This window comes from Sciurus vulgaris (assembly GCF_902686455.1).
Source record: "Sciurus vulgaris genome assembly, chromosome: 2".
NCBI classification, from domain to species: domain Eukaryota; kingdom Metazoa; phylum Chordata; class Mammalia; order Rodentia; family Sciuridae; genus Sciurus; species Sciurus vulgaris.
Genome location: NC_136462.1, coordinates 47,750,025 through 47,816,751, shown reverse-complemented (window position 1 = coordinate 47,816,751; position 66,727 = coordinate 47,750,025). Strand labels below are relative to the sequence as shown.

General features: G+C 39.4%; 1 protein-coding gene and 1 pseudogene across 2 annotated transcripts; both read right to left on the bottom strand.

The window, feature by feature from the left end:
• Positions 1–3,713: 3,713 nt before the first annotated feature.
• LOC306653620 (integrator complex subunit 13-like) lies at positions 3,714–7,551 on the bottom strand (annotated as a pseudogene). The gene is made up of 2 exons: positions 7,545–7,551; positions 3,714–6,585 (listed from the first exon to the last, which is right to left on the bottom strand). The product of its transcript is annotated as an integrator complex subunit 13-like (transcript).
• A 12,645-nt stretch (positions 7,552–20,196) lies between these two features.
• Positions 20,197–62,848, bottom strand: GCH1 (GTP cyclohydrolase 1). The gene is made up of 6 exons (XM_079121429.1): positions 61,264–62,848; positions 37,486–37,595; positions 32,567–32,622; positions 25,008–25,039; positions 24,013–24,097; positions 20,197–22,400 (listed from the first exon to the last, which is right to left on the bottom strand). The coding sequence occupies exons 1-6, from the start codon at positions 61,604–61,606 to the stop codon at positions 22,274–22,276; spliced, it is 753 nt and encodes a 250-aa protein (XP_078977555.1). The 5' UTR covers positions 61,607–62,848; the 3' UTR covers positions 20,197–22,273.
• Between the last annotated feature and the right edge of the window lie 3,879 nt (positions 62,849–66,727).

Here is a 66,727-nt window from a genome sequence, read left to right as displayed (position 1 = left end):
GACTTTAAAGTCCTCAAAGACATCATTTCCATAATAGTGAATGCTGGAGGGATGGAAGCTTACCTACTCCATGAAATTTCTCTTTGCAGCCCAGATGGCTGGAACTCTTTGCTATGCTTGCATGGGAGGGAACCACACAAATGTGTTCAATCCAGAGTAAGGGTTCGCCAATTAGGGTCTGCTGTCCAAATCTACCTACCATCTGTTTTTGTATGGCCTGTGAACTAAGAAATGCTTTTGACATTTTTTAATAAGTGAGAAAACAAAAGAATACTTCAAGTATCAGTGCCCACAAATAAAGTTATATTGGAACAAAGCCATAACTCATTCATTTACATATTTCCCTCTGGTAGATTTCACACTACAATGGCAGAGTTGAATAGGTATGACAGAAACCATCTAACCTGCAAAGTCTAAAATATTTACAAGCAGGCACTTGCTGGAAAAGTTTGTTATTCTCTGACCTAGAGCACCCAAGGCTTTTGAGTTACAGAGGGAGAAAAATGCAAAAGTTCAGACCTGTTAAGATTAGATCCAAGAATTCACATTCTTCACTTTTATCTTTTTTTCCCAAAATATCACATTAGTTGTAACACTCAACAGTACTTTAAAAAAAAAAATTCAGACACTATTATTTATTTCCTTGGCTCCATAGATATAAAGACATAGATATAATTATCTTTTTTTTTTTTTTTTTTTTGGTACCAGAGATTGAACTCAGAGGTGCTTAACCACTGAGCCTCATCCCTGGCCATTTTTAAATTTTTTAAATTTGAGACAAAGTCTCACTAAGTTGCTTAGGGACTCACTAAATTGCTGAGGCTGAATTTGAACTTGTAATCCTCTGGCCTGAGCCTCCCTAGCCGCTGGGATTACAGGTGTGCACCACTGCAACAGGCTTATTTTTCACTTTTAACAAAGTAAATATAGTGACCTAATTTTTACAAAACTCGAATAGTGGCAGACAGAGGGTTTGTAATTTAGCAAGAGTTCTTTGTCGTCACGTGCATATCTAAAGCACCAGTGACTCCAGAGACTAGGCAGGAGGATCGCAAAGTCCTAGTAAGCCTTGGCAATTTAGCAAGAACCTGTCTCAAAAAAAAAAAAAAGAAAAGAAAAGAAAAAGAAAAGAACTACAGATGTGGCTCAGTGGTAAAGCACCCCTGGGTTCAATCCCCAAGACCAAAAGAAAAAAAAAAAAAATCCTTGGCCTACTTCTCCCCATCTCCTCGTTGAGAAAGGTAAGCACTTATTAAGTTTTTCAGCTACTTCTGCTGGTAGTTACTTAACTAAAAACTGTGCTTAAATTGCTCTTTCTTGATTGATCAGTTTGGATGTATCTAACCCATATTGTAACAGATGAGGATGGAATTTGCAAATGCCTTCCTCCCAAGGTGGAGGTTATTGAATTTTTAATTAACTCAATAGTCAGTGTTTACGTCAGGGATAATGTTAAGTGTTCCTTACCACAACCACAACTGGTGGTCCATGGTTATCTTTCCATCTTCTACTTCTTTGTGTTCCTTCCCAAGCATTTGAAAGTTTCAGGAGTAGAACTCTGTGCCAAAACCATCAGAGTTATAGGTCTCCAATAATGATCTTCCCTGAACTCAGTACACTGCAAATTATCAGGGCAATTACATATCTATAAAGCACATTATGCACAGATGTTGCTTTTAAAATGAACGGTCTGTTCCAAATCACAGAGACTCAGGTCTGAACTTCCCTTCCAAGTCATAATTCTTCTGAGTGGCCTTTGCAGAGGGCAGAGCTGGAACCTTGTTTCCAATCCCGAGGTAAAGAACAGGAAGGAAAGGGTGAGGCTGACACCTGTGCATTCCTCACTGCGGCTGCTCGCAGAATTGATCGAAGAGCAAATTCGCTGCTCCAGTATCTAAAAGTAAAAGGGAGGCAAGAATTCCTTGGCTCCCGGTCATTTGTATCCTTAGACCAGATGCCGTGAACGCTGTGAAGGCTTCTCAACAAGAACCAACCAAATGCTCCCACCAACCTCAAAATTTTGCTCAGCGCCCACCAAGAAGATAAGAGTAGACATGGATCTGCATCTGACCTACCTCCAGGTGGAAAGACCCCAAAAATCACAACCACATCTGGTATTATCATTGTACATGCTTTGGATTTAGAGTTGTCTTATAAACTTATAGAACTTTCTTAAAACAAACAATGACACAATGAATAAGTGTACACAAATGTCACTTTTGCACATATACAAATACTTGGATATTAATTTCCCAAAGTAGAATTTGTTGAGGCAAAGGATATATGGATTGGTTGTTTTAAATGGTACACACACATGCATACACATATATATATACACTTTTAGAATAGATCTTTGGGGCTGGAGTTGGTAGAGTGCTCACCTGGCATGTGTGAGGCCCTGGGTTCAATACCCAGCACCACATATAAATAAAATAAAATAAAATAAAAAAATCCATTGGCAACTAAAAAAATATTAAAACAAAAAAAATTGTAAAAGTAAAAAAAATTTTAAAAATTGACCTTTGTTTATACTTCATCTATGATTTCTAGATGCAAAATGTTCATGACTACATGGCTAAAATTAAATTGTATCTTCTGTGCATCTTGTACATTAATTCTTCCAGGCTAAATGGGGATTGATGTTGCCTAAATTATATGTCTTACCGAAGCACCTTCCCACGCTACATTTGCCTGGAGACAGTCCTTTCTACTGTCTCCAGGCAAATGTCCCACTACCCACCACCGCTGTTATGCCAGCCCTCACGCTGTTGTTTACGTCCCCTCTGCTCCAAGGGCACCCTCCGCACTGGTGTTTCTAACCTTCTCAACTCCAGCTCCTGCAGCTCTACCTTCAGCAGAAACGATGACTTAAAATAAAGGCAGAGCCACCCGGCCTCAGTGTAGAACCATAAAAATTCTGGCCCCACAAAAGGAGCCGGCTACACACCAGCATTACTCAGATGTCCCTGACCAGGGATAAGCTGAAGGAATCTGCTCATTTCTCAGAGGAAGAGGTTGAGAGGGCCTTTCCTTGCTGAGATTACTTCCACTTGAAGAAAATGAAATTATTTTTCTCTAAACTGTACTGAAAAAAGGTAAATTTCCTGCTGTAGATAAAAATCCCTTTAAGAAACGACTTTAGCCAAAGTCCTGCAGTCTGCCTCCAACCAGAAAACCCTCCTAGGAAATACTATCAGAGCCAGGTGTGGTGGCACACACCTGTGGTCACAGCTACTCGAAAGGCTGAGGCAGGAGAATCACAAGTCCAAGGCCAGCCTCTTCAACTTAGCAAGACCCTGTGTCAAAATAAATGTAAAAAGGGCTAGGGATGTGACTGAGTGGAAGAGCCCCTGGGTTCAATCCCCTGTCCGAAAACACAAACGTCCACTATAATATAAAGCTGCTCCCACGCCCTTTACACTGCAGCCATTTCTCCCTCTCTCATCTTACAACCTAGATTGTCAGTCTGTGAACATCCTAGTCAGTTATTGGCCCACTAGTCAGCCTGGGAGCCCCCTTCTCAGCAATTGGCCTGATGGTTGTTAGCCCGCAAAATTCCACTACTTAGGAGAGCTCTTGCGCCTCTCTCTCTCTCTCGCCCTCTCTCTCTCTCCCCCTTCTCCCCAGCCCCAGCCCAGAGAGTGGACGCTCTAGTTGTCCGCCTAATAAAATCTCTGGTGTGAGTTCCTGTGTCCGGAGTGGATTTCTGGGTTTCTGGATGCTGTTGCGTGACTCAGACTAGGCACCCCAGAGTGCTTGCTCCCCCGGATTCAAGGGTCTGAGCTGCCTTGGGACCTGAACTGGGCCACATTTTTCTTACAACCATGACCACAACAAAAAACTCTGGGGCTAGGGATTAGCTCTACAATAGACTGCATGCTTGGCCTGTGAAATACCCTGGGTCTGATGACCAACACCAAAAAAGAGGGAAAAAAAATGTGTATATATTGCCTGCCTCAACTCTACAGTGGTTTTTCTAAAAGTTCTGCCAGCTTTGTTAAAAATAGAAGTCTGTAGCCATTGCCTTTGGCAGCTTCCATGATTTGATTTTTGCTAAGAACAATGTTTCAACATATTAGACAACCAGAGGGGGGAACATTTGCCCCATTTCTTGTAAAAGAATATTTGCAATACACTTTGAGGCCAAATATGATAATAAATATACTAAACGACTTTAACATAAAGCTAGACAGTGAAAATGTTATCCACCTAGTAATATTTTAAAAATATTACTCAGGGCTGATTGAGTATTATGAATTAGTGATGCTTGCCAGGAAGGAATTTGAAATGTGTATCAAGAGTTTGTAAAGCGTGGACTGGGGTTGTGGCTCAGTGGTAGAGCACTTGCCTGGCGTGTGTGAGGCACTGGTTTCAATCCTCAAGAGGTACCACATTAAAAAAATACATAAGTAAAATAAAGGTATTGTGTCCATCAACAACTAACAATTAAAAAAAAAAGTCTATAAAGTGTGATGAAGTTGAGGATGAGTGGTATGGGTGGGTGCTATGATGTTGAAACTGGTCAGCAGAAGAGTAGTCAAGACCTAGGGGGACAGTGAATCTACACAGGTGATCTGATCATATAGAACTTGCTGTACATACAAGTGAGTACAAGTATATCTGGGCAAATGTAAATATTGCTATATTGTTTCAATGTCAGTTTCCTGGTTGTGATATTGCATCCTAGTTTTGCTAAAAGTTAGCCTTAGGGAAAACCTGGGAGGTACACAAGTGATCTCTAGGTGGTTTGTTTGTTTGTTTGTTTGTTTGTTTGTTTTTGCCTTTCAGATATTTTAATAGTTTTATTTGGCAAAGATGAGCCTAAGAATTTTTTTTTTTTAATTTCCAGAGAGAACACCTTTTACTGTAAAATATACTTGTGTGAGTTGGAAGGACAAATCTCAAATATATATTTTTTGATCTATGTGCCAACTTTACAGTTAGTACAAAAAAGATAGTCGTTGAAATATTTTTAAAATGTAAAAATGAGTCCAGGCAAGATAGCTATACAATCTTGTTGTAAAAGTACTTACATCAAATTATTGTCAAAAATATTTTTGCAATATACAAAATTTAGTTCTTCAAGTCGCTCCTCACTGATGGCTAACTGTTCCACTTTCTGTTGACTCCATCCCATTTTCCTCCTTAAGATGTTGATACAACTCGGCTCTGTTATTGACAGAGTTCAAAAGTCCAGTAAACTCCTCATGTTTGCTGGAAGTGGCAGTATTGATTCTGTTACTCCACAAGGATAATAAGGACACTGGCCCTTTTGATTTTTCCACTTGTGGAGTTTCATCCATTTCAACAAGGAGCTTTTTGTTTGGAGGTTCTGGGGAATCAGGTGAATCTTTTATAATCTCAGCTTCAGCCAGCTCTTCTTTTCCACGTTCTAAGATTCCTTCAATCTCTCTGAATCTTGCCAAGGTTTCTCCCATTCCTCATCTTCCACTGCTTTCCCTGATTTGATATCTTTGTCCTCCCTCTTTCTTCCTCTTTTTTTTTTTTTTGTCATTCTTCTTCTGCGGATTTGCTCCTACATGCTCAGACATTCCAAGACTCTTTGATGTTTCTCTGAGTTATTGATATGGGCTCTGACCAGGGTTTCTTGAAATTCATTCCACATGATACGGTATCGTTTGTCTCTTTTAGGGCCCTTTCCTCTTGTAACAACTGTGGAACTGGGTAGACAATCACTTTTTCTTTCCGTATCAACTAAGCTGCACATTATTTTTGGACAGTTTAACACATCTTCTGTTGAAAATTCTTTCGCAATAACACTGACTAATGGAACTACCACTTGCATGTTGAAAATGATGGTTTGTGAAATAATCACAGGCCAGTAACAGGTGTTTTTCTAACTGATCTTTTGCTCATTCCAAAGGGACCTCAAGACTTCCATCAATTTTATATCTGGGGTCTAGAAAAGGAGTTAATCTGTTTTCCCTCATAAATTCACCAAAATCTGTAATCAGGGTCTGTAACTCTTTCTCCACCCACATCCTTCATTAATTGAAGGTGAATTCTCTAGAATGAATGGAGAACTGCTAAGGACATGCCAAAAAATCTCTCCTTCCTGGCTACTAAGCATAGGATTGATGACTTTAGAACTCACTTTCGTGGTTGTTCCAACAAAACAGAACAACCATTTAGAAGAAGATTAGTAAGGCAGGAAGAAGGTCTACTATGTACATCTATGGGTAAAATTCAATAAGCTCCAGTACAATAGTGTAATTCAATGTCATTTGTCCTTGGTGTGCACCACTTTAAAGGTGCACTACTCATACTGCTGCCAGTATTAGTGGGTATCACCTAAGTGGGTATCACCCCTTTTCAGGAAATCTACATGTGCGTCTTTCTGATGAAGTAGTTCATCACATCATAATTGGCAGATGTATTAGAGTGTTGTTCTTCCTTCATTGGAATAGAGTTGTAATAGTAGTTGAAGCCAAGTCAAAATGTTGCTGTACTAAAACATGCAATTTGGTAGCAAGATGCCATCCTGCATGAACACTATGAACTTCACTGCTTAAAACTGGGGACAACTCTTTTTTTTAGGACAATCAGATACAAGGCTGTCTTCACCTTATTTCCCTAGTGAATTTCATTGTGAGTGACTCTGGAGCACATGTTTTAAACTCCTGGACTCAAGAAGACCAAAATTTATAGGAGCTAATGGCAGCATTAGCTGCTGTTGAGCTTCCTAATCCTCGGGCAAATCCAGAATGCTGCAGTATTCTGCATGGTCTTGTTGCAGTCGTGGAAACCCTTTCCAGAATTACTGAATACCATCATGAGGCTCGTACTTCACTCCCGGAGAATGCAGAACATGTTGGAAATAGAGGACAAAAAATCTACACTACTAATGCAAAAAGTGATAGTCATGCTTGAAGACTGTGTCCAGGAAACAGTTCATGAACATAACAAGCTTGCTGCAAATTCAGCTCATCTCATGCAGATACAAAAATATGTGGTCTTTCTTACCACTTACATGAAACTATAGTTATCTCACAATCGTCACTGTAAAAATGTGAACCTTCCAAGATAAATGAGGTACAAGGTACTCCCCCCACACCAGGTAAAATAAGTTAATTCGTATGCAGTAAAAATTTTAGCTATAAGACAGTTAAGATATAAGAGGACAGCTACTTTTTGACAGGGTTAGGGAGAGGTAAATAGCTCATCTGAAGTCATCTATTGTTCTTTAGGGGAGGGGAAGAGGAGGGACTTTTTTGTTCCAAGAATTTAGAATCCTATCCTTTGTAAATAGAGATATCCACTGATGCATTATTTATAATGGCAAACTGGAAACAATTTAAAAGTGCATAATTATGAAAATATTTGATGTCTACCACACAAACCATTTAAATAAAGCTACAAGATAAGATATATCAGTGTAAAAGCTGGACACAGAGGCACATGTCAGCAATCCCAACTACTCAGGAGGATTGCAAATTCAAGTTCAATCTGGGCAATTTAGCGCGACTCTGTCTCAAAAATAAAATAAAAAAGGCTGGGGTGTAGCTCAGTGGTACAGCACTTACCTAGCATGCGCGAGGCCCTACGTTCAATTTCCAACTACTAACAAAAAAAAACCAAAGATGGGGGATGGGAAGTCTTGTGGGCTTTAGGATGTCCAAAATACTAGTTACACCAAAGGAGGGGCCAGAGATGGGAAGAGCAGACATCGTGGTATGACTAGTGAACTAGGGCTGGGAATATAGACTAGTGGTAAAGAACTTGCCTAGCATGTGTGAGGCCCTGAGTCCAATCCCCAGCACCACAAAAACAAACATACCAACTAGTGAACTCTAAAAAGAAATCTGAGACAACCTTGGAAAAGGTCAATGTAGAATGAGGGTATGATATTAAGTATCATTGTGAATTTTAGGGGTTGCAATAATGTACGGGGTTTTTATTTTTAAGTCTTTGTTCCTTATCCATTGATATGTACTAGAGTAAATACAGATGAAATAATGTTTGAATGGGTTTGCTTTATTTAAATTCTCAGTATCTATATATTATTTGCACAATTTAAAAAGTAAGTAAAATAAGAAAAATATTGATAGTCATTATTTATGGACTTTTTCTTTATACTTTACTATATATTTTAACTTTTCTATGATGAACAACTATAAAAATAGAAGTGGGGTGGAGTGGAATATGTTTAGAAAAATTAGATCAGAGAAATAAATTATTTATACACAGGTAATTGCAGCACTGATTATATTAATTTGGAGACAGTTCCTTTTAAGGGGCAATTTACCTTTAGACTTATCAACTGAGTGGTTGCAGATGTCCTTAACATGGATTCTGGAACTGATTGCTTACACAGTCCATACAGCTATTCTTCTGCCCAGTTGCTCAGGAATAAGGCTAATCTAGGTTTCCTGATGGGGCAGGTTTTACTGATCTGAATAGTTGTATCTTATACAAGTAGTTTCCAACTGAAGGAGCTCACAGAATATCCAGGATGATTTTTTTTTTTTTTCAAAATATAATTATAGGGGCTGAGGAGATAGCTCAGTTGGTAGAGTGCTTGCCTTGCAAGCACAAGGCCCTGGGTTCAATCCCCAGCACTGCAAAACAAAACAAAACAAAACAAAACAAAAATATATATATATATATAATTACAAATACTGAATAGGTCTCCATAGGGTAAGGACATGTGTATTTTTGGAAGTTCCCTATGTGATTCAGATGGGCACATGTGGTCAAGAGTTCTTCACTTAAATAAACATATGTATTGTATATGCCTTAAATATTTTTGGAAGGATGCAGGAGATGGTTTAAGGTGTCTTTGGGAAAGGGAACTTACTGGCAGAAACAGAGAGGGAGATTTTTCACTGTATATCTTTTTTATTTTTAAAAATTTTATGCAAGTGCATATATTATATAATCAAATGAAGTGAAATAAAACCCAATTTTAAAAACAGGCTTTGCTTTAGGCACTCAGCTCACCAGATCCACTTTTCTTTTGCTAAAGTGGTCAAAGTACTGCAAAATGGACACATTTTTTTTGTTGTTGTTTTTCAGATATTCTTTGCTAAAACAAAAGTGTTCAGAGAAAGTATCTAATGACTTTAAAAGAACTCTAGAAATAAACATAATATATCTTACATTCCCATAATTATAGAAACCTCTCTCCATTTTAGACTTGTACATTCTACCACTAGGAAGTACATAAAGGCAACCTACATGGAGAAGACAAACATTTTCATTTTGCAATAAAATGAAAGCATTTTGCAAATTAAAACTACACTGAGATTTCATCTCGCTCCAGTCAGAAAGGCAATTATCAAGAATACAAGCAACAATAACTGTTGGCAAGAACATGGGGATAAACCTTTATTGGATAAACTGCAATTGGTACAACCACTCTGGAAAGCAGTATGAGATTCCTCAGAAAACTTGGAATGGAACCACCATTTGACCCAGTTATTCCACTCCTCAGTATACACCCAAAGGACTTAAAATCAGCATACTACAGTGATGGCAGTCACATCAATGTTCAAAGCAGCTCAATTCACAATAGCTACACTATGGAACCAAACTCGATGCCTTTCAACAGATGAATGGATAAAGAAAATGTGGTACACATACACAATGGAATATTAGTCATAGGAAGAATGAAATTGTGGCATTTGCCAGTAAATGGATGGAACTGGAGACTAACATGCTAAGTGAAATAAGCCAATCCCCAAAAAAGCAAAGGCTGACTGTTTTTGTTGTTGTTTTTTTTTTTTTTTTTTTGATCTGCAGATGCCAATTCACAATAAGATGGGGGGAGGCTAGGGTAGAATAGAAGTACTTTGGATTAGACAAAGGGGAATGAATAGACAAAGGGGAATGAAGGGAAGAGAGGGGGAATGGGAATAGGAAAGATAATAGAATGAATTGGACATTACTTCCTTTGTGCATATATGATTATACAATCAATGTAATTCTATCTCATGTACAACCAGGATAAGAAGTTATATTCCATGTATGTATGTCAAAATACATTCTATTGTCGTGTATAAGTAATAAGAACAAACAAAAATTAAAATAAAATTTTTTTTAAAAGTAAAGCATTTTGGACTGGGGATATAGATCAGTTGGCAGAGTGTTTGCCTCACATGCACAAGGCCCTGGGTTCAATACCTAGCACCACAAAACAAAAAAAAGTAAAGCATTTCATTAAGTATCTGTGATGATAGCAGTTGTCTGGCTTACTTGAGAGCAGAGGTGGCAATAAAGTTTTCCTTAATATCTTTTTATGCTGCTTGAATTGTGTGCTAAGCACAAGTACTACTAATTTTAAAAATATTTTTTTAAAAATACAAACATCAATCCAGTATGATCAGATGGAACTACCAGGTAACCAATATAGTTCTACTGTAAAATTACTCCCATCAGTGCCTTTGAGTTCAAAGGTCAAAGTTGACTGTGTACATCTTCCAAAGGAACAGACTGACAGGTCAACTGGAAAAGATTAACCAGCTCCATGGTGACCTAGAGGTGATCCAATGGGCTCACCAAAGATCAGCAGATAGAGTCAAGGAACTTTGGCCCTTTAATCCAGTGGTGGGTGAAGCAAATCATTTAATCCTCCCTGACCTCCAACTCACTTACAAAATGGAAATATTCCTCCTCAAAACAACTCTTCCATGTTGAGTGTTGGGCATACACATCACCACTACATTGTTGTAGGATCTCTTTAGGTGGTAAAGGGTTCAATAAAACATGCATGTAAAGGAGTGTCTGGAACACAGTGATTGACAAGCAGTGATGATGGAGATGGTGGTGCTGCTGTTGATGGTGCATAATTAAGGGGAAGATTTAGACCCCATCCCCCACAAAAACTAACATACAGGAAATAAATGATCAGTTCTCAGACTCAGGGTTTTTGTATTTTAATTTTTTTCTAACAGTATTCTAGTTAAAAGGCAGTGAGAACTCGTTGTTGTTCAGGTGAACAAGACATGTTTCATTTATTATTATTTTTAAATATTAAATTTTTATGGCTATTCTGTTAAAATATTCAAGCATTGGGAGACGGAAGATGGCAGAGTGGAGGAAAGCTGCTTTCCAAGCTTCCCCATGGCGTGGAAACAAAGCAGTGCATGTACAGCTTCTCAGCAAGGTGGGTGAAAGAGGGATTTAACTAAAATTTAATATTGGACACTCAAAGCGCCTAGGGACTCAAAAACTTGGTACAATAAACAAAGAAGAAAGAAAACATTGGAGCCAACCTGGGGACTGTAGCCAGTGTGAATTCACAGCAGACAGGGTTGGGGGACACGGATTTGCACAGAGAAACCTGGGATCAAAAATGCTGCCTAATCTTAGCTGATCCAGAGGCTGCACAGAGCACTGGTGCTTGAAAAGCATGCTTTGTGTCTCAACTGACCACAGAGAGCAGAGGTGGGAGCCATCCTGGGGCAATCTCACTGCAACTCCAGCTGCAAGAGATGGGAGATCAGAGCAAACAGTATCCCAGTAGGTGCCTATCATGTGACTTAGGCCAGGCCTGGTGAAATGAGAGTGGAACATGCGCAGAGTAGACTGTACCCAAGGGGTTTTGAGTCAGAAGGGCAAACAGGAGTCCCACTGGATTCTCCTTTGTGTCTGGAAGCTAACAAGACCAGCTGAAGTGGACCAGGTGGGGGTGAATACACTCAGGGACTATGCCCAAGAAGCAGTGAGTGGAGTATCACCCTTCACCTCACAACTGGGTTTCTTGGGAGGCCCCTGAGAACCTGACCCACATCACAGATAGGATATGGTCTTGCCCTAAATGTGGTCATTCCATTCTCTCCAAAGAAGGCTCCACTAACAAAGCCCCTGAGACCTGATTAGAACTAAGTGCCTCCTTCTGGAACTCCCCTCACAGAACACTGCAGAAGCAGGACCCTGGGAGTGCACCAAACTAATGCAAATGGACAAACCGCCAACTGACAGAACTTCCTAACTCATCCTACCTCATACTGATGAGAAGGAAAACTGAGTCTTATATCAATCAGCTTGAATCTTAGGCCACTGCACTGGCAGCTCAGAAACCAACAAAAAACAGGAAGGGCTTAACAATCCCATGCCTTGCTTTATCAGTAAACTTAAGAAGAATTGGAAATAAAGACTACTGAACATAGAAAGTAACAACCCAATCTGGTCAACTATTTTGACCACCTTGGTGGAGATGGTTCCTTTTTTCTTAATTAACATTTTTAAAATTTATTTTTTATTATTTTATTTATTTTTTTGATACTGGGGATTGAACCCAGAGACACTCAACCACATCCCCAGCCTTTTTATATATTCTATTTAGAGATAGGTCTTGCTGAATTGCTTAGGGCCTCACTGTGTTGCTGAGGCTGGCTTTGAATTCATAATCTTGCCTCAGCCTCCCAAGCTGCTGGGATTAAAGGAGGAGGCCACCCCACCCAGTTATTTTTTATTCTTTCTGTGTATGGGAATGTGTGTGTGTGCATGAATTCTAGCTATGCTGATTGGTTCAGGGACATACAGACACACACATTTCTTTTTCTCTTATTTTTAGCATTTTTAAAATATAATTATTTTTTCCTAGCATTTTCTTTTGAGAATTTGGGGCTTGGGAATTGAGAGGAGGCAAAAGTCCCAAACCAACAAGAAAGACCCAAGGAAGAACGATCAGAGGGGGAACTCAGGTCTCACCCCTTGACATCTACTCATACAGAGAAGTCCCAGAACAAATAAGATAATTATACAGAAAAGGACATATGCAAAAAAAAAAAAAAAAAATGTAGGGGAATCCACCTCAATTGATGAGCAAGTCCTAAGACTTCTGCACACATGAGAAAACTCCCCCCAAAATCCACAATCCCCAAGAAAGTATCCCACTAATAGTGAGGTTGACAAAAATCCAGAGAAAGATTATAAAAAACTGATTATCAAAATGTTCAGTGAACTAAAAGACTGGAATATATAAGAACCCTGGGACAAAATTAAAAGACTGAACCTGAGAATCACTGGAATAGAAGAGAACAAGGAGATACAAACTAAAGGCATGAAGAGCATTTTCAATGATATAGTTATAGAAAACTTTTCCCATATCAGAAACAACATAGACATCCACATACCAGAGGCATACAGGGCCCCAAATAGACCTAGTCAAATGAGAAGCTTGCCAAAACATATCATGATCAAAATGCCTAACACAGAAAATAAGGAAAGAATATTAAAAGCTGCAAGAAAGAAACATGAGGTCACTTTTCAAGGCAAACCAAAAAGGCTCACTTCTGATTTATCAGTCTAGACCCTAAGATCAGGAGGACCTGGAATGACATAATCTAAGTCCTAAAAGAAAAAAGTGCCAGCCAAAATCATTATACTCAGCAAAGCTCACTTTCAAATTTGAAGGGGAAATAAATACTTTCCACAAGAATAAACTAAAAGAATTCATAAGCACAAAGCCAGCACTACAAAGAAACTCAAAGACGAAATACATAGGAACTAAAAAACAATTCCTATAACTCCCAAACAGAGAAATTTCAATAGAATAACAATCCACTAAGTGAGAATCAGGACAGGATAAAATACAAAAAAAAAAAAAAAGGCAGGAAATCACAAACACAAATCCATACTAATGCTGAATGTTACTGCTCTTGACTCCTCAATTAAAAGATATAGATTAGCAGAATGGATCAAAAAACAGACCCAATTATATGCTGTTTATAAGAGACTCATAGGCAAAGACATCCACAGGTTGAAGGTAGAAGGAAGGAAAATAATGTTCCATATAAGGACCAAGAAAATAAGCAGGAATAGCTATTCTCATATATGAAAAAAGTAGATTTCAAGCAAAAATTAATCAGGAAGAGACAAAGAAAGACACTCCATCTTAGTAAAGAAAATAATTCATCAAGAAGATACAATGATAATAAACATTTAAGTCCCAAATGCAAATGTATCCAATTACATGGAAAAAATACTCCATGATATTAAATCCCACACAGTAAGAATGGGTGATTTTAATACATCCTTATCACCAATAGACAGGTCATCAAAACACAAAATCAATAAAGTCATCACCAACCTAAACAACAAATCAAATGAACCTAACAGACATCTACAGAATATTCAACTCCACAAAAAGCTGAATCTACCTTCTTCTTAGCTGCACATGGAACTTTTTCCATAATAGATCATATTCTAGGCCACAAAGCAAATCTGAGCAAATAAAAAAAAAAAACCTGCTATAATCCCATGTATCCTATCAGATCATAATGAAATGAAGCTAGAAATCGACAGGAAAAATAATAGAAATCATATATAAATGATTGAACAATACTCTCTAAATGAAAAATGGATCAAAGAAAATATGAGGGTAGAAATCAAGAAATTCTTAGAAATGAAAAGAACAGAGATACAACATATCGAAATCTTTGGGACAGGGCTGGTGATATAACTCAGTTCATAGAGTGCTTGCCTGTCAAGCACAAGGCCCTGGGTTCAATCCCCAACACTGAAAAAAAAAAAAAAAAAATTCTTTGGAACAGTATGAAAGCAGTTCAAATAAATAAGCTTATGTTCTACCTCAAGGCCTTAAAAGAGAAGGACAAACTAACTCCCAAACCTGTAGAAGGCAGAAAATAATTAAGATTAGAGTCAAAATCAATGAAATTGAGAATAAGAAAACAATACACAGGATCAATGCAACAAACAGTTGGTTCTTTGAAAAAAATAGATAAGATTGACAAACCCTTAGCCAAACTAACCAAAAGAAAGAGTAAGAAGACAGAAATCAACAAGAACAGAGATAAGAAAGGAGATAATCACCATGGACCCTTCTGAAATCAAGAGGATTACCAGACCCTATTTTGAAAATTTATACTCAACAAGCTGGAAAAATCTGGAAAACACTGAAAAATTTCTAGACACGTATCATCCGCTCAAATTGAATCAGGATGATACAGAAAACTTATACAGACCAATACCAAGTAATGAAATTGAAACAGCACTTACAAACCTTCCAAAAAAGAAAAAGAAAATACCAACCTGATATAGTCTCAGCAGAGTTCTACCAGATCTTGGTAGAAGAACTAACACCAGTCTTTCTCAAAATTATTCCATGAAATTGAAGACTCCCAAATATACTTTATGAAGCCAGTATAACTCTGACACCAAAACCAGACAAAGACATATCAATATTAGAGACCAATATCCCTGATAGACATAGATGCAAAAATCCTTAATAAAAATATTAGCAAACCACATTCAAAAACACATCAAAAAGTTAATATACCATGATCAAGTGGGTTTCGTTCCAGGGATGCAAGTTTGGTTGAACATACACAAATCAATAAATGTTATTCACCTCCTAAACAGAATTAACAAGAATCACATGATCATGTCAGTAGATGCAGAAAAGGGGTTTGATTAAATTTCAACACCCACTCATGTTAAAAACACTGAAGAAGTTAGGGATGGAAGAACTTACCTCAATATCATAAAGGTCATTTATGACAATATGATCCTATACCTAGACAACTCCAAAAAACTCTATCAGAGGATTTCTAGAGCTTATAAATGAGTTTATCAAAGTAGCAGGATACAAGATCAACACTCATAAACCTATAGTTTCTATAGGTTTCTAATTCCTATAGTTCAATGGTGATTCAGCCAAGAGGAAAATCAGGAAAACCATCCTATTCACAAGAACATTAAAATAAATAAATAAAATACTTGGGAATTAATCTAACCAAGGAAGTCAAAGAGCTCTACAATGAAAACTATAGAACACTGAAGAAAGAAATTCAAGAAGACCTTAGAAGATGGAAAGACATCCCATGTTCTTGGATAGATAAAATCAATATTGTCAAAATGGCCATACTACCAGAAGCAATATACAGATTCAATGCGATCCCTATCAAAATACCAGTGACATTCTTCACAGAATTAGAAAAAACAATTCTTAAGTTCATTTGGAAGAATAAAAGACCCAGAATATCCAAAGCAATACTAAGCAAGAAAAGTGAAGCAGGCATCACAATATTATATTGAGGTATTGAGGCATCACAATACCTCATCTGAAATTATACTACAGAGCTGCAATAACAAAAATAGCATAGTACTGGCATCAAAATAAACATGAAGACCAATGGAACAGAAGATACAGACACAAATCCACATACCTATAGCCATCTGTTATTTGACAAAGGTACCAAAAATATATCTTGCAGAAAAGACTGCCTTTATAAAAAATGATGCTGAGAAAACTGGATAGCTACATGTAGGAAAAAAGAAACTAGTCCCTGTCCTCTCACCCTGCACAAAACTCAAATCAAAATGAATCAAAGACTTGGGAATTAGACCAGAAAATTTACAAGTGGTAGAAAGAAACATAGGATCGACACTTCATCACATAGATGATGGCACCGACTTTCTTAACAAGACCCCCAAAGCACAAGAAATAAAACCAAGAATCAGTAAGCGGGATGCCATCAAACTAAAAAGTTTCTGCACAAAAAAGGAAACAATTAAGAGGGTGAAGAGAGAGCCTACAGAAAGGGAGAAAATCTTAGTCAACTACTTCTCTGATAGGGGAGTAATATCCAGAATATACAAAGAACACCCCAAAATACCAAAAATCAAATATCCCAATCAATAAATGGGTGAAAGACTAAACAAAAACTTCTAAAAAGAGAAATAGAAATAGTCGATAAATATATGAAAAAATGTTCAACATCTGTAGCAATCAGGGAAATGCAAATCAAAACTACACTAATATTTCATCTCACTCCAATCAGGATGGCAATGATCAAAAATACTAATAACAATACATGCTGGTGAGGTTGTGGGGGAAAAGGTACACTTGTACATTGTTGGTGGGACTGCAGACTAGTACAATCACTTGGAAAGCAGTATGGAGATTCCTTACTAGGGATGGAACCACCATATGTGCCAGCTAACCCATTCCTTGGTAGTTTCCCAAAAGATCTAAAATTGGCATACTACAGCAACACAGTCACCTCAATATTTATAGAAGTACAATTCATAATAGCTAAATTGTGGAATCAACCCAGATGCCCACAAATAGATGAATAGATTAAGAAATTGTGGTATATGTACACAATGGAGTTCTACTCAGTCATTGGAAAAAAATGAAATTATGGCATATGTCAGTAAATGGATGGAAATGGAGAATATAATGCTAAATGAAATAAACCAAACTCAGAAACTCAAAGATAGAATGTTTACTTTCATATGTGAAAGCTAGAGTAAAATGAAAGAAAGAGGGAGGGAAGGATAACATAAAGAACCAATCAAATATAAATTAATAGATAAGCAAAAGGAAGTCTGGTAGAGGAAGGAAAATGAGAGAGGAGAAGGAGGACGGGAGGGAAAAGGGGGGGATCATGAACTGAAATTGATTACCATGCAGGTCTGAGTTTGTTGAGATGAACCCAACTACTATGTTAACTATAAAACTCTAATGAATAAATATAAAAAATATTCAAGCATTGACATAGAAGTAACCTCCACATACATACCCCTCAGAAAGAGGTGGTAATGACAACTGTTGAGCAGGAAGTGGTCAAAAAAGATTTCAATAAGGACTTCAAGTTCACATGCTCCTTGCTCATAGGCAAACTGACTTTCAGAAACACCTGAAATTAGTTGCCCTTGGTTAGAGGCACTTCCTAAATGATCAATAAAAAAAAATTCTGTCGCTGCTACTCAGAAGGATTTTAAGCTGATTTTTATTTACTAGCTTTTATTTTTTCTATTCAGTTTATCCTGTTTTAGAAGTCAAATGGCTCTGCAAGGACAAAAATCTCCATAAAGAAATTTACTAGTCAAGATAAAATACGACTATAAAAATCAGTATCATCACCCATATAGTAGGAAAACCCACAATAAGACAAATTGGGGAGAGGTGCAGTTCATTTGTCTATTTGTTCAGCACATTTCCAAATGTGAGAGGATTCAGGAAGAGAAAAAAGAAACTCCCATCTTAAAGTCAGGAGAAAATCAATAGCCCAAGGAAGTTTTCAACATGCCCTGGCATTTCATCATGGGACTCCTTGAATCCAGGCTTCTCAAAGCTCACCAACAGTCATGCCACATTCCTCCGGGCAGCACAGTCAGTTCCAGAAGCTAAAGGATTTCTCAAAAGGTCAGAGTTGTGGACACATTGCTCAAAGCAAACAGTAGAATGTGGAAATGAGAGGAAAAGCAGATAGATGAATTAGGACTACCCGACCAAGACTTGCCAAGTCATAGCTGCCCAGCTGGGAGGAATAAAAAAAGACAAAAAAAATAAGCTGCTTAAATACAACACTTGGGATGTCACTTCCTCCCCACCCCACGTCAACCAGAACCCTATTTTCTTACTCAGAGGGTCATGAAAATGTAACAGAACAAGTCAGAGGTGTAAAAACCCAAGCATTCCTACCATTCAACCAGCATCTTGGAATTCCCCAAGAATAGGCCCTCAAAGTGATGTCAAGTCTTCTAGGATTCATCATTTCCAGTTCTATAATAACCTTTCCACTGGTTTAACCAAAATCTCAGCAGTCAAGTTACCCTCTAAGCTGAAGCCAAAGAAGCATGTGGTAGATGTTTTAAAACTGAAGCCTGCCCCAAAAGAACAGACCCAGAAAAAAGAATGAACTCTGTTTCATACCTGGGGAACACCTGGTTCCAAAGAAAAGCTAAGTCCAGGCTAAAGGCCAGACAGAACCAGACTCCCCCTGGGCTAGCTCAGTGGCTGCAGTACCACTTCATTTGGACAGCTACAGACATTCTGGTATGGACATGTTTCAGGGAAAACAAAAGCAAAAAAACAAAAGCAAAACTAAGGAGAATCTGAAGGGAGGGGCCAGGAAGAAAGTCTATAAGATTCTTTTTTTTTTTAATTCTATAAAATTCTTAAGACTTAAGAAACAGGCTAACCAATGGCAATGTATGAACCTCATTATACCTTGATTCAAATAAATTACTAAAAAAGATTATGAGCCACAGTGGGGGAAAAAAATTAAACACTGGATATTTGATATTAAAGAACTAATTTTTTCTATGTGTGGTAATGAATGGCATTTGGTTATGGAATTCTTTCCCTGATTCCACTTCATTTAATAATATGAAATATTTATGAATGAATTGATGCCTGGGAATTGCTTTCTAATAATCCAGTGGGGATGAAGATATTGAGGAAAAACGATGGCTATGAATTGAGACTTCTTGAAGCTGGGTGATAAGAGCATGGGGTTCATATACTGGTTCTCTACTGCTATACGTATTTTATTTTACATGATAACAATTAAACTAAAAATAAAGCAAGTGTCTCTGGGAGGGGTGGGATAATCAGGTACTCGTACCTTGAACTTGTCTACTGAGACTCCTTAGCCTCACCAAAGGAACTTTGTCCATCGTGGTGAATCCAGGTGTTCTGTGTTGATGGAAAGCCTTTAAAATCCTTGGCTGACAAACAAGGAACTTGACCAATCAATATGTGAGAAGACAGAACAGCCACTCCTGTTCCGATGAACAGCTCACTATTTTGACACTTTGAGTTGTAGTTTAAGGAATGTTTTACCAGTAGACACTCCATTATGAGATCCATTACCCAACCATCTACGGGGTCCTACAAGGAGCAGCAGGCCACTCTAATATCCAGCACCAAGACACTGATAACCAGTGAGGGCAGGGGCCACTGCCCAGGGGAGAGGGGACGTAGAGAAGACTACCAGCAAGAAGGAATGAGGTCACTGGGTGCAGGGCAGGAAGACGGCAATAAAATCCTTTTTACCTAACTGCAGTTTTCGCCCAAGTCAGGCTCTTCCTAGAAGGAAGGAAACCCTCCTCCACTCCCTGCCTGCCTGCCTTTCTACCCAGCCTGATCCTTCCTCGACAGCTCCCACACAGGAAGCAACGCTGGATCCCACAAGGCTACAGTCTTAAACTTAGGACTAGGACAGCAGAGGGACATGAGGGTCATTCAGATTCCTGACTCAGCTGGGACCCCCACTTCCTACTGAAGTTAGTAACACCAAGCAAATATCAGAGACACTGTCAGAGCCTAGGGTCACTTGAAAGATGTATCGTCTAATGGTTTAATGAAAAAGAGAAGCCCTGATAATGGGCATTGTAGCTAAGACAGAATTAAGATAATCAAATTAATAGATATGTGATGTTTATACTGGTGGTTGAAAAAAAGAAACTTTCACAAGACAAAGTTATAACACTTTAATAATTTAAATAGAACCAATGTCAGGAATACACATACATAAAATTCAAACAATGTAACTGAACAGTATATTTAAATGCATCAAATTCTTAAAAATCCCCCCCAAATAGATTCAGTATCATGAATATGAAAAAGTAATTTTGAAGTACTACAGACCAGAGTAAAACAGACAAGATCATTACTTTGCATTTACCAATGAGACAATTTACCTATGGATACAACACATTTCTAAGAACACTTCTAGGGAATGTCAGGACAAAGTAACTCTAAAGGAATAAAAATGATCTCCAAAAATGATTATTGATTTATTTATTTGCAGTGTTGGGGATTGAACCCAGGGCCTTGCACATGGTAGGCAAGTGCTCTCCCACTGAGCTATATCCCTAGCCCTACAAAGATGAATTTATAGCTAACAATTTCTTTGGTCCTTCAAGTCACACTTGATTTTACTTTAAAATACCAAACATGAGTTGGAATTCTATCCAGGAATGTCTAAATATTAAGCAGGTTAATGTTGATTCCAAATTAGATTTAACATGGAACTCAAAAATCAACCGCCATTGTACTCCAAATACAATAAAAGACCAGGGGAAAGTAGTAGAGATTTTTAAAAAAGAAGAAAAAGAAAAGAAAGAAACCTCTTCCATCTTGCTCCATTATAAGCTAAATGGCATCTAAGTGGCAGAGATAGAATGATCACAGTTCAAGTAAGCAACATAGTTAATTTTTTTTCAGGTATGGGATTAATCTGAAGAGCACTATGCTGACCAAATAAGAGACTTCTTTGTAGAGTAACTGTGCTGTTTTTGTGGGGGAATTAGGGGTTTTTGTTTAAATTTGGCCCACACTGCCCCAGTGGAATAAAATTTAATATAAACGGTAATAAGGCAATAGCTTTCTGGACTGAAAGACCTACACCACCTGAACAGAGTCACACTGAGGACAAGACCCAAGACCCACGTGGACCGAAAGGAATACAAGACCAGAGCTCTCAGCGCATTTTCACAAACACAGACAGCACAGATTTGTGAGGATAGTGGCGCAGCTCCCAGGGCCACGCTCAGTTCATCTGCACTCTTTCGGGCTTGTGGAAGCTAGGGTTCTTCGGACCTGACAAAGATGAGCACTCTGAAAAGTTTCTAGAAATCTTTAGAAAAATATTTCATAAGATCAAAATAAAAATGTTTGGAGGCATCAACATGGAACATACAAAGTAAACTCCCAAGAAACTTCTAAAGAGACAGCTGTGGGACTAGTTATTTGCAGTGTCAGTACTAAGACTTATAAAATAATGGCTTTTAAAAAAAGGTAAAAGTATCTACACTCTAAACTGGTGTGATATTCTCATCAAGGCACAGAGAGTTAAATGTCTAAATCCCTGTATGTTGACATGAGAATAACTCGTAAACAACTCCAGGAACCGATTCCCTGTACTTGAATTAAGAAAGAAGGTAGAAATGTGCCTTTTTAACTCACAGTAAAATTAAAAAACAGATATTCCACCACCTTCCCTTGGTGACAAATGTTAAAAATGGATAGTTGATAAATACGTAAAAACAAAATGTCACGAGTGAATAAACATGATCAAAATGGAGCTGCTGGACTTTGAATTCACAGAGCAATGCTACACACTGTTCATAAATTATTAGAGCACGTTCAGCATTATACCATTTCTGTGGCAGAGGAAAAAGGAACATATTGGCCATAGGTTTCTCCCATGCCCGATTCTCCCATGCTGATGAGACAGATCACGGTAGGATTTCAACTCCACACACACACTCTCCTCCTCCCCTGCACCCTCAGGTTATCTGAATGGCAGTGGTTTGTGCATGTGACTCAGGCTACTGGCAGTTCACCTCAGACACTGCCCCTCAAAGGTGGCAGGAAGAAAGCGCGGGGCTCGCCCCTGTGTGAATCATCTTTAATTTGACTTTATAAATAATTTTAAATACAATTAGTGACAAGGAATAAAGTTAACATCTGTAACAATTGAAAAGGGGAGGTACAATGAAGACAACGCCTCTGATGGCAGAACCTGGGCTGGGCCTCGCTCGCTCAAGTTCAGCTCCGAATGAGAGTGAGAAACTCCTCCCGCGTCTTGGGGTCTTCCCGGAACACACCCAGCATTGTACTGGTCACAGTTTTGCTGTTCATTTTCTGCACCCCTCGCATTACCATACACATGTGTCTACAAAACAAGACAACGAAGGTGGCTTTAAGGAGCTGGTTGTCCTGGTTTGATTTTTAAAATAAAAAGCAGGTCAAAAGATTAACTCAGCTCAGTTACCCTTCTGAGGCAAATGGTGCCTCCAACTTTTTTTTTTTTTTAAGTTTTTAAAGTTGTGTAGTTTTTATTCTTATCAGTGGTTGAATCCTTGATACAGTCGACAAGAGCAGAGAAAATGGAATTTTCTTTATGTGTGAACATAATAGAAAGGGTCTCCAGAGACCAAAGCAGTGCTGAACTAGCTTAGGTGTTTAGAGAAATACCCGAGCATGCGCGTCCCACCAGGCAGAACCCAGGTAACAGAGGCCAGTGGGTCTGAGCAAGCTGCTGGAGCCACATCATGTACACTGAGCAGAGGTCAGGGCAGGGCATCAAATGGCTGAAACTGCCCACGCTGCGGGTGCAATTCTCATAATTCACTCTAACTTAAAGAAGTGTCTGCATCTGGAAATCATTATGTGACGTGAGATAAGCCAGGCTCAGAGAGACAGGGCTGCATGCTCTCACTCACGTGCGAAAGGCAAAAAAAAGCGGATCTCACAGAAGTTGGGCATAGAACGGCGGGTACTCCAGGCCGTCCGCCAGGCCCGGGAGGGAAGCTGGAGGGAGGGCGGAGAGGGGCTCCTCAGGGGGCACTAAGCTGAGGTTCAACAGTAGCAAGAAGTCCACAGTCCTGTCTGTGTACAGTAGGGTGACGAGAGGTGAAAATAATGTACTACAGATCATAAAAAGCCCCAACAGATAAAGAGTTTGAATATTTTTACCACAAAGAAGTGATAAATATTTGGGGTTGGGCTAGGGATATAGATCAGTTGGCAGAGTGCTTGCCTCACATGCACAAGGCCCTGAGTTCAATCCCCAGCACCATAAAAATAAGAAAAAAAAGTGAATATTTGGGGAGACAGATTTGTTTAACCTGACTTACATATGACAGCATGTACACATGTATCAAAATATCATTTGGTATCCCACAGATAGGTACTATTTTTGTTTTTATGTATCAGTAAAAAAACACAAAAACTTTTTTTTTTTTTTTTTGTTTGTTTGTTTTTTTGCGGTACTAGGGATCAAACTCAGGGCCTTGTGCTTGTGAGGCAAGCACTCTACCAACTGAGCTATCTCCCCAGCCCCACAAAAACTTTAAAAACAATTAGGCATTTCTTTTTCTCTTTAAAAAGAATTATCTTCAGTTGTCTTTTGTACCAATTCTTAGCTTTTTCTCTTTTAGATGTGTGGTAAAATATTAGAAAAATTACTTGAATCAACAAAAAGCTAAAAAAAAAAAAAAAGAGAGAGAGAGAGCATAAAACAAATCTCTACAATATGCTTATGACACCCTGCACTTCCACAACCCTCATCCACCCCCCTCCCCAAAATAAAACCGCTCCCATACCCTGGTTCTTGTATCAGCAACACAGTGATCCAAAGAGGGTGAAGGGTTAGGCCCAGCGATAAAAACTAGCAATGGCAACTGTCTGGCATCACTTGGTGCTAGGAAAACCAAGCAGCACTAAATGTCAAGATCAATTTTTGCATACCACTGTGACATTATCAAAGGCAGGTGCAGACTTACGTTGCTTCAACCACTACCCCAACTCCTGCAGGTTGCAAGGCCTCTGTGATTGCCACTGCAATTTGTTTTGTGAGACGTTCTTGAACTGTGAAGGGGACAAAGAGCTCAGTTTAAGAGTCAAACACAAACGGTTAGGTTTATTTTTCTCTAGAATATTCGAAATCTTAAAAAGCAGACTTCTGAGATATTTAAGAGCCATGACAACAGCTTTTTCCGGTTTGCTTTTTCTACTGACTGAGCCATGCTGAGGCCCTGGTTCAGTTCCCTCACCTGCACTGTAGGTGCTGAAGAGAGAACCCTGGGAACCCCCCAGCATCTCTGCAGGGGAGCGATTAGAAAGGCAACTAGCTCCTAACACTAGCAGGAAAACCAACAGAATACTGGTTAACAAGCAACTCCACAGAAGTAAAGTGGAGCAGATAAACAGCTTGCAACACTAATAACAAAGGGGCTAATTACTGAATTGTTGAAAACCAACCCAATTAACGTAAATACTGTACTGTCTAAAACAACGCATCTTTGAATACATATGAAAGTGTTCACGGAAGCACTGCATTCATCGGAAAACTGACAAAAATCCCCAAATGTCTACCAGAGAGGGGACTGGCTAAATCAAGTCATGGAATACAATGGAAGTCTAAGCAGCCACCAAAATGAATGAGGAATATATGTGGAAATGAATGAGCATGTATGTGGAAAAACTGTTTAAGGTTCGTTAAATGAAGGGAAAATAGAAAGCAAGGCCAATTATATATAATATGGGTCCACTTTTGTTTGAATATGACACAAGTAAACTGATTTGAAAACACTGGCATATGCATGGAAATGTGAAGGAATGTGCAAACAACAGTGATTTCTGTCTTGAAGCACAGACATTGTCTCATCTTCCTATGAGGTTTTAATTTTTGTCGTATTTATTACACTTTGAATACAATAAAGATACTTTTTTGAAATAAAAAAAATGTTTTCTGTAAATAAAGATTACAAAAGTTTACCTTGCAGTCTTCTACTATAGATTTCTACAATCCTAAAAAAGAAGGAATTGTTTTAGTTAATCATACCTTACTTGAAGTGAAACTGCTAAGTCCATCTCCCAAGACTAAAAGGACTTTGTTGAAGTAATAGCTGGGTGTGGACAGGGGATAATGATTTTTACCATAAAACAAGTTCCACCTGAGACGCAGTCCCACGGATACCACATTCACACTACACACAGTGGGGCTTCCTTATGTCCCTAAATGATGGGGGGAAGGGGACTAATGAGTCTCCAAGTATAACGTTTACTTAGAAAAAACACAATTAAAGATGAGCTGCAAAAAATTTGTTTAGTTGTAGATAGACGCAATAACTTTATTTTATTTATTTATTTTTATGTGGTGCTAAGGATAGAACCCAGTGCCTCACGTGCTAGGCACGCACTCTTCCACTGAGCCACAACCCCAGCCCCTGAACTACGAAATTTTAGAAGTCCCAAGTCATCAATTTTAGGCTAAGTCTCAAGTGTTCCAATTAATCATATTGTTCTGTCAGAGCTTAAAGATCAAGTCAAAAATAAAAGACTATTCATTAATTAATATCAGGCCAATTAGCTGGCCATGGTGGTGCATGTGTATAATCCCAGTGACTCAGGAGCTGAGGCAGGAGGATTTCAGGTTTGAGATCAGCCTTAGCAACCTAGCAAGGCCCTAAGCAACTTAGTGAGACTCTGTCTCAAACTGGAAAAAAAAAAAAAATGGGGTGGGGGACTTGGATGTGGCTCAGTGTGGCTCAATGGTTAAGTGGTTCAATCCCCAGATATATTAAAAAAAAAATCAGGTCAACTACGACACCAACTAAATCTGTTAATGTAATCAGATTAGGATGGATTTGATTTCTTTCAGACATCTCTTCATAAGATAGGTTTATGTAAGTACTTTGTATGATTAACCTCCCCCCAAATAAAAAAGTTCTGATATTACAACACAATCTGTTCAGGTGATGAATTCTTCCCTGTCTAGTCATGAAATGCAAATATGGCAATGTGATTAACCCATTTGAGGTGGACAATTCACAATGAGAATGTTTTCTTTAAACTTTGATGCTTTAGTCATGAATTTGGGGATCATCCTTCATGTCCCCAGTAGGAATACAATATCGAACGAATATAACTATATCACTTGGAACACAAATCTGAGAAAGGGTGGTTTTCAAGCTCCTACCTAGGAGCTATGTCATATTTCTTACTGGGTCAAATTTCTATATATATAACTTCTGATGGGTTTTCAGGTGATTAACTTGTTACATAAGTAGAAGCCACTAATTTCAAAAGTTAAGAATGTCTTTCTCATTTTTTTTTCCTTGAGTAGAATTTCAGGTGTAATATTAGAAAAGCGTTAACACTAGGCATCTGTTTTGCTCCACACTTTAATAGGGATGTCTCTAATACTTTATTATCATGCATGGTGTCTCCCATCTCTGGTAGAGTGTTGGGGATATCAAGAGGATTGTTCATGCATTTTTTTTTTTAAAATGACTATGTGATTATGTAGTGAACGTGTTCCCTATGCTCAGAGAGCTTATAATTTTTTATTCCTAGTTTAAGTAAGGAGTAGGTGTTGAATTTATAATGCCTTTTCACCATTTCACATGCCTTTTCTGAATTAAAAAAAAAATCTTTATTTTGTTTTCATCCTGGGAAGATAATTTGTTAAGAACTATTTGTTGGGAACAGAATTCTTGTTTGTGGTTTTTGTTTTTGTTTTTTTTTTGGGGGGGGGGTGGTGCTGGGGATCAAACCCAGGGCCTTGTGCTTACAAGGCAAGCACTCTTACCGAGTGAGCTATCTTCCCAGCCCCAGAACTCTTTTTTGACACCGACAGTTATCTGCCTTTTAATACTGTTGTTGTCAAATCAGTGGTCAGTCTAACCACTATTACTGCATAGCTAATCAATATTTTCTCCATGGCTACTTTTATGACATTTGAGTACGTGTACTCTGAAGTTTACCAGGTTTGGTCTCTGCATAGATTTAAATTTTTCTCATTTGGGATTTACTAGCCTTCTTGAATCTAAAGTGATTCAAGAAGTGATTTTGCAAGTGATCTGAAAACTTTTCTAATATTTCATCTACTCTGTTACATCTCAGAATTCCAACTGTCTCCTACATCTGTTAAATTCAATCTCATATTTTCTGCTTGTCTCTCTGAATTGTATTCTGTGCAAGTTTTTCAGACCTTTCTTTCAGTTCACTATATTTGCATCTATGCCTACTCTGCTATTCAATGAGCATACTAGGCTTTGGTATCATTTATCATATTTTTCCTTTACTTCTAGCAGTTACATTTGGTTCTTTTTCTGATCTGCCTGGCTAACTCTGAAAATTTCTTATTGCTTGGTCAAACTTTCAATACTTTTACTTTTTAATACACTTGCTTTATTTTCTGTATCTGATAATTCCAGCATCTGCCCTCTTTGCACATTTGTGGCTTTTCTTTTACTTTTGAACTCATGTTCCTAAGACTTCACTTGTGGGAATTCTTTGAATCCTGGATAAAAGTGCATCAGAGAACATGAACTTTTTCATGCCAGAGACTAGAAAGCTACCTCCTTGGGGTCATTTTAAATAAATTACTGACTTGGGCTGGCCCAGCCCCCACCTTTTTTTTTTTTTTCTTTTCCTAATTTTTATTTGAGGGTCTCACTAAGTTACCCAGGTTGGCCTCCAATTTATAATCCTTCTGCCTCAGACTCCAGAGTAGCTGGAATTACAGGTATGTACCACTGCATCCAACTGTGCACCAGGGACTGAACCCAGGGGCACTCAACCACTGAACCACATTCCCAGTCCTTTTTTAATTTGTATTTTGAGACAGGGTCTCCCTAAGTTGCTTAGGGCCTCACTAAGTTGCTGAGGTTGGCTTTGAACTTCCGATCCTCTTGTCGGAGTCTCTTGAGCCACTGGGATTACAGGCATGTGCCACCACACCTGGCTAATTTGACTTTTTCTAATGGTTAGTTGTATATCGAGGTTTTCTAACTCAGTGCAATCCATTCTCTCCTATCTTTAAAAAAAAAAAAAAAAAAAAAAATTCATAAAATTTTTAAAATGTAAGGCATATTTTTAGTTACATATCATCTGATCCCTAGATATTAATATATATCCTCTCAATCAATTAGGCTCCCCGAGAATTTCTGATTTGGACTTGTGATTTTTATTCTTTTGGGGTTTTCTCACTTATTCTGCAGTTTGAATTTTATCTTTAAAGCTATAAGAAGCCACAAAAGGAACAGCATGATTAAATCCACAGTCTAGCAAAAACATTCCAGCAGCACATAAGAACAAATGCAAGGACCCTCAGAGGTGAGAGGCAGCGGAGCCAGGCGCTTGACATAATCCAGGAAGAAGAAAAGGCTCATGAGGAGGGGCAGAAGTGAGGTGCTACAGGAGGCAAGGAGCACCCAACAACAGAGGAGAGCCCCTCCCCATTCCTGGATCAGAATACTTCCAGATTTAACAACAAAAATGAGGCCACACAAATAAAATAAAATAAAGAATTGGTAACTATAGAAAAGTTTTAAATTACGGAAAAAAAATTATACTATAAAGCAAAATCAAAACACAAATGGAAAGGTTGGGAAAAATTACTTCCGGCACCTGACCTAAATGTGTAAACATTCAAAAGCTTATGCATATCAGTAATTAAAAAAAAAAAAAAAAGCAACCAAATGAAAAATTAGGAACTTTCTGAATTTCACTCTATGAAAGAAATTCAAAATAAGCTGAGAATGCAGGTTAGTGGTGGAGTGCTTGCTCAGCATGCACAAGGTCCTAGGAGGGAAGGAGGGAGAGAGGAGGGAAAGAAGGAAGGAAAGACAGGAAGAAAGGAAGGGACAGGAAGGAAGGAATGGAGGGACAGGAAAGGGGATGTTCAAATAAAACAATAGATGTCGTTTTTCACTTACCAATGTGCAAAGATTTAAAAGTAAGATGAAACCCAGTGTTAATAACAGTGTGGAGAAACACACCCTCTACCTATTACCAGAGTATAAGCTGGCATGATACCGTGGAGAGAAATTTGGCAATATCAAAAATTTCAACTACCTTAACCCAAAAAGTCCATCATAGTAATTTCTCTCAGATGCAGATTCAAAGTATGCAAAGAAAATAAATAAAAATATGTTCAAAGCATTTTCTTTTTCTGTTTTTGACAGTCTCAAATAGCAAAGACTGACTTAATGAATTAATCAACCAAAGAAATGTTATAGAGCCCTTAAAAATAGCTTGGACATGTTAGACAAAAAGATACACAAGAAATTCAAAGTGTTTTAAATTTTTAAAAAGGCAGTAATAGTACAGCATATAATCTCCTTTGTTGTTGTTTTGCTAGTTAAAGGGCTATGTTTGTGTTTGCACAGAAATTTTCCTGACGGATAGTGAAAGAAATTGCTATAACTTTAATTCTAAAGAATGGAAATAAAAAACAAAAGCTTTCCCTTGGGACTGGGGTTGTGGCTCAGTGGTAGAGTGCTTTGCCTAGCATGTGTGAGGCACTGGGTTTGAATCTCAGCACTACACAAAAATGAAATAAAGATATTGTGTCCATCTGTAACTAAAAATGTTTTTTTAAAAAGTTTTCCCTTTACTCATTTATTTGTATTTAAGTGGAAAGTGTGGTGTGTGTGTATGTGTGTTTGTGTGTGTTTATTTATTAATTTATTTTGAGATGGAGTCTTGCTACATTGCCCAGGCTAGTCTTGAACTCTTGTGCTCAAGTGATTCTCCTGCCTCAGCCTTCCAAGTAGTTAGGACCATAGGCATGTGCCACCTTGCCTGGTAGTAGTATGCTACTTTTATGATAGAGAGGAAAGAAAAAAAAAAAAAAAATGTTCCCTCTGGGGCTGGGGATGTGGCTCAGTTGGTAGAGTGCCTGCCAGGCAAGCACAAGGCCCAGGGTTCAATCTCCAGCACCGCAAAAAAAAAAAAAAAAAAGAAAAAAAAGACCCTGGGTTCAATCCCCAGCAAGGAAAAATGTTCCCTCTGTAATCTAATGCCCACCCTATCTTTACCAACTCCCCATCATGCTTGGCTAAATCTCTTCCTTCCATCAGTGATCCTTGGTTCCTACCTACTGGAATGTGCCCTGCAACTACCTTTTGCATTTGCTCAAGCAGTAAGTTACTTAGAAAAACTTTATTCCCATTAGAATTCTGCTCATCCCTCCATCTCTGAGTCTCTTCCACCCTGCCAAGTCACTGCCAGGTCACTGTCATCATTTCTGCTATGAACCTGGATCTCCAAAGCAAAGCAAACATTTCTCCATGTTTGTGTGTGTGTGTGTGTGTGTGTGTGTGAGCACGCGCACACACACATGCTGGGGACCATGTGTGACAGCAGGCATCACTGTGTACCCTCCTCATGGGTGCTGCGGTGTCCTCCTTCTCTCTAGCTGCCACAGTATCTGGCACAGCACCCTGGCCCAGCAGGTACAATAAGCAGGTTAGCCTTGGCTACCCCAGGGTACTAAAATTCTAAATTCAAGCTTTAATTATAGTCACTCAATTATTCTAAGGCAAAAAAAAAAAAAAAAAAAAAAAAAAAAAATATATGTTCAATGGCTTTTGGGCAACAAAAGGAATTTCTATTCAAACCAAGTTTACTCTAGAATTCTACTAGACTTGAACCAGATCAACTCACTTCTGGCATTTTCTTTTACTTAAGGTTTTACTCTTTGATATTTGACTTTACTGGCACTGAAAGGTCACTCATTTAAAGGCAAGCATATAACAAACTTCACATATGAGATTAAAATGAGCACAAGTTTTGCTGAGACATGAGGCTTTATTACTCCTCAGTTGCTAAATATTTTTACTTCTAACAAGAAATAAGCAATTGGAAAAAATCTTAGTCTACTTTCCTGTTTAACAGACCCTTTATTCAAAGTTTTTACGAAATATCTGAAAGTAACATTTGGGTCGTTGGTTTGATGTCCCATTTTATTCTTAGGTTTTAATCCTCTTAGTGTAAGGACAAATCCCCACACTAATAATCAAGTCCTTTGTATTGTTTCATGAAAGCTTAGTTATTTGAGACTGTTTCCTTTCACTAGAAAAGGAAATAACCAAAACTGTTGTTGCCTCCTACCCCTAAGTTACCATTCATTCCAGGATACATCTGATCACTCTAGAACTCATTTCCCATAAAGTATTAATCATGACCAGTGTGGGATGGTCTTCCCGAGAAGGCTATTCACATTAAGACCAAGGCTCAGGGGGCTGAAGGTCTAGAAGGCATGAGGTTTTGGATTTGATCCTTCCCACTGCAATGAACAAAATACCCCTAAGGTCTAAGCCTAATATGGCCTGACAAACTTTTTAATATGAAAGCCATCCACTACACTTTCACATATGGACAGTCTGTTATAGTCTCAGAGGTGCCAGAAATGTTATGGGAAAGGTTTGGGTTGGCAGTCTTGCTGGAAGGAAAGACACCAGACGACTGGGCCTACATCTACATTTGCACAGTAAGCATGCTGACCTTACTCTAGAACATATTATAAAACTGTAAAAAAAAGACGATTTTAGTATAGAAACCGCTATTTGCACTTGACATGAAATTGACTTTATTATTATTTGGGAGTAAGTTACCAAGGAGTTGCTAATAAAAATTACAGTAAGATTAATTATCCTCTCTCGATATCTCCTCAGCCACCCCCTGACTCTACAACCAGGGGGAGATCACTGCAAGAAGCCAGGATGTTTCTGGATTTGTGATAAGAGCCTCCCTCTAGTGAAGCTACAGCTAGGATGTACCATTCTTCTTTCATGATGCCAAGTAGCCCTGGCCAGTGTGAAAGCTGCCAAACAGGAATAAGGTCAGAAACTAGGAAAGTTAAATTTCTCTTCAAACAACTTTCTCCAAAATTCCTAATGGACATTAATGAGAAAGGGAAGTGAAAACAAAGCAAAAGAGCAGTTGTGGAGGGCAGACAGATTGCTGGGATGGTTTAGACAGATTCCACACAACTGAAGATCAGGGCCACCACTGTAGGATAGCCGCAAATCCCAGTGTCTTGGCAGAGAACCAGCAGGAACCCACCAAAGCCACAGAAAGGTCAGTTAGTCACAGAGATTCATTTGTCCCAATTATGACAGGGTCACTATAATCTCAATCAAATATGTTGAACTGAATTTTAAATATAATCATTTCATGTTCATTACCTGCCCCTTCATTTTGTTCTTAACTCTCTCATCAAACACTCACACCTCTCCCAGAATCTCCCAGATCACCCAGGATTCACTAACTCCAGCCAACAAAATGAAATATCAAAAAAGGATATTTAGGGGCAAAAACAATATTGGTGGCTGGGGCAGGCCATGGGGTAAAGGAAGACATGAACATTGGTTCTGAACAGGGCCTACTGTTCTGATTGTCTTTCCAAGAATAAATTTAAAGTAGCAATATGACTTGCAAGAGAGAGCCATACTGGTGGGAGAAAAAGCTGGTGGGAACGATTCTCGGCAGACAGAGACAGAGTTCCTCGACCTGTTTTCCTATTCACCACACACTTGTACTCACCTGGCAAGTTTGCTGAGGCCAAGGACTTGCTTGTTAGGAAGATAACCGATATGGACCTTGCAGGGAGAGACAAATCGTGAGCTAAGTGAACATACAGCACTTGTTTCTGACAAAATACAGACGTATAAAATATAGTGTAATGGCATGCAAATTCAGCATAATGACCGTGTAACTTTAAAACAGAAGATTTATTATGTATTTTTTTTTAAGTTACATAAAAGGCAGCAAAAGGGAATTATACGAGTCAATCGAATCACAAATTTAAAGTATAGCTGTGATATTCCCTGGTAAAGTAATTATAGAAATCTGAAATTTTTTTCCTCTGTGAAAACATTCTCAGGAAAAGTAAATGACCCTGTAGCAACAACACAAGGTAACCAGGAGAGACTCCTTTAAATACAAATGTTGCCATTCCCCAGGGCATTGTGGCCTTAAGAATCCCACCACAGAGCCAGGCACAGTGGCACACTCAGGTAATCTCAGCAATTTGGGAGGCTGAGGCAGGAGGAACACAAATTTGAGACCAGCCTCAGCAACTTAGTGAGACCATGTCTCAAAATAAAAAATAAAAAGGGCTGGATGTATAGGTCAGTGGGTTCAGTTCCCAGTACCACCAAAAAAAAAAAAAAAAAAATCTGATGGTGGAGCCCAGCTGCACAGAGGTGTCAGGTCGTGGCCTTTTGTACTTGACTGCCCCATCTCTAAGCTGCTCAAGCTGCTAGAGAGTTCACTCATCTTGACAGGAGAAAAAGGACACGGTCACCACTGTAGCTTGACAAAAACATGTACCCTGGCTGGGCATGGTGGCACACCCCTGTAATCCCAGCTGCTCAAGAGGCTGAGGCAGGAGGATCATGAGTTCAAAGCCAGCTTCAGCAACTTATCGAGACCCTAAGCAACTCAATGAGACCCTATCTCTAAATAAAATACAAAATAGGGCTGGGGTTGTGGCTCGTGGTAGAACACTTGCCTAGCATGTGTGAGGCACTGGGTTCGACCCTCAGCACCACATAAAAATAAATAAATAAAATAAAGGTCCATTGACAACTAAAAAAAAAATTAAAAAAAAAAAAAAAAAGCCAGCCTCAGAAACTTAGGAGGTGCTAAGCAATTTAGCAAGACCCTGTGTCAAAATAAAAAAAATACAAAACCAGCTGGGGATGTGACTCAGTGGTTAAGCACCTCTGGTTCAATCCCTAGTATCCACCCCTCAAAAAATAAGAATTGTCCCATACAACCAATGCAACTGTACTACTTGAATTTTTATATTTAATTGCAGTGCTATAGTACACTTCAAGTTTGTGTGATTTGGGGTCTTCCTTAAGATTCTAAGTCATTTAAATGTCCATTTTAGAAAACCATCACTAAATAATATATCTAAAAAACAAAGTTAGCAGGGAACCGTCACAATGGTGGGAGGATGACTACAGGATTGAGCTCCGTGACCCTGGCCCCAGACAGGCCACTAACTCCCTAGATCCTCCTGAACAAGAGTTCAATTTTTTCACCTATAATAAAAGACAGAAATGAACTCAAAGCTTCCCTCACTGTTAACTGCAAGACTGCAAGATGCAGCATGCCTCCTGATGTGATATAATACGAAGTTCCAGCATTACTGGGAACCACTTCTGTCAGAAATGTTCAGTCTTAATATTACAAAACTTTAGCTCTGGTTCATAGGAAATCCAGAGGTTGAGTGGAACCCAGAAGGTGAGTCACTCCAGAAGATCCAATATGATCTCTTCAATAGGAGAATGGGGAGGGCATATTTTGTAATAAGAGACAATAGATGTAACCAAATGCAATGTAAATACAGACGTGACTTTCAACTGAATTCTTGTTCAAATAAGCCAACAGCAAGGCCTGTGAGTCAATTAGAGAAACTGAAATAGGGTTAAGTATTAGATGCTACTTAGGAATTACTGTTGATTTTGTTTGTGGTAGTGCTACTATTGATAAGAAAGCATCTTAGAGATACATATTAATTGCTAGTGTGAGTAGGAAAGTATTTTAGAGATGCCAGTTAATAATTAGTGATGAAAAGTCATGCAGTCTGTAAGAGACTATATTCTTCAGTATGTTTAAGGTCTTATTGCTGTCTTATTACATGTAGTAATCAAACTGGGTTTTCTAAATCCTTGTCTTTTATAGAGACACACTGGAAGAAATCATGGGAGGAATAATGTAACATCTGGGACTTGTTTCAGTATAGTGCAGTAAGGACTTATATATAACATTATTGGTCTTGTGCTGATAACAATTGAAACTGGTTGACAAGAACATGGAACTTACTCTACTAGTCTTTCTATTGTTATATATGTTTGAAATTTCCCATGATAAAAGTCTTTTTTTTTTTAGAAGAGCAAGAGACTGACACCATTACACACAATCCTGAAAGTACCAAGTGTTGGCAAGAATGTGAAACAATGAGAACTCCCATAGACTTCTGGGAGTGCAAATTGGCACAACCACCTTGGAGAGCTATAGGTCAGCACTGAGTAAACTGAACATGAGTATACCCCATGGAACTGATTCCACCCAGGACACATTCCTAACAGAAATGTAGGAATATATGCAACAAGAGAAAGTTGATAGCAACATTGTTCATAATAGCAAGAAAAAAAAAAAAGAGGAAACAATGCAAATGACTACCAAAAGAAGAACACAACAGTTAAATTATAGTATGTTCATGCAATGTAATAATATATGGAAATAATATATACATGTAATAATAATATGGAAAAAACCATAATCACAGGCAATAACATCAATGAATCTTACAATGTAGAACAAAGGAAATCAGACACAAAAGAGGACATATTACAGTTCCTTTTCACTTGAATATCACTGAAAAATATGCAAAACCAATCTATAGTGTTGGAAATGGATATGCTGGTTACCTGTGGGGACCAGGGATAGGGTAGGGCTTAAGAAGGAACAGGAGGTAAGCTTTCAGGATGCCAATCATGTTCTAGCTCTTAATCTGTGAGGTGGTAAAGAATGCCCTTGTGATTTATGCATTTTTCTAAGTTTTACTTCTATTTAAAAAGTGAAAAAATACTTTAACAAAAGAAAAGAAGCAAATGTTAATTCTTATTAAATTTCAGTAATGGCTATTTAGGTATTCATAACACTATTTCCTACAAGCCTTCTGTTTGAAAAGCATTAATGAAAAGCCAAAATTAAATAATCATGGAGGCAGGGTGAACAGGACAACTCTTTGTTCTAAACCCACATGTTCTCAAATATGTACTCTATGTATGAATACATTTATTTTTGTGGTACTGGAAATTAAACCCAGGAATGCCCTACCTCTGAGCTACATCCCCAGCTCTTATTTTTTAAGACAAGGTTTCACTAAGTCACCCAGGCTGGTCTCCAACCTACAATTCTTTTGTTGTTGTTGTTGTTCTTTTTAGATATACAAGACAGAGTACATTTTGACATATTATACATACATGGAGTGTGACTTATTCTAATTTGGATCCCATTCTTGAGGTTGTACATAACGTGGAGTTACAATGGTCATGTATTCATATATGGACATAGGAAGTTCTGTCCAATTCATTCTACTGTCCTTCCTATTCCTATCCCTCCTCCCTTCTTCATTCCCCTTTGTCTAATCCAATGAACTTCTATTCTTCCCTTTTTAAACCACCCCCCCGCACTGTGTGTTAGCATTCACAAATCAGAGAGAATATTTGACCTTTGGTTTTGGAGATTGGTCTATTTCACTCAAATCTATTCATCTGTTGAAGGGCACCTAGTTGGTTCCATAGTTTAGCTATTGTGAATTGTTATAAACATTGATTTGACTGTATCACTGTAGTATGCTGATTTAAAGTCCTTTGGGTATAAACCAAGGAGTGGGTCAAATGGTGGTTCCAGTCCAAGTTTTCTGAGGAATCTCCACACTGCTTTCCAGAGTGGTGGCACCAATTTGCAGTCCCACCTGCAATGTATGAGTGTACCTTTTCCCCCACATCCTTACCAACATTTATTGTTACTTGTATTCTTGATAACTGCCATTTTGACTAGAGTGAGATGAAATCTCAGTGTAGTATTAATTTTCTTTTCTCTAATTGCTAGAGATGTTAAACATTTTTTCATATATTTGGGTTTTTTGTTGTTTGTTATATTTAGTTATACATGACAGCAGAATGCATTTTGATTCATTGTACACCAATGGAGTACAACTTTTGTTGTACATGTAGTAGAGACACCCCATTAGTGCAAACATACATGTACACAGGGTCATATATTTGTTGACCATTTGTATTTCTTCTTTAGTGAAGTGCCCATTCAGTTGCTTTGCCCATTTATTGATTGGATTTTTGTTTTGTTTTGTTTTTGGTGTTAAGTTTTGAGTCGAACCTGCAATTCTCCTGCCTTAGCCTCACATCAAAGTTATGTTTAACTACAACAAACTAGATGATATATCATCTAGCTTGCATTTAGATTCATTTTTCTTAATATAGAAAGGGTTGGAAATAAATCAAATCCACTAATATCATAACTTCTGTCCCTAGAAATTCTGCTATCATTACTGCTCCTATCATGCCATATATCTTCTATATCTTAGATCAAAGAATATTCAGTCAACATAAAGGGCAAAGGTTTTCAAAGCCTGCAGCATCTACCAAGAAAAAAATATGCTACTGCTTTAGCCTCATTCTTTTAACCTATTAACATGGTATTTAATATAAAGGTTTAGCCTGGGGGTGATCTGCTACTCTGTTTTTGTTTTCTTTTAATTTCAAGTTATTATATCTATCAGGTTGAAAAAGAGTAGACATTTATGTGTAACTATAAATTCTAGGATATGGGGCATTAGCAACTGACAATTTTAAATACAATTCTCCTAATTTAAAAACTTTCATGAGGCTTTTTAAAATTTTAGGAAACAAGGAAAACCTTACCTTTCCAACAAATGGAACTAGATGATGTTCACACATGGAAAACATATCTATGTCCTTCACAATCACCATCTCATCATGATCTTCATCAAATATAGCATCATTCAGGACATCTGAAATCAGAAGCATGCCTTAGTTATACTTCCAATTCCACACTAAAGCACAAAGTAGAAAAGCTACCATGATTAAATACCAAAAGACAGTAAATATAAATTAAGTCCCAAGTTTTCAATTCTGTGAATATTTCAATGAAATTGACACACGTACATTAAAATAGGTTAGAAATTATAACCTAAAGCATATGCTATGTTCATTAATATTATAATTATTATATTATAATTATATTATCATTTTATAATTCTATTATATATTATATAAACATAGTATATATATTATAATGTATATTTAAGTTATTATAGGTTGTTCCACACCTGGGATGTGGAACAAAATGGGTTAAAAGAGAATGTTTACCCTTGCTAAAACATTAAGGAAATATACACTAAATCCAATTAATTTTATCCATCAAATTACCAAAGTCTTTTTCTTTAAATGATATTTTAAAATTGTCAATACAATGTCACATGAGAAGTGCAGGACTGCAAAATTTACCTTTAGCACAAGAAAAAAGTAAGGAGGGAGACAGGAGGAGAGGAGGGAGTGAGAAATTATGCCAAAATCAAAGTGGCTATTTCTGGTGGTAGAAATGGGCCACTTTCACTTTATTTTTTTTAACACATTTTTTAATGTTTTCCTCTCTAATGGAGATGTAGAAAATCACTCGAGGAAAAGATGAATCCTTAGCCTTCTGACTTCTAAGGCCAGAACCATACACCTGTCAACCTGACTGCTGTTGCCAATTCCTCAATTTTCTGTATTTATAAAGTCTCCCAGTTACTGTAGGTGAGTATCAGACTAATTCTAAAGAGTCACCTTTAGACTGTAGGTGAGTATCAGACTAATTCTAAAGAGTAATTTTTTGTTTGTTTGTTTGTTTGTGTGCTGTGCCTCTCGAGGGAAGCTTTAGCGATAAGCAATAAACTGTGAACCTGGCACAGGTGGCCAGGCCTACAGTAGACATTTAAAAACAAAAACCTTGATTTTAAAAAGCTGCACCAAGTGAGCCTCTCATTCTCACCTGCAATACAGAAGGTTGACTGGATGATGGCTGAGGGTGCTTTGAGCTCTCTACCACTCTGTGACTGTAAGAACATCCTGCCCTGGACACAGCTGAAGAGGGACAAAGGGATATAAGCCGCCATCCTCACCACTGCAGGACAGCCCTGGTTTTAATAACGGTATAGGTTCCCAATTGATGGTGTAGATGAATGCTTGTGATATGGAAAATTCCTCAGCTCTATCATCAACTGAGAAAAGAAGCTAAAAGAAGGACCGTTATCATCTCACTTTTATAAAGTATATATATATTTTATAAAAACTGCAGTGCTATCTAGGCACTGATGCCTAGTTGTAAGATTTCAAGGATCTGGGGGATATCCACTCTACATAGTACAATTATACAGGAGGGAGGAGGTGAATACAGATTTACAGCCACCTACAGCCACTGTCCCTCAGGCAGGCTGCCAAGTGAGTCACAGGGAAGATGTGCAAACGTCCACCCACACTCCTGACCTTCAGAGGCTAGGCTGCTCCTAGAATAGGGGCTCATTGATACTGAGTCATCATGTAATCAGTCATCATCCCCTGAGTCAGGCTATTGAGAAACACATTAGAGTGTGTGGTAGGGAAAAGTCATTAGTGGGGTCCACAAAAGTGGATGTATGGGGTTTAGACACCCACAGACACTTCTGTTAGAAGTGGCTGATAAACCCCAGAGAGCAAAAAGTTCATTGTCATTCTTTAAGTAAATATTCCTTCTCCAAAAGCAGTTTTCTACTCCGAATATTTCCTCCTAACCTTCAATCATATTTCTGAAAGGAGTCCAAAAACAGCCCCTTATTGTTCCCAGAAGTGTCTTAGATTTCTTCAAGAATTTAACATAATGTTTGTTATTGCCATGTATAGATTACTAAAATCTTTAGTCACACAGAAATATTCCTGAAAGTAAAATCAAATCAAAAATTATTTCTTGGGGCCGGGGTTGTAGCTTAGTGGTAGAGCCCTCGCCTGACACATGTGAGGCACTGGGTTCAATCCTCAGCACCCCACAGAAATAAATAAAGGTATTGTACCCATCTATAACTAAATTTTTAAAAAAAAATATTTCTTGAAGAAGAGAATCATCATTTAATGTCAGACACATTCATTTTCTCTGGCAGAGAAATTCCCCACTGTAAGCTGATGATAATCATATGGTACATATTAAAGTCAGCCCTCCAGCTAAGCTAAGTGAGGATCTTCACTTGATAGCTGTTAAACCTTGGGCAAGGCACTTGATGCCTCACTTTTCTTGGCAGTAAAATGGGCATGAATAAAGAGCAGATCTCACAGGGGTATCGTGAGGATTAAATGTGTTCACAGCTAACTAAGAGATATGGTAGTTACTGCTCTTCTAATTAATATTGACAGCTGGACATGGTGGTAAATGCCTGTAATCCCAGCTGCTGTGAAGGCTGAGGCAGGAGGCAAGTTCAAAGCCAGCCTCAGCAACATAGAAAGGCCCTAAGCAACTCAGCAAGACCCTGTCCCTAAATAAAATACAAAATGAGCTGGGGATGTGGCTCAGTGGTTAAGCAACCCTAAGTTCAATGCCTGGTTAAAAAAAAAAAAGACTGAAAGAATTGTTAAGCTATGTGTCCCATATACACTGGTACACATCTCTAAGTCTAAATTTATGTCAAATAATAAGTAGAAAGAGGAAACAGGACATCCACTGAAATGTATAAACAAGGGAGTACTACTCAGAGATAAAACAGAATGAACCAATGAACATGTAAATAACATGTTGAAACTCCAAAGTATCAACTAAGTGAAATAAGTCATATGTATATATGTACATGCACATATATATGCATATATACACACACATACACACACACATAGAAAAGATGACTGTTGTGTGCGCGGTAAAATCCTTCAGTCAAGAACTGAGTGCATTAAAAAAATAAAAAATAAATTAAAAAAAAAAAAAAAGAACTGAGTGCATATACAATGGGGGGTTCCATGAAATCCTACCTCCTGGTAATGTAGTCATCTTAGTTTGTGTAAGTACAGTCTGTAATGTCTGCACAATTTCAAAATCACCTAGCAACACGTGAAATTTTAAGAAAGGCAATGTTGCAGTGATAGAAAGCAAACCGGTGGCTCACCAGGGGCCAGAGAAATTGAAGCGGGGATTGGCTGCAATAAAGGAAGAAAGTTTTTCAGGTGACAATCTATGTTTTCATTATACTGGTGGCTGTACAACTGTCAAAACTCACCTTGGGGCTGGGGAGACAGCTCAGCTGGTAGAGCGCTCGCCTCGCAAGCACAAGGCCCTGAGTTCGATCCCCAGTACCGCAAAAAAAAAAAAAAACCTCACCTTGTACATGCAGAGCTGGGGAATGTTACTTAAGGTTAGGTATACCTTTATTAAGGTATAATTTTAGAATGATTTTGTAAATTGTGGTATGGTATGTGACCTTTTGTGTGAAGTGAAGTAGAAAAGGGAGTTATAAACATATACACACATAAGTGTTCATCTGCAAAAAGAAACACTGGGGCCAGGCACAGTGGTGCACACCCGTAATCCCAGACACTTGGGAGGCTAAAGCAGAAGGATCCCAAGTTTGAGGCCAGCCTTAGCAACTCAGAGAGACCCGGTCTCAAATTAAAAAAAAAAAAAAACAGGGTTGGGGATGTAGCTAAGTGACAGAGCACCCTGGGTTCAATCCCCATTAGCCCCCCAACACGCACACACATACACCCCAGTAGCCCCCCCCCCACACACACACACAAACCACTGCAAGGATAAGTGAAAAAGCTATTAAAAATGATTACCTCAAAGGACTAAGAGAAAGGAGAGAAGAGATATGGGTGGAAATGAGACATCTCTGAGTATAATCTGCTGTTCGTCTTTGAACTCATGTAAATGTTTACATACTCAAATACATGATACCAAAAAGAAAAAACATAGCCTCATATGGCTTAATTCTTTGTATGGTAATGAAATACTAACACGTTGCCTATATCCCATTTCATTAAAATAAATGTAGGCTGTAAACTTGACCTAGCGAAATCATTTTTCTTTAATAATGAAGTTTCCCAGCTATATTTACTTGTGTTTTGCTCCAACATATCTGAAAGCTACCATCTGTGGATAATAAGAACAAAACACTATCACAGATTGTTTTAATTTCCTGCCTGTTATCAGCAGCAAGAAGGTAACCCTGGAAACGAGATTTACGACATTCTATTTCCTACTGTTGGTTATAACCACCAAGGAGACCAAAGCAGCCTCAAAAAGTTACAGGTTTGTTTATAAGGCCACCACACAACGTCAGTCTTAAAGTACACCTTCTGCATGCCTAATGACTAAGCAATGGCAACAAATAGCACTGCTGAGCACCATCCCTCAGGGATTTAATCTGCAAGGGCTCCTTCCTGAAAAGTGCAGTTAGACAGGCCCACGGTGTGACTATGTCTAAGCACCTCTTAAGCAGGGCTTCTCAGACTTTTCAAGTGGGTGCGTTAAAACAAATCACTGGCCTCTCACCCAGAGCCTCTCTTTCAGCAGGGCTGGTGGGCCTGAGAATCTGCATTTCTAACAAGTTCCCAGAAGATACTAGTGCTGCTGGTCTGGGAACCACACTCTGAGAGTTGCCATTTAAAGCAGTCCAAGTTTTATGATGCTACACTGAATCTTCACATCTCCCAAATGCTCCCACTCAAATATATAGACACATATTTATATGTAAGTCTTCCTGTTTCTGCCAGGAAGAAAGGAAAAGTGAAGAAGAAAAGAGGGGATTTCTGGGAAAGGTTCCCCTAAAAGGAAACTTCTATCCAATGGAGTTTGGGTTTTTGTTTTTTTTTTTTTTAATGTTTTTGTTTATACTGGATGGTATAAGAATTAGCATTGTCCAGGATATTTGGTGATCAGCACCAAAAATCAGAAATCTCTGAGGAAGCCATCTTGCTGGAAGAGCAGCATTCAAAGACAATAGAAGATGACTTGCAACACTGAGTACATCCATCCTAAAAGTCAGGAAAGAAATAACAGTGACTCCTTACTGGTTTTAGAATTAAGAAAGAATGAGTCAGAAACGGGGGGACCTAGGCCATGAGGCCTCTTTTGCTTCTGGCTGGAATTAAATCAGCTGAAGGAACTAAGAAAGATATGCCTATCTTGATTTAGTGGAGAAAGGTGTGAATCACAGTCCCAAATGCTCCTAGTACAAGCTAATATCAGAGTCGTCCCTACCAGCATACAGCTTTCATTTCCTTGTGCCTCTTAGCCCATGGTCATTTGTGCTCATGTCTCCCAACCCCACTGGGTTATAAGCTGTCAGGGGTACTTATTGTATCTAAAGGCTTTGGAGTAGTCTGCACAAAGCTGTTACCATCATGCACAAAGCTGGAATTAAATATAGATCTCTTGTATCTATCCAATTAACATATGCATTTTTACCCAGTGATTCAACTCCTTAAAACAGATTTTAAAATAAAGGGACTCCGAAGAAAATTCATGTGACCAAGTGAACATAAGAATTCTCACTGCAGCCTTATCGGTAAAGAGCAAAGATGGAGAAAAATGTCAATCAGCGGAATGATTACACAGCTTGGGTAAAGTCATCCAATAAAATGCAATCCAGCAACGGAAAAGAGTAAATCTGAGCTGCATTTATAAATTCCTGAAATAATGTTTAATGGAAAAGACGTGAAGCAGAAGGATATGTAGAGCATGATTCATCTGAATCAAGGAAAAACACTGCTGCGTGCTGCTTGTGGATATATTACATATAAAATGAAAGCATAATAGACATAAAAGTAAAAGACCAAATTTAAGACAGTGGTTACCTCTGTGACCAGAATTTAAAGGTTCCAGAAACAAAAAGCATTATCTTTATTTTTTAAAAGCAATTACAGTAAATATTAAGATTTGTTCAGATTTTGGATGCAGCGTTGGGAATGTAGCTCAATGGTAGACTGCTTGCCTAGCATACAGAAGGCCCTAGGTTCAATTCCAAGCAAGGAAAGGAAGGAAGGAAGGAAGGAAGGAAGGAAGGAAGGAAGGAAGGAAGGAAGGAAGGAAGGAAGGAAGGAAGGAAGGAAGGAAGGAAGGAAGAAAAGAAGAAATTGAATGCATTCTGATCAAACTAGTTCTTCATACTTTTGTCTTACCTATTTGGGACACTTTATTAATATAGTTTCTTTTTTTTTTTTTGTGGTGTTTACATATATACTTGTGCTTCTTTCTTCCCCACTTAAAAAGAAAAAATAAGCTGAGGATACCTTGGAGCTTGAGGGTAATAGATGGGGTGTAAAGAGGGTAAATACCTGCCTGCTTCCTGCAGCGCTGCAAATGCCTTCAAAACCCTCCCCCAAATCCCCTGCACTCTCGTTTTTCCAACTTGGACCTTGCAGAATGGCTGCCATAAAAGAAGGGTAGTGAGAAGAAGGACCATGCCAGCGACAGTCATAAATACATCCATGGAGTGGGTTTCTAAAAGCATGTCCCCTGGGGCTGGGAGTGCAGGTCAGTGATAGAACACTTGCCTACCACGCGTAATCTCTAGCACTGTCCAACATTGAAATTAAAAAACACGTCCCTCAAGCCAAGGATGGTGGCACACATCTACAATCACAGCAACTCAGGACACTGAGGCAGGAGGATCCCAAGTTCGAGGTTAGGTTCAGCAACCTAGTGAGACCCTGACTCAAAATTAAAACTACAGAGCTAGGGACACAGCTCAGTGGTAAAGCACCCCTGGGCTCAAACCCTAGGAACACACACACACACACACAGAGAGAGCACACCCTTCAGATCCTCAGAGATTCAGAAATTTGGCATGAAGGTGATGGGGACCCCAGATAGGCACAATGACACCAGGTTCAACAGAGTTGTCTGGGCCTACGGAATAAGGAAAGTCCTGTACCTTATCTGTGTAGTCATCCAGAAAATGCAGCAAGAATGAAGATTTGCCATGCAAGCTCTATGCTTCAGTTACCTATGTACCTTTCACCACTTTCAAAAATCTATAGTCAATTTGGGCGAGAACCGTTGATTTTGGCAAAAAATAAAATAAAAAATAAACAAATTGAAGAAAAACTCCCTAAATCATGCTCTGCAATTTCAAGACTTCAACTCTTGGGCATCAAAATGTTTTGCTTTCTGTCTCCTGTTTGAAAAATTTGTTCTGCAAAAAAAGCAATGTCAAAACAAATTTGAAGAGAGAAGAAAATCACCGTTCCTGCTTTTGCTTCCCTCATGACAGCGCACTTCCTGTTAGATCCACCAATACTCACAGCTTCTTACACTTAAAAGACAGAGCTAACATTTGTAAAACTGGGCCAAAATAAGCATGAACCCAAACATTCCACACACTGATACGGTAGTGAAAACTAAGAGAACGGTAGACAAGTGGTCACACCATCTGCCAGAGAAGGCAGAGCTGCCACACAGCTTTGATACGCTCCATGAAGTTATTTCATAAACTGCAAATCTGTCAGCAGGAAGGATCCAGTATATTGCAAAGAAAGTAAAAGTCTGGTTATTTTGGAAATTTTCATTCCTATTGTCCTTGACTGAAATAAACTCATGTTTCTCTTAAGCTATTAAAAGAAAGGCAATCGAAACAGATGCCCTTTGGTGCCCTCAAAAGAGTACTAATATGCATGCTTTCACTCAACAAATACAGTACTGGTGAACTAGTCCCATCTTCTCTGCCACCCGTCATGAGCCCCTCTATTGGAGAGGGATCTAGTTTCCACATATGACGGTATCTTGCTCAGTAACAATGTCCCTGATCACAGTAAGAATGTTCATTGTAGTTTATTTCAAGATATCCTGAAATAAGAAGATAAGCACATAATCTCTCTACCCACACTCAATTATTTAAGTGGTCTTAGAGGAACCTGACATGTACAGTGGTTCTAGCTGCAGAATGGTGAAGTAGAAGGAATAAATTAAAAAGAATCCAGAGATCCATGTTCTAGTGCAAGATTCATACAGATTGTGTGAGCTGGGTTTCAATGACTTCACAGATAAGAGAATGGGTTTGGAGGAGCCTAACATGGTTCCTGGGTTCCTAGTTTGCATAACTCTGGGGGTACTGAAAATAAATGCCAAACTTTAATAGTTACGCTCCTGCTCTGCTGGTCAGCCTGGAGATGGACCTCCCAGGAGCCAGAGGCTTTCTGTACTAAGGTAGGGAAAAAGCACTTGTTTTAAACTACTTAGATTTATTCTTGGATAAAACTGAAGGCTGCCAATCCTGTATATTATTAACTCTCAAAATTATCTAAGCTAAAGAACTCTCACTCTAGTCTCAGTTAACTACTCTGAATATTTCTGGTAGATCATGATTAGAGCATTAGAAGCTGCCTAAGAAAACAAAGTGTATTCAAGGAGTCATTAAAAAAAAAGGCACATACTTGCCAAATTTAGTTTTTTAATTGGATAATTTTGTATACTTTCACAATCCAGCTGTTAAGCCAAAAATGGAATTTACAAAACAGATGGTGATAACAAGGTCTGGTTCACAGCAGTTCTAAAGAAAGAACACACCAATCTGATAAACTATCCATTTGCTTTAAAAAGCCTCTAGCAGGCTCATCCCTTACCACGCTGTGTTCACTAATGCCAGGGGATTTCTTAAAGTAGGCATTACGGAACCAACTACAATCCTATCCAAGAAGGGACCAGCAGAGTGTGCAAGCCACCATCATTAGTGACAAATGATTATAGAATAGGGACTATCCTTTGGAACAGCAGTTCCCAATATGGCCAATCACACAGACCTTTGGAAAATAAAGCTTCCCAAGACACCACAAGAAAATCAGATTCACTGTGTGTGGGTAAGAATGCAGGATTATGTTTTTTAAAAACCCAAGAAATTTTGATGATCAGTTGGGATGGAAGCACAGGATTTTTGAGGTCGGAAAAACCATCCCACTGCCAGGCCTACTTTGCTATTTCCCAAAAGCTGAACTCGGGGCAATTTCTCACCATGAACCCTCCTTGCAGTCACCAAGTCAGAGGGTGACAATTCCCATAGACACTGTGAGTTCTGTGCATCTCTGAAGAGAAGTTGAACAAGCTCTAGGGAAGCTGGAAGGGCTAGGGGAGAGCAGGGACAAGGCAGGAGGATAAAGATAAAACTGTAGCCAACTTTACCTGAAGCAGGAAGGACCACACACTCCTGTGAAAGGGGCAGGAAGGAGCAACTCATGTCAAAATACTGTGCCCCATCCTAGAAAAATAAGCCACTAGAGTCACCAGTCAGATTTTACAGCCGACTCACTTCAAATCCATTTCAAATGTAACATGATCAAGTTTGCACAGTTCCTGAGCTAGATGCAAATATATCAAACCATGATCTCAAGAAATTTGAGATCTGACAAAATAAGAGGTCTGGGCGTAAGAATATTTGGAGAATGACTAAAAGTTAACCTATAAAAGTAATACTTCGCCGAAAAGAAACTTGTGGGATGAGAGGGCAAACTAGGGCTGTATTAAAGATCTCAGATTTCAGGAGGCTGCAGGGTGTGGTGGTACATTTCTGTAATCCCAGTTACTCAGGAGGCTAAGGCAGAAGTATCACTTGAGCCCAGGAGTTTGAAGCCAACCTGAACAACACAGCAAGATCCTGTGAATGAATGAATGAAAGAGGAAAGAAAGAAAACTAAACATTAAATACTAAAGAAGAACCAACTAGTTAGTCAACTAGTCAACGAACAAGAGCTGACTTCTGCCCTCTTCTTCTGACTCTGGACCAAAGCCCTGATCTTAAGCCACCTAAGTCCACTCTGACCTACTAGAAGTATGTATGGACTGAATAGGGAGAACCCAAAGGCAGAACCTCTGAATTGGGGTGTTTCTGCAGCTGATAGTCAACCATGAGGCTACAAAGCCTAGGGCCAATGATAGCAAAGAAAATGAAAAGAGCAAATCTAATTTTTAAAAAGAAAAGTAGTCAGGCATGATGGCGCATCCTGTAATCCCAGTGACTCAGGAGCCTGAGGCAAGAGAATCCCAAGTTTGAGACCAGCCTCAGCAATAGTAAGACCGTGTCCAAAATTAAAAAATAAAAAGGGCTGAGGATGTGGCTCAGAGGTACCCTCGGGTTCAATCTGCAGTACTATAAAATAAAATAAAATAAAATAAAATAAGTTATGAAGTTGAAGAAGACAGGGTCAAAAACCTGTCAGCTCAAGAGAGCAGATCAGAAAGAGCAAACCTAATACCCAGAGACTGCTGGAGCTCAGAGTTAGTGTGCATTAGTCACAAAATTCTGTTTTATCAACTACTTATTTGGTTTCTATGAGGAAAAAGAAAAATCAGTAATTTAATGCTACCTTGACCTTTACTTTTTAAAATCAAACTGGAACAGTTTCAAGGAAAAGAAGAATCCCATTAAATCTTCAAACTAATAAAAAGGCTTTTTTTTTTTTTAAAGGAACTTCTCTAGAGAAATTTATCCTAGAAAAACAATCATATGAAGTATACAGCATTCCTTCTAAAAAATCTTACCTGAATTTAATCATGTCTCTAGACCTAAATTCCATTTTCCAAGAAGATGGGAAATAGAGAAACAAGTTAAATAAAAACAGGAAAAACAATGATCAAATCACAAAGGTGATCTTGTAGGACAATGAACATCTTTGTAAGGCAGTGTCATGGGGTAGGGGCGTGGGAACAGTTCTCCTCTAAAACCTAATTAGATGTAAACGTGTGGGCCTCTAGTGGTTCCCAGTTTAAAAAAAAAAAAAAACATTAGTAAAAGCTGTTTGGGACCAATGGAGAAATGTGGATATAGAGTAGGAATTGGATGATATGAGGGAATGAATAGTTAATTTTAATAAGGATGGAGTAGTGGTTAAGAAGGAAACTATTTTCAGGGTGATATTACACTACTTCTTTTATTTTTTTTTTTTTTTTTTTTTGGTGGGGGGCGTGGATTGAACCCAAGAGTACTCTATCACTGAGGTACTTCCCCAGTCCTTTATATTTTCAGACAGGGTCTTGCTAAGTTTTCCAGGCGAGTCTCAAACTTGCAATACTCCTGCTTCAGTTTTCCCAGTCACTAAGATTACAGATATGTGACACCACCATGGCCTGATAGTTTACCTCTTAATACAGGTCTTTGAGTTATTATCAGTAAAAAAAAAAAATAGAATATGCAAACATTGCAGAAAGCTATTTTTGAATTTAGGAGGTAGGTATGGAGATGCCGAGATACCACTATATAATTTTGTCTCCTTTTGTGTCTGGAAATCTTATATAATAAAAGTTAAGAATAAAACTTTAGAAAGCATGATCCTGAATATTAGTTTTCTTGTTTCAACTGTTCCCTCAACTAACTTAGCAACTGCTTTTCTAGTTGATATGAAGCCCTTGTTAACAAACTAAAATCATTTTTATTTTTTTATTGTAGATGGACATAATACCTTTATTTTTACTTATTTTTATGCAGTGCTAAGGATCAAACCCAGTGCCTCACATATGCTAGGCAAGTGCTCTACCACTGAGCTACAACTCCAACCCAACAAACTAAAATCTTAAGTGTTAGTAAAACTAGCAACTAGTTATTCCCTGGTAGAAGAAACCCCAACGCTTCTGTCAAGGGTACAGAGTCCTTAAAGACTTAATCTATTCAAAGGGGCTATGGGTTACAAGTTCACAGATCATGAAGAACACACAGATGAGGAACCTTTTCAAATCCTCTGCATCACAAGAAAAGAGAGATCTGTTACCATAGAAATTATTAAGTATGCATGTTTCAAGAGAACACCACATTGTTTTAGTCAGATTTTGTGTTGCTATGACCAAAATACTCAACAACCACTTGTACGAGGAAAAGTTTATTTGGGGCTTACCACTTCAAAGGTCTCAGTCCATACATGGCCAACTCCACTGCTCTGGGTCCAAGGTGAGGCAGCATATCATGGGGGAAAGAGCCCCAGCAGAGGAAGGCTGCTTAGTTCACAGTGGTGTCAGGGAGCAGAGAGAGCTGGGCATGGTGGTACGTGCCTCTTAATCCCAACGGCTTGGGAGGCTGAGGCAGGAGGATTGTCAGCCTCAGCAAAAGCAAAATGCTAAGCAACTCAGTGAGACCATGTTTCTAAATAAAATACAAAATAGAACTGGGGATGTGGCTCAGTGGTTCAGTGCCCCTGAGTTCAATCCCTGGTGCCCCGCCCACAAAAAAAGAAAAGAAAAGAAGAAAGCAGAGAGAGAGGGAGAAGGGGGCATAGGAAAGATGTACCCTTCCAGGGCATGCTCCCAGTGACCTGTCTCTTCCAGCAATGCCCTATGTACCTACAGTTACCACCCAGTCAGTCTATTCAAATTAGGAGGAACTGATTCAATTACAGTTCCTATAATGCAATCATTTCACCTCTGAATACCTCTGCATTAGCTAGAGTTTTGGGGGAACACCCCATATCCAAACTATAACACACACCCCTAGCATTGAAAGGATCTTGAGGTGCTTCCTGGTTCCCCTATCAGCAGTGGGGAATCAATGGAGTGAGCAATGAGATGATACTGAGAAGCTGCAGAAACCTCAGGATAACAATTCAATAACCAATCTAACTACCTCTCCCTGCACAGCAGACCGGAATAACTTGTCTAGAATCATAAACTAGTTAGCAGGGATCTGGGCATGATGGCACACCCTGGTAATCCCACCTACTCAGGAAGCTAGGCAGGAGGATCCCAAGTTTGAGCCCAGCCTGAGCAACTTAATGAAAGCCTGTCTCTACAAAATAAAAAGAGTTAGGGGATGCAGCTCAGTGGCAGACCACCACTGGGTTCAATCCCAGTACCTAAATTAACAAATAAATAAACAAACAATAAACTAATTAGCAGGGATGCTATGACTTGCCCAGGCTAGTTCTTCCCATTACAGCAGGATCAATTTTTGTTGACATACTAAAACACCAGTTTCAGAAACACCACAGATGTTAGGATTGTATCAATGAGCAGAATTTCCAAAACACTGTGAAGCTGAATAATTTGTATCTCACTTGTAAAGGGCCCCACCCTTCCAAGGTAAGCTAATTGCATTGGAAAAGGAATAGAAGGGAAGAAAGAGACAGTAACAAGAAAGAAAAATAGCATGGGGTAAAGAAGACCTCCACAGAAGGCCCTAACAGCTGGAGGCTGGCAGTAAACTCCTGCAGCTGAGAGGCTGATTATTTCTGATGGGGGATCAAGAGTGGCACACCTCCATAGATACCCATGCATTAATGGGAGCTCTTACATTTTGAAGGCTGGTGGTCAGTTAGAGAGGTATGACCTACAGCAGATCTGCCTTAAACTAGGAGACAGTCCTCACTGAGTTAACAGCCTTTCCATTGAACTGCAGCATGTACAGCCCTTCATCATTGTTAACAAACATCTTAACACAGTCCATAAACTACATAGATATAAATGCATTTTAATCTATCTTAGTGAGAGCTTTCCTGTTTGGGATGATATTAATGGCTTTGATTCCTACTTAAAACAAATCAAAATAAATACAGATGACATATAATACATCATGTAGGGGGATGGATATAATAAAAGAATGTTGTATGCAATTATGAATATGCCACATTGAAACCTATTTTGTATAATTAAAATGTACCAATTTTTTTAAAAAAATCATGCTTCCCAGCAAGAGTCATATGCTCTTGGAAGGTTGAAACATTTGGACTAACCAAACCTCAAAAGAATTCAGCCCAGAACTCAGCAACTCAGCAACAGTCAACTCCCTGGGTGCTTCTCCAAAGAACTTTAGATTAGGAAACAGTTGTCAATAAATGGAGGTGGGCAGGGGCTCCTCATGGTTTGCAACCCACACTAGAAAGGTTTAAAAAAAAAAACTAGGCAAACAAACGAGATGGACCAAACACTGCAGAAGAACAGCCTCAAGTAGGCCTTTGCCCAGGTCTCAACAATAGTGTATAAATGAAACTAAAGTAAAATACTATACTGTCTTAGGTGGGGAAATAGTGGGGAAGACAAGAAAACACATAGGCAACAGGCAAACACAACAAAACCTCCCAGCCCTGGTGAGGAAAGACAGCAGAGTATCAGTCAAGTGTTTTCAAAAGGAAGAAACTTATTGGGTTTTACAAAAATCACTTTGGCGTAGGCAGACTGGAGCAGGACAAGCTAGGAGGCAAGGTAACTAGTTAAGTGATCACTATAATCAGGTGAGAGACAATGCAGTCAGATTCTAGAGACTCAGGTGGTATAAGAGTCAGGACTTCAGAGCACGATTAACCAAGGGATTAATGGGAAGGCATAATTAAGTTTAGAGTCTTAGACCAAATAGCAACACGTATTCAGGTAAAATTTATTAGAAGGGCTGATTATGTATGACCAGAAGGCACTTTTAAAACATTAGAAAAAGGTGGTAGTCCTAATGCCTTCAAGGCTAACCTTGAATAAATTTAAGATAAGGGTGGGGGGGTGTGGCTCAGCGGTAGAGCCCTGCCTAGCATGCCCAAGGCCCTGGATTCCATCCCCAGCACAGCAAATAAACTAAATAAATTTAATTGCTTTGAAAACATCATTTAATTTTAACTGGCATACTACTTTATAGCAAACTTTTTTAATAAGTAGAAGGAGTACACTAAAATAATGACAAAAAGTTTAATATAGTAAGTATACAAGACCGTAACATAGTGGTCTATTAACGGAGTATTGTGCACCATACATAATTATATGTGCTGCAATTATACAACTGGCAGCACAGCAGGCTTGTTTACACCAATATCACCACAAACTCACGGGTAATGCACTGCACTATAATGTTAAAATGACAATAAGGTCACTAGGCAACAGGAATTTTCCAGCTTCCTTATAATTTTGTGGGATCACTGCCACACCAGGGTTGACTGAATGGTTGTCATGAGGCACATAATTGTATACACATTCTATTTTTCTCTGATTTCCGGATAAAGGTTTTCAGCAATACATACTGCACTACTGTGAGAGTTTAGCTCATCATTAGAAAAGTTGTATCCCTTTTACTCCTACATTTGCAGTAACTTTGTCACAATATTTTTAATCTACTTTGAAAATACACATACTTCATGTACATACTTCAGAAATCAAAAATTTTAAAGTACTGCTGACCCTTGAACAACATGCGTTGGAGTTGTATGGGTCCACTTATACATGGATTTGTTTGTTTTTGGAGATTTGGGACAATGTGGAAAAAAAGACAAGCCAGGTAGCCTAGAAATATTGAAAAAAAATCTAAGAAAAAAATTAAGTATACCATGAATGTATAAAATATACATAGATAAGTATTTTTATCATTTACTACCATAAAATATTCACAAACCTCCTACAAAAAGTGAAAAATTGCCAATCACAGTGGCGCATGCCTGTAATCCCGGCAATTTAGTAGGCTGAGGCAGAAGGATCTCAAGTTCACAGCCAACCTCAGCAATTTAGGGAGGCCCTAAGCAAGGCAGTGAGACCCTGTCTTTAAAAATATAAAAAAGGGATAGTATTACCCTATGTAAATGTATGGTTACATGAATGGTGTGAATCTACATTCTGTACAACCATAGAAATGAAAAGTTGTATCCCATTTGTGTATAATGGATCAAAATGCAGTCTGTAAAAATAAAACAAAATTTTAATAAAAAAATAAGTAAATTTTAAATAAAAAATAATAATATAAAATAAAATATAAAAAAGGGCTGGGGGAGTGGCTCAGTGGTTAAGCACCTATGGGTTACAAAAAAAAAAAAAAAAAAAAGATAGACAACTAGACATTTATCTGTCTCCAGACAGAAGCACAGGCTACCACCTGTGAAGTATTCTTAACTAAATTTAAGGGTTGGGAGCATGAGGGTCTCAAAATCTAACTACCAGAGTATTAGCAATACAGGGGCAAAAGGTACATGCTAAACTAAATCATGAGAAAAAAATATGCAAAACCTAGAAAAAATGATAAATAAACCTGGTTCTCTTACGGTTTTATTTTGGACAAACGATTTTACACTTTTTTTTTTTTTTTTTTTTTGCGGTGCTGGGGATTGAACCCAGGGCCTTGAGCTTGCGAGGCAAGCACTCTACCAACTGAGCCATATCCCCAGCCCCCGGACATACAGTTTTAAAACTAATTATTGTCAGACATTGAGTTCATTATCTAGCCAGTGTTCATTTTTACCCTCAAATTTTTAGAAAAAAATTGTGGTTTTATTTTTTCCATATGGGCCATACAGCTCCAATATCTGCCATTTATGAAAACTAATTTTATTTTACAGGGCAAAACCTAGCATGTGGGAAATTCTACAGGACAAATGGCCCTGTTTGTTCAACCACAAAGCATGAGGGACTAAAATGGAAGTGCAAAATGTAACAGATTAAAAGAACCTTAAGGAGACTTATCCAATAATGAGTAAGAATTATTTGGATCCTGATCAAACAAATTGGCTTATAAAAAAGATGCCTGTGAGACAATCCGAGCTATATAAACACTGGCTAGACATTTGATGTTGGGGAACTGTCGTTCAAGTATGATTACATATTATAGTTTAAGTTCTTATGTTTTAGAGATGTCTTGAAGTATTTTTCAATGAGATGACATATCTGGAATTTGCTTTAAGATAATTCATTCAGGGAGGGCTGTGAAGCAAGAAGGACAGAGCAAGACAGACCTATGTGTATGTTGACAGCTGAGGCTGCACACCGGTGCACAGAAGCTTCTTCTTACTGGGGTACATGTGAACATTTCTACAATAAAGTGTTTAAAAACTGTAATCAAAACGAGTCAAAAAGTTAAGAACGGGGGGGGGGGGGGAGTTAAGAACGGGGCTGGGGATATAGCTCAGTTGGTAAAGTGCTTGCCTTGCAAGCACAAGGCTCTGGGTTCAATCCCCAGCACTGCCAAAAAAAAAAAAAAAAAAAAAAAAAGTTAAGAAGGGCTCTCTTTCCTTAAGAAATTAATTCCAATATTCATCAAGCCCTCCAGCTGTGCTGGGCAATTGGCTAGGAATTCAAAGATGAGTACAGACAGTCCCCTCTTCTCTAAAAAGGCCTACAAGAACTGCTACCCAGGCTGTAAGAAGACAAAATTCTACTACATGAATGTCCTCTCAACCTTGATGTAACAAGTTAATAAAAGATACTCTGTTAATTCAATCCACATTATTCCCCAATCCAATTGCCACAGACTCAGTAAAGAATTTATCATTGTAGGGAACATACTCAGTTACATAATCAGGAATTAAGAACTGTTCATACAATCCAAGACTCAACCTAGGACCCAAAGATTAGGCAGCAGCTCTCTCCTGGTAAATTTTAATACTGCAGTCCCATTTGACCAAATACTGGACTGACAGAAGTGTGCAGGAAATGGGGCAGGTGTTGGGACCAGGGCGGGGCAGCAATGTGTGGAAAAGTTTCTAGAGCTAGACACAGCAAGCAGCAGACTACAAAAAGAGAGGAGGAGAGTCAAACAAATTGTAAAACATTAGTTATAAATTAAAGACACTGTCAGAGATTGTGACAATTCTTTCTCTATCACCCTCCCAGCATGGCTACTCTCAAGATTCCATTCTGGGTAAGTTCTCCCTGGGCTTCAACGTCCTTATCTATAAAATGGAAATCATATCACCTACCCTATAGGGCTAGGGTGAAGATCAAGCCAGGTCACACATGTCAAGGCCTCAGACAGGGTCCAATGAGTGGTAAGCCATCTGAAGTGTTTGTTATTCAGATATCGGTCAGCTCAAGTCACTTCCTCCACCCACATCCCACCTCAGATCAACTTTCTTTGCTAACTGCTTTCCTTGAGCTGTGTTTTCACTGTCACGTTTCTCTCTTCTGTGATTCTCCAATGTCTTTTCTTTCCAAGAGGCTGTGAGTTCCATGAGGGCAGGAACCACACTCAGCTTTGCTTATTCTGTGTTCCTAGCACTTAGCACAACGGTGCCTGCAATGAATTTTTTTTTTTTTTTTTTTTTTTGGAGTGGGTACTGGAGATTAAACTCGGAGGCACTTAACTACTTTTGTGTATTTTATTTAGAGTCAGGGTCTCACTGAGTTGCTTAGCACCTCCCTAAGTTGCTGAGGCTAGCTTTGAACTTTCCATCCTCCTACTTCAGTCTCCCAATCCACTGGGATTACAGGTGTGTGCCACCACACCTGGTGCAATGAATTTTTTAAAAAAATAAAATTGTAGGGGCTGGGGATTAATAGCTCAGTTGGTAGAGTACTTGCCTCGTATGCACAAGGCCCTGGGTTCAATCTCCAGCACCTCAAAATAAATAAATAAATAAATAAAATTGTAGTAAAAATCCCAGTTAGTCTTATGAACAATAGTAGTTAGTACTCATATGGATTAAATAGTTTCCCCTTAAAAAATACATGTTGAAGTCATAAACTCCAGATACCTTAGAACATAACCTAACTGGAAACAGTGTTGTTGCAGATGTAATCATCAAACTTATGATGAGGCAAACTGAAATATAGTGGATCCTTAAACCAACAGGAATGGTGTCCTTAGAAGACAGAAACTTGAAAAAAAAAAAAAAAAAAAAGAAGAAGAAGAAGAAGAAGACAGAAACTTGGACACTGACAGGTAGAGAGTGGACTGTTGAAGCTGCAAACTAAGGAACATGAAAGACTGCTGGTCACACCACCAGAGGCTGGGAAGAGGCAAGGAGGCAAGGAAGGACAACACACCACGGGTTCAGAGGGAGCAGGTATTGCTGACACCTTGATTTCAGACTTTTAGCCTCTGGGACCATGAGACTTTATTTCTGTTATTTTCACTCCCCAGTTGTGGTATTTCATAATGGCAGCCCTCGGAAGCCAATACAAGTATCAACTCAATGGCTTTGGTCAGTATGTCAAAGTTATGCACAGTGCCTTTCCCGCCCTTGACAGAAAACCTATTTACAGATCTAAATATATATTTATACTTATATTCAATACTGGGGACTGAGCACCAGAGAACTGGTGCTCTACCATTGAGCTACATGCCCAGTCCTTTTTATTTTTGTGACAGGGTCTCACTAAGTTGCCCAAACTGGGCTCAAACTCTGGATCCTCCTGCCTCAGCTTCCAGAATAGCCTGGGATCCAAGGTGTGTGCCACCATGCCCAGGTATAGAAAATATATTTTTTAATTTGTTCTTTTAACATATTTTTAAAAGAAACTATTAGGACTGGCTTTTCTTCCCAATTTGATAACTTCTTAATAGTTTTAATCCATTTAGATTACTTGAAAATTCCAGTCATGTAAGATATCAACTGCTCTGTTATTTTTCCCTCTTTATTCACATTGTCCTTTCTAGCAACAAATAGAACTAAATCATATGAGCATCAACTAACAAAATTAATTAAAAACAAATTATTAGTCAAGATTTAAACAAGCTGAACATTCAAAACCTCTTAATAAAATGAACTTTTCTATAATATACTTTAAAACTTGGGACATAAACTCATCTTTCACCAAAGATGTAAGAGGGAATAGTAAATTATTTGACTTTATGTCCCTCTTTACATGCTGGAAGCTGTTACAATTTTTAGTTCAGCATAGCAGCCTGGTTTAATCAATGAGAGGGGTTTGTGATTCAAAAAGAAAAATCTTCTGTGACTATCACATTTCAGTATGAAGTGGCTAAGACTCATTCTTATATAAACAAAGTATCTAATTGCCTTGCATAATCCTTGGAGAACACGGTTGAGGTGGGGACCTGACTTACTGTGCACGCCTGCTGTGCTCCCTGGGCCCCCGCCCCAACGGGGAAAGCAGTCAAGGAGTTAGTCACCTCTGCTGCCATCTCCTCAAGCTAGATGATGTCCACACTTCCCAGATTTGAAGACACTGTCAACTCATTTATGGCAGTCTGGATAAGACACGCTAAAACCTAATTTCACTAGAAATGTGGTAAAGTCAAGACTCTTGAGTAGTCCCATGAACTCATAAAAGAAGAACTGAGCCAGGCGTGGTGGCGCAGGCCTGTAATCCCAGTGGCTCGGGAGGCTGAGGCACAACTGATAAGACGAGTTGTACCTTCAACATTTGGTGGATAAAACTCTCTAAAATGTTGTTCCTTTTTATACCTTGTAAAGGACAGGGAATTTGAAGGGTCAGCCACAGGGGCATAAAGGTCAAAGACCTTAGGGAATAGTGGACACTTCAATTCAGTGCAGGTTCTGAATAAAATAAGAGTGGACATACAGGAAAGAACTCACCAAGATAAAAATTGAATACATAAGAGAAATAGGATATGGCTATGCTGAAATGGGACAGAAACAGAAAAAGGTGAGTTGATCTAAGCTGGTCCAAGGATCAGCCTATGGTGCTAGATTCTCCAGTTCCTTGGAGAGGTGCTGGTGTCGACTCTGCCTATAAGCAACAGCCCAGAAGTGAACAGAAACGAGGAGAATTGTACAACTGTGACACAGCCCTGTCATGGGGGACCACAGATGCTTCCATGAGAACACACTAGAAAGTAGGCGGAAGGTCAACAGGCAGGGTCACCGAGAGAAGCTACAGTGTAGGGAAGATGACAAATTCCCCAGAGCATCGGAAACTAGCCTCAATTCACACAAGAGGAGGGAACTGCAAAAAGAAGGGGAAAAAAAAGAACTTGGGGAATGTGAAATGCCAACCTACGTTTTATTTTTTTTGGTACTAGGGATTGAACCCAGGGACACTTTACCAATAAGCTACATTCTCAGTCCTTTTTTAATTTTTTAATTTGAGTCAGGGTCTCACTAAGTTGTTATTCTGGCCTCAAACTTGCAATTCTCCTGCCACAGTCTCACAAGTCACAGGGATTACAGGCACACCACGTACCCCAGCCCAATTTATATTTTCTAACACGTCAACACTATTAACCAAAAATTAATATGCAGAATATAAAATAAATAAGGTCCTATATCTGTTCACAAGCTTAGAAATGAGTTTCAAGGAGTATTCCTATTCAAAATAATCTCTAGTAGTCATTGACTTATGCTCCAAAAGAAATAAAAACTGAGGATTGTGCAGGATTGCCCTAGTTCTCTCTTCTGTATTTTCTACAGACAAAGGTATGCATCCTCCTGCCACTCCCTTCTCCCAGCAGTATTCTTCTTTCTCTCTCCCACCCAGGTTGGTCCAAGACAAGGAAAACCACCATTTCAGATTCATTCCTGTAAGCTCAGTGTCAACCTTGCTGTCCTTTCCACTCCTCTTAATTACATATCTCTAAAAAAAAAATCAATATTAAATCCTGAAGTATGATCTCCTAGTAGTTTTCAAACTTTTGACAGCAACCCACAGTGAGAAATGCATTCTACAGGTGGAGTCATATGCACACACTCACACACACAAGTCATACCTGTAACTTCCCTAAAACCTTTATCCGTACTACATCTTATCGCATGTGATAAATTGATCTTACCCATTCTACTCCACCATTTGCTTCTTTGTTTGTTTTTAATGCTGGTAACCCAGATTGAAGTATTTGGCAGATAAAGGTGCATGGATTCATCTTACTGTGTTGCAACATAAGGAAATAAGTACTTAGGGAATTTAGCCATCAGGCTGCCTGGCCCTCCCACTTGTAATCTGTTGACCTCTCTGCCTCAGTTTCCTTGTCATAGAGTAAGAGAACAGTGTTCATCTCAAAGTTAAGGATTAACCAAGGCAATCTACGTAAAGCACTGAGCCCATTTAAAGATATTCAATTAATAGCCATTAATTATCTTAAAAAAGATCCAGAAGTTTTTTTACTATAATAAAATATACATAAAATTATTCAATTTTAGCAATTTTAAAGTGTATGGTTCAGTAGATTCGCAATACTGTACAACCATCACCATCCTAGAACATTTTTATCAACCTAAAAGGAAGCCCCATGACTATTAACCATTAAGCAGTCACTTCCCATCCTTCCCTCTTCCTCAGGTGGCAATCTGCCTTATTTCTAGGTTCATGAACTTTTTAAATGATAAATTAGCACTTGATTAGAACAGTTTTCTAAGAATATAGAATAAAGTGCACTTTGGAAACTTTACTCCTCTTCAGCTGAATCTTGGCTTTTGAGACAAGCTGCTGTTGTTGCTATTTCTCAGGTAAACCTGTGGTCCACTTAGGTAGCTCTGTGGCCTCTCTCTCCCATGCTAGGTTACTGACCACTGTCCTGCCAAGGCTGTAGAGGAGACACCTCCTCCTCCTCCTCCTGTGTCCTCAAGAGACAGAATGAGCAAGATCTCTAAAGGGCCTTCTTCATTATATCCCAGAATATTATCAATCAACCCCTCCTAAAACTTGAACTCACAGAAAACAGAACCATTATCCTTTAGCCTTTGTATTTTGAAACTCTCCAAACTTTTGCCATTAAGAGATGAGAAAGTGAAACTGGTCACAGAATTAGAGGTCCATTTCTTGGCTTTAGGATATAGTATCATTTCCTCTTGGCACCCCACCCCTCTCATGCTTTGATTTCCCACCCTTCCTTTGGGGTGTGGAAAACTGGGCAAAAATAACTTTGTTCTTCCCAGGATGTGTTCTCCAAGTTGCTCCATACTCTTTCGGGAAAATAACAGGGAAAGCACTATTTTTCTAGGAGAAACAATGAAGGCAAAGGTTTCTTCACAGAAATAAATGTCACCAATATGCAGAGAAGACATGGACTGAAGAACAACGAATCTGATCCCAGGCAACGATACCAGAAGATTTTTAAAAATAAATAAATACCAACACTGCTCACCTGATAAACAGGCATTCCTGGATTATTCCACTTCCCTTCACCCTGCCTCCACACCTACCCACACTGACTGCTAACCCCCCCTACCCCCCCCCACCCCGCTGAAAGCTGGATAGGCAACCAGACTACACTGGGTCAACCCAGCTGACTTGGAGGGAGGGGACTCCGGAGCATCAGCCGAGAATCGCTTTCTTTAAAGGAAAGGGAGGGAGGTTTTCAGCAGAAAACTAGCCCAAGAAACCCCACACCTCAAACTCCAGGGAAGCCTGTTCTCAGAACTGTGCCAATTTTTGGAAAGTGAAAGTTCACTAAAGTGAACTTGAGGTGGATGAAAGAATTACAACTCTCTGAAGACCTCAGTCCCCTGGCAAGTAGTCAGAATGCAGGTTCCTGATTTTGCGGGGTAGGAACCTGGGATGATCAAAGCACACGAAGCCAGGGCTTCACCCCAAGACCTACCAAAAAAGAAGGGGCAGGAGGGTCTCAAGAGAAGAAACGACCCAGGAAGCTGGCATTTCCAACAAGTGCGTAGGCGATCCTCATCAAGCGCAAGTTGTGTTCTGCTAATGCCTCAAACACCAGCTTCTGGACGCTCAGGTGAGAAGGGCAGCAGCAGATTCCCGCCCACGGGGGAGTCGGGGGTGACAGCGGTTCCGCCCACAGGAACCCCCACCTCCGAGCTCTGAACGGGAGGACCCCGCGAACACAGCTGCAGCGGGTCTCTGGGAGGCGAGGCCACTGCGCTCCTGGGCCCCTGAAATGTGCCGCACGCTGGATCCTCGCCTCGGCCGGGCAGCAGGCCAGCACGGAGGGCGGGGTTCGAAGGTGACAGCACTGGGCTCCCTCCGCCCAGAGTGAGGCAACTCCGGAAACTTCCTGGAGCCGGCGCGGGCTTCGCCGCAGCCACCTCCCCCGCGCCCCGCACGCCCCAGCAGCCAGCGCCGGCGCGGCCGGCGGGCGCACTGACCTGAGATGGTCTCTTGGTAGCCCTTGGTGAAGAACTGCATGGCCGTGGCCGCCCTCAAGGGCGTCTTGAGCAGCCCCTGCCGCTGGGGGTCCTCGCCCAGCGAGCGCAGGATGGACGAGTAGGCGGCCGCCAGGTTGGGGAGGTTCAGCTCGTTATCCTCCACGCCGCGGGGTCCTTCGCTCTTCCAGCCGTCCGCGGGCTGGGGGCTTTTGGCCTCGGGCCGCGGGGACTTCTCCGCCGGCAGGCTTGGCCCGGGCCGCGACGGTTCCCGCTCGGGAAATCCATTGGTGCACCTGGCTACCCGCGGCTTCTCCGCCGGCGCCCGAACCGGGCCCTTCTCCATGGTCCCGCTGCTACCGCTCGGAGAGACCCCGGGGCGCCTCACGGGGCTGCAGCTGAACTTCGCAGGTGGCCGCCGGCAATGACCTGGGGCCCGAGTCACCTGAGGAAGGTAGGCGACCTGGCAGAGTCACGCTCGAGTCCAGGGCCGCCGCCGGCTGGACAGACCGGCAGCGCCTCCTTTTTATGGCCCGGCGCCTTGGCCGGCGCCACGGGGCGCTCCCATTGGCCCGGGCCGTTTCGCGTCACGGCGCTCGCTGCGGCCCCTCGCCCTGCCCTTGGGGTGGGCCCTCCAGAGAGTCCGTGGCCCAACATTGTCCCAAGGCAATCCGCGGAGCAAGTGGACCCCTCGGGTCTTACTGTGGGAAAGCCGAGTCCGGAAAGAATCCAGGGTCTTGGAGCTGTTGACGTCGTCTGGGTCCCAAGTCCGTCCTCACTTTTCTTAGGGAAAAAAGGACGCTGTATTATAAGTGCTCTGGTCCCCTCCCCTGTAAAGGATGAGCAAACAGGTGGTCTTGCCTGAGTGAGAAGAGACCGAGATATGCTGGTGATAAAATGAGCAACTCTTGTGCTTTTAAAACAAGGTAACTATTGTATTTCACACTTGTTTGTTAGTTTTAAACTTGTCCAACGCACATGACACCATACGAGAAACCTCTGTCAGGGCGTGTGTCTCACTAAGTGGCCCCTTTGTGAGTCCCTGTAGCTACGAGGATAGTATTCCTGAAGTCAAGCACAGATACCAGACCTCAAGACCACGTCCCTGTTTTACTTCAATGTGACCTTTGTCTTCCACCAGGATCAAGAAAACTGTATTTTTTTCATTACTATGAGTTTGATGCTCAGTCAAGGGGCCCGGGGGTAACAACCCCCTCTAATCTATCCCCTATGTAATGTCAGAAACTGCATGTGGCCAAATTAATCAGTTGCAAGAATAGCCCAAGGAAATAATCTTCTTAAGTTCCTGAAATTTGCAAAACTGAGAAACACCTTGTAACTAGGCGCTTAGGATCAGAGGTGCCTCATTTGACCACAAACCGCCAACTGTGAGAAGGCCCCCATTAATCTTCCATCGTCTGTCTCCTTTATAACTCCCCTAAATCAACCTACTGCAAGATGGTTCCTTAGGTGAAGAATCCCTACCATTTGATGATCAACTATCTACCACTGTCTTACCTCTGGCTTGATAACCTTTTGTGGTAACATTTCTAGGGGGTCAGAATTTTGACCTAGAAAAATTAATTCACAAATGAAGAACGAGCGCAGGCCATGTAGCCCATCTCGTAGAGTGCCTGCCTCTCATGCTGGCAGCCTGGGTTTGAGTCCCCAGCACCCTGGGATTATGGAAATACCAAACAAATGAAGAACGGTTAGGGCTATCATTTAAAACCCATTTTTAACTGGTTGCAGTGACCCACACCTGTAATACCAGCCACCAGGAAGGCTAAGAAAGGAGGATCACAAGTTCAAGCCCAGCCTCAGCAGCTTAGTGAAACCATGTCCCAAAATACAAAATAAAAAGGACTGGGGATGTAGTTCAGTGATAAAGCTTCCCTGGCTCAAGGGTTCAATTCCCAGTACCCACCATCCCCCCCCCCCACAAAAAAAAAAAAAAAAAAAAAAGCAATAAACTTTGCATTTTGTGGAAATGCATTTGAGAAATTTGGCACTCCATCGATTTAAACTGACGTGCAAAGCTTCATTACCCAGATGTTGGTACAAATTGTGAAATGCTATTGATCGAATGGACTCTTAACCAGTGACATCTGCTTTGATTGTTTTGAGATTAAAAAATGAACCTTTTGGCTTATTTGAAGAATTATATCATAATGCCCAATGTGAGTTTTAAAATGTGTCAAATTAATATCTTATTATTTGCTTCAGAGAGTGTCAAATGCTGTTTTTCTGACTCTTTTGTAAAGAAGTATTAATAGGTTTAGGATCAGAAAAACCAGGAGAGAAGCCCCTGTAATTATTCTATACCAATAAAGTAGCTCTGTTGTTGTAAGTTGTAATATGTATTTATTGGATGTCTGTCTAAGAATAGCCCTGTTCCAAACAATCAGGAAAGAAATATGAACATTGTCTGGCCTCAGAGGCACCTTCAATCTAAAGCAGAGGAAATGCAGAGTGCTTGCCTTGCACTCACCAGGCCCTGGGTTTGATCCCTGGCACTGTACAGGTCTAAATATGAATATAAAAGTACATACAAATATAACTGTATATATGTAATAGATGAAATACTCTTGTCTTTGAGGTTTTTTGTTTTGTTTTATTTTGTCTTGTTTTGGGTGATGCTGGGGTTTGAACCCAGTGAATTTTTTTAAAGATGGTTATTGAATTCCTATATACTTCAGATGTCAAATTACATAAATCAAGAAATATGAACAGTGGGATGGGGATATAGATCAGTTGGTAGAGTGCTTGCCTTGCAAGCACAAGGCCCTAGATTCAATCCCCAGCACCAAAAAAAAAAAAAAAAAAAAGTGAACATTCCTTGAAAAGTCTTTTGTCACTTTCCTAATTCTTGTTGTATGTCTGCTCCCCCACCCCCAGGATTTTTTCTCTCTGGTTGCTCTGTCCATTGTCCACTGATATCTCCCCATCAGAATTAACTACAGGGTCTCAAACAGAAGCATAGCTAGAGGCAATTTTCAAAGGATGGACTTGCATTCACAAATGGAAAAAAAAAAAAAAGACACCAAGCAAGAAAAGTTCATAATGAGGAATTAAATGGTGATGTTTTCAATAAGAATTTTTTAGTGACCATCTTTTGTCTTCCTTTAAAACCATTTGTAAATGTTAACTAATATCATATTCCCCAAAGCTGATTTCTAATGAAATTTTTACCTAAAAATTATCCTTTTCTTTTAAATACCGCCACGGAGGCATCGACACTTTTGCCATCAATTCCTAGCACAGAGTCTCTGATCCATTACATTTACTTGTAAAACGGAGACTATGAAACCAAGGGAAACCCTGAATAAATCCAATAAATCCTTTAGCTTCTCTTGCTTTTAGTAGCCTTCTTTTGTCACCAATTTTAGATGTCACATAGCTAAGCAATATACTGCCATTAATTTGCTCTGGGTAATATCCCTCTGTGTAAAAATCATGAGGACTACAGTTGCCTAAGTTGCTTTTCAGTAAGGTAGATGTAGCTCCACCCACCTCGAACTACCAACCCTTCATGCTCAAGTGTCCGATGGGTAACCTTGGATGTCAGAGGGCCCAACTCCACCCTCAGAGCACATTAACACCACCATTTTCTGAATATACATCCTATGACAAACCAATGAAGTTTGATTAGGCACATGCAGACCCCTGATTACTTCATTTTTCCTTACCACCAATCACCTTTCCCCATGCCTCAGACCACCCTGTTTCTGTATCCCATAAATACTCCTAAACCCCATCCTCAGAGAGGTGGCTTTGAGACTGCAGACCCCCACAGTCTTATGTCTGGCACCTCGTGAAAAATCTCTTTGTAAAACTCATCGTTCCAGTGATGGCATACCGAAAGACAGGCAAAATGGGCCTCATTTGGCAACAGCAATACCTTTCAGCAAAGGCCCAAAGGTAATACAAAGAAGGTTTAAAATCACCAACATTACATAAACAGTTTAGTATAGTAAAATGTAGATAGTTGGCAGTGTTAGTTTTAAGTAGCATCAAGAGGAAGAGGAGGCATAAACTAAAGAATTTATGAGCACCAAATAATTTTATATGCCAGGTGTGATGGCACACACCTGTAATCCCAAATAACTCGAGTGTCGGAGGCAGGAGGATTGCAGGTATGAGGCTGGCATCAGCAACTTAGCCAGACGCTGTCCCAAATTAAAAAATTAACAGGGCTGGGGATATAGCTCAGTGGTAGAGCTCCCCTGGGTTCAATCCCCAGTACCAGAATCCATAAATAATAAAATATAATAATAATAATTAATATAATAATTATTATTAATATAATTATAATATTTAATATAATAATAATTAGTATAATAATAAAATATTAAAAAGGACTGGGGATGTATTTCAGTGGTAGAGCACCCCTGGGTTCAATTCCCAGTACCCCCCCCCCCCCACAAAAAGTTCAATTGTAAAACTAAGAGCATTTGCTTCTAGGAATTATAACAATATCATATTCCTAATCCGGTAATCTCATCTTCAGGTTGCACCCAGCCGGGGAGTTTCTTTCTGCCAAAAAGTCAAGGAATTTTTTAAAAAATTGTTTCCATTTCTAAGGCAGTGGCATAACCAAGAAACAGATAAGAGAGACACACAGTGTCAGAAGACTGGCAAGGCTGTAGCAACGTCATACAGTCACTTGCCAAGGGTAACAGATTAGCTAACATTAGCTGTTCAGTGATGGCAATTGGAAACAAGCGAATTTCTTTAAGTGAACTTGATGGAAGTTCTATATTTGAAATTCAAAGTTTGGAGGCAACTCTGGAGAAAGGTAGAAAGGTATACAAGAACGTGTCCTTATTCTACCTCTGACTCTCAGAAGCAGGACTGTGGAGTCAATAGAATTCTCAAGTGTCTCACTAAGTCCATCAAATGGAGAGAAATAGCTGGGTAAGGTGGCACATGCTGGTGATTCCAGGCACTTGGGAGGCTGAGGCAGGAGGATGGCTAGTTCCAGGCCAGGCAGGGCAACTTACTAACACCCTGCCTCAAAATAAAAAATTAAAAGGGCTGAAGCTGGGAATGCAGCTCTGTGGTAAAGTGTCCCTGGGTTCAAACCCCAGTACTGGGGGTGGGGGGAACCCTCTTATTGGGGCTGGGGATGTGGTTCAGTAGTAGAGCACTTATCTTGAGTGTGGGAGGTCCTGGATTTGATACCCAGCACCACAAAATAGAGAAAAACAAACAAACAAAAAACAGAGCTCTAACAACTCATAAATAAAAACAGATAACCTAACTTAAAAATGGGCAAAGATATGGATAGATATTTCTGCAAAAAAAAAAAAAAATACACAAGGTCAATAAGCACATAAAAAAGATGTTCAACATCATTAGCCACCGGGGAAATGCAAATCAAAATCACAGTGAGTACTACCTCATACCCATCAAGTTGGCTACATCCAAATCAACTGATAGTAACAAGGATAGATGAGAATGTGAA

Bases quoted from the DNA above. Each gene is read 5' to 3' on its own strand.
- GCH1 (XM_079121429.1), bottom strand. From the start codon at position 61,606: ATGGAGAAGGGCCCGGTTCGGGCGCCGGCGGAGAAGCCGCGGGTAGCC. The intron at 37,596-61,263 runs GTCAGTGCGCCC...TTCTGATTTCAG, and splicing joins CTACCAAGAGACCATCTCAG to ATGTCCTGAATGATGCTATA. The intron at 24,098-25,007 runs GTAAACTTTTGT...TCCCCTTCACAG, and splicing joins CTATAGTAGAAGACTGCAAG to TTCAAGAACGTCTCACAAAA.